The sequence below is a fragment of the Meleagris gallopavo genome, chromosome 2 (genome assembly GCF_905368555.1).
Source record: "Meleagris gallopavo chromosome 2, MGAL_WU_HG_1.1, whole genome shotgun sequence".
Lineage (NCBI taxonomy): Eukaryota > Metazoa > Chordata > Aves > Galliformes > Phasianidae > Meleagris > Meleagris gallopavo.
Window position 1 is genome coordinate 70,820,262 of NC_139405.1, and position 71,813 is coordinate 70,892,074.

A 71,813-nucleotide genomic window follows, 5' to 3' on the forward strand; every position below is an offset into this window, starting at 1 on the left:
GGCTGGCATAGAAAGCAAGGACTTGTTAGCCCTGGTTCATGAAAACATGTACAAACATTTAAATGTGCTGAGTGAAGAGTCCCACTGACTTCACATACTATCTCTTCCATTTCAAAGAATATATGTAATTTCACAAATCAAAAAGCAGGAATGCTAGCCCAAGAGGCAGCGAGTTGTTTCCTGTGGTGGGTTAATATCCTGGGATGTGGAGGAAAACAGAGAGAACAACTCACTCCAATAGCAACAGAGCCCTGTGTACACAGTGCTGCTTTGCAGTTAACACTTGGCTGAGTCTGTTGTATTAAAAATAATCCACTGATTAAAATGATCTCATCATTTTTATAGTTTCACTGAATACTTAAAATACAAAGCTTTGCTAAGGGATAACAATATCCAGTTTCCTACTGGGAGCAGAAACTGATGACTTTTAAAGTCAGGTAGTTTTTCCATGCTTTATTTACGGAACGTTTTCTGAAAATGAACTCAGGTCCCCCTCTTTTTTGGCAAATTTCAGTGAAGTGATACCCTGTTTCAGGAGGAACTTTTTTATGACTCTTTACCCCAAGCTCAGGCAAAGCTTCCTTGCTGAATAAGCAGATTTTTCCTTCTCACTACAAACCCTTTTGTCATATATTTGCAACTCTGCTATCAGGAAAGATTGAGGGAACTGGGATTGTTTAGCTTGGAGAAGGTTCTGGGGAGACCTCATTGCCACCTTCCAGTACTTGAAGGGAGCATATAAACAGGAGGGGGAAGGCTGTTTATGAGGGTGGATTGTGAAAAGACAAGGGGAAATGGTCTTAAACTGTGACAGGGGAGGTTTAGGTTAGATATTAGGAGGAAGTTTCTCACAGAGGGTGATGACACACTGGAACAGGTTGCCCAAGGAGGTTGTGGATGCCCCATCCCTGGAGGCATTCAAGGTCAGGCTGGATGTGGCTCTGGGCAACCTGGTCTTGTGGTTAGTGACCGCACATAGCAGGGGGGTAGGAACTCGATGATCATTGTGGTCCTTTTCAACCCAGGCCATTCTATGATTCTCTGATTCTATGGTATACATTTTCAAAGGTCAGCTTGCATGTTTATAATTGTCTTGAACACGTGGTCAAAGTCAGCACCAGTATTTCCTGTCTTAAGTGCAGTGTACTGGGGCAGTGCATATGCTAACATGATTTATGATATTTGCATCTATTTCAGCTTTGTTTCATTCTATTAATGTGCGTGTATCTTAATGCAGTACTGCTTAAGGATTGGGAATAAGTTAAGAAAAGGTACTCCTTACGTTTTGCAGCTTTCCTTTAGTCACTATTTGGAAAAGATTAAAGAATAGACCTCTTTTGCATTATGCCTCACAATAGACCTCTTTTGTGTTATGCCTCACAACTTATTTCTAGTGCCCGTGCTGCAGATTGCCTCATTAAATTATCATTGTTTTCCACGTGCTCTAATTGCCTGCACATGAAACTGCTGCATGCATACAAAAAAACAGATATCGATGAGCTTGGGTGGTATTTTCCGAAAACGTTAAAGATGATTAGAGATCTCCTACGCTAAAGGCAAATGCCAGGCAGCACAAGGACTGCCCAAGAGATTCCTAGTGGCACAGCACACCATGACCACAGCCTGTCAATGCCTTCTGCAGCCCCATCTCCTGCGCAGCGTTGCTGGGAGGGCTGCATGGCCTGACAGTCATCTCTGTGAGCACCGCAGGACCTGGAAACTGCGCTTCAAAAAGCACGAGTGCTTGGGCATGTGTATCAAATTAAGGAGTACGGAAGCAAAAGATGACACTTATTTTGCAACATGCCAGTTAGGGATCTCAGAGGCGCCGCGATGCGCTGGAGCAAGTACTCATTAGGATCAGCTAAAATCAGGGCTCCCTGATGGCATGCTGCCACCTCACCACGTTAAGAGCCTGGTCAGGCTGGGGCTGGAGTTACAAGCTGCTTTTTCCCAAGTCTTGAGGACTAAGTAACACGGATACAGGCCTGACAAGGGCAGAGGGGTTTCCAGACAGCCGTGACAGCCGGCAAGTATCAGACAAAGGAGAGAAAACAAGAAAGACATAAGCAAGAAAGGACTTAACTCCCTTCCACTGCTCAACCCCCTTCCACAGCTTTGACTGCACGCGGCAATTAAAACCACAGAACGCCAGGCCGGGCACGCCGCCTGGGCTGAAGCCCATCTACCGCCCCTCCCCAGCGCCCCGCCCGCCCCGGCCGTAGCGCCCGCCCCCGCGGCGCCGCGGGCACGCGCAGCCTGCAGCCCCGCCTCGTGCGGCGACGCCCCGCCCTCCCTCGCCGTGCGGGGCTTCCGGCGGCGTTAGGCGCGGCGGCGCGGGGGGCTCCGCCCTGCGGACGGGTACGGCGGCGGCTCAGCGCGGGCCGGCGGAGCGGGGCGGGGCCGGGCGGCCCGTCTGGGCTCCTCCTCTCGGGGCAGAGCGGGGAGGGGGAGGCCGGCGCTAGGCCGGGCGGGCGCAGGTGTGTGTGCGCGCCGGGCCGCGTGGGCGGGTGGCGGCGGGGCGCGGGAGCTCGGCTGCGTGCCGCGCTCCGGTGTGCGGTCCTAGTGCTAGGCCTCGGCCCGGTGCTGGGGAGAGCTCGGCGTTGGGCGGACAGCCGGGGGAGCGCACGTGTCTGGGGAGCTCGAAGGTGTGCGAGGGAAACGGTGCCTGCGGCGTGCGTAGCGGGGCGGCGCCGCTGGCGTTGGAACGCATGGCGTTAATCTGCTCGGAGCAGCAGGCTGTCCGCTGGTACGGGCTGCTGCCCGCGGGGGGCACGTGTGTTGCTATAGCTGGCGGGGCAAAGCAAGGCCAGTGGGGGTACTGCTGAGTGGTGGTGGGTGTCTGCGTTGGGGTGAGCTGTTTGTCATCCGTGAGGTGTGAGGATGGGTACTCACAGTGTGGCCTGACGGCCGCAGGGCGATGACCTGCAGGAAGGAGGCAGTTGGCCGGCAGGTCAGCGGTGTGCAGAGTATGAACGTGTGGGATGGTGTGAACTAACAGTGAGAGAGTGGCCTTGGTCTGCTTACTGGGAGCGGTGCTGAGTGAGGTGGTGCACAGGTTTGGTGTGCTGCTTGTGCATTGCTCATACCTGGGCTTCCTGAAGCTTGGGGCTCCAAGGTGTTGGGCTGTGACAAGAAAGAGCTGGCTGGAGCAATGTGAGCAACATGTAGCTTTCCTTTTTCCTGAAAGCGGGGGTTTCCAATGCAGGTAGTAGGCCAGATGTTCAGAATGGAGTGGTACAATGCTGTTGGCTTTATGCTTTGTTTAGGAGCGATTTTTAAAAAAGCTTACCTGGTGATTTGCACATAGTGGGAAGTAGTTTCTGTGATATCTAGACAAACTCCAGTTTGGAGTGTGGTCACCTTGGCTACGTAACAGATGCTCAAGTAACATTTGTCTCAGCAGTACTTGCACACTACGCCATTCAGTGAGCTCTGGTCCTTGCAGGAAGGAGGAGCAACTAGTGAAATAATTTGAGATGCTCAGATTGTGAATGTTTTGTTGCTCATGACAACAACGCAGTCAAGATTTTAAATGGACAGAATTGTCTTCACATTCTGTTGTTGTTGCAGGCTGTAAGTTTAGAAGTTTCACATATGTAAAATGGCAGTTTTTACTGCCAGAACACATTGCATGAAAAAACAGAAAGTAGGGCCTGAGTATAAACTACAGTGTAAGAGCTTACTAATTTCTAATTAATTTCAGCTCCAAATCTCAATAGTTTGAGTGCAGACACTGATATAATCTTCATAATCAATAGTGACAGATGCTCACCTATGGTAAAAATGGTCTGTTTTAGCCTATAATGTAAGGTTCCAGTATTCCCTCTCTGCACTGATGCGTGAAGAGATTTCTCCCTGACCATCTTTTAGCTGATACACATACACTAAATCACATTAATCTATTGTTTCTATCATTTATGTATTCCTCATAATTTGTCATTGTTGCCATTTCTTTTATATTCAAGTGAAAGGAAACTACAGAGACACCCCAGTTTGAGATTGGCAAAGATTCTGTAAAGAGAAGTTACTGCCTCTCTGTCTTTTAAAAATCAAACTTGGTGTACCTATGGGTTATATATATATATATATATATACATATATATATACACAGCATTTACTTCTCTTGAAACAGGATGAACTCTGCTCTAACACAGTGTATTGCTCAGGGATGAAATATGCCAGCTTCTATTTTTCTAGGTATAATGTAGGCTTTTTAGACATATCCTTTGCTTGAGTACCCTCCATTATTTTTGGTATGTCCCACTTTTTTCTAGCTTTCTGGCTGGTAAATACCTACGTATTGCTCATGTGCCCTGCTTCTGTACTTCTGGGAGAAGATTGAATACTAGCGAGTAGAACTGATATGCCCTGTAAAAGAGGATGAAGTAGCATAGAATCAGCAGGGTTGGAAAAGACCTCCAAGATGATCTAGTCCCACCGTCCACCTACAACCAGTATTTCCCCACTAAATCGTGTCCCTTAGTGCAATATCTAAACGTTTCTTGAACACCTCCAGGGATGGTGGCTCAAGCATCTCCCTGGGCAGTCTGTTCCAGTTGTTGACCGAAAAGTCACCCCAAGAAATCTAGCACTCCTGAATGCTTTTGTTTAGTTAGTGTCTGTTCCAATTAAATATGTGGACAAACAACATTTTTCTTTAGCAAGATGTGTTGAAAGAAGGAAGAGGTGAATTAGTCTCAGAAGGCTTTTCATGTGTATAGTTAATTATATAGAAGAAGGGAATTTCCTCACATAATTGAAACAGTTGTCAATTAAGTAATTAATGTATTTTGAAAGAAAGTAGCATTTCTTTCCAAAGGAAGTTTTACTCTAGATCTAGCTTAATTTGATTCTCTGAGTCCCATCTCTTGTGTAAAATTGAAGGCACCCCTTCCATGGTGCTTTGAGCTTGGTGACTTGGGGGGTGTTGTAGTCTGGCTGCCCCTTTGTGCCAGCACTGATTTCTGTGAGGCAGCCGCATGTTGGTTCAGGAGCTGGCTGAAGTTGGCCCTGGCAGGAGAGAGGCAGAATGGATCTGAGTAGGCCCCAAAACTGAAGCTGCTGCAGGAACAGGACCTGCTCTGTGGCTGTGAAGCAGGAATGTAGATAGGGTGAGGGTGTAGGCAGCTGAGCTGGGGGTGGAGGGGCAGCCCTACCCAAAGCAGGGGGTTGGGGCTGGGTGGACCTTAAGGCCTCTTCCAGCCTGAACTGTTCTGTAATTCTGTGAATTTTCTGTGAATGTACAGCAGGACAGAGGTACTGTCAGAGATTGGAAGATAGAGCTGAATGTGTCCAAGTGGATTTCTTAAAAATTGTCAAGCAGTTTAGGAAGGAAAAAAAAATCTCCACATAAACTCCAGAGATGTTTATCTTGATGCTTTGCTTAGCTCTGGGCCTGCTTTTTTATACTTGCTGGGTTAGATCCCTTTAATCAGAAGTCTAACCAAGTGGTAGTTTCTGAACATCTCTCTACATCACCTGGCCCTGCTGATCTATGTTCAATGTAATTCTTCACTAGCTTATTATCCTTCAACTTTCTCAGCAACTTTTCATTGGTCTTTTAACTCCACATAATTCTTAATGCTTTTAAAATGTCAGAAATAGAAGAGTTTATACTTTTACGGTAGTCCTAGTCCTTATTTATCCTTCTTTTGTGATATTTTTCTCTTTCCTCTAACTTTACGTAAGCAATTATATCCTATATTACTTTTAACTCTTTAATATCCTTTCACTTGCATTGCTCAGACTAGAGTGTTTATATGAAAGCTGTGTTCTGTGCTCTTTTTCTTCATACTTCCCAACTTGAGCCTGTTGGCCCATATCAGCCAAAATAGAAGAAACAGTGTCAATCTCAAGGCTATCAGATTCTTATTAATTTTACGAAAGTCATTAAAGTTGACAGGGGGAATGGCCATCAGCCAGCTGGTTACCCTCCTTGTTGTGAGCTAATAGGAAGTGTGCCTGAGTTTGTGCTACTCATCATGAGCAGGTCGGTAGTGTGCTGGGCTGTGACTGGAGGAACCTTAGAGTTCATACTGCAGATGTGAAGTCACGCAAGGTGCCTGTGTGAGATCAATGATTTGCAACTGCTCTTGACATATCCCAACTGGTTGACTCAGAATTGAGCTCTGTAAAGTCCTAAGTTATGTGGAGCAAGCTTCAAACTGTGCTCGTCAGTGAAAGTTTGTTAGAAGCTCATGTCTGTGCTGATTGACACATGATGCTAGGGCTTGGCACCAGTAAGTTTGTTGACGTTTAATGTCTGTTGGCATAACTGTACAGAGGGGGAAAACTGTGGAAGAGGAATGTATTTTTAAACTTCACTTGTGTCTTATGGCAGCCCCATGCCGAAATTATAATCTTATTATTTTTATTTTAGAAGAGATCAGGAGGGTTAGCACTCTTCATTCCCCACTGTCTTTTCTAAAAGATGGTTCAATGGGATGTTTGGGGAAAATGTGACATTATTTGGCTTTGGCATTCCAGCAGAGCTTAAAGTGGATCCAGAATGCAATCTTATGCATTTCCTTCTGCTCTGAATGTCAGGAGCAATTCATGTTGTTGACAGCTATGTCAACATGTGAAGTTGAATGAAGGACAGGAGCTAAACAACAAGCTAATAATAGAAGAGGCAAAGAAGTGAGAACTGAACACTTCGTTAGTAAACTTTCTCACTGTCATGAGTAAGAGGACCAAACAGTGCAGCCAGCCTTATCCATTCCTGCGTGTGCCTTGTTGACAGTGTTCTAACGGAAGAGAGCTGTTCATATGTGCATTTTGTGAGTATGAGAAGTTACCCAAGTAACATGCACACTGAATTGCATACAAAAGCTACTCTGTTTCCTATCTATTTTGCTTATTCACGTACTGTAGTTTAACCTTCTGCTTTGAAAAGAACTCTCAAGTCTGGCTCCTTATCTATCTGTTCTATGTGGCAAAATATGGCCCCACATGTACCCATTCCAAATGGTAAAAGTGCTTTTTGTCTCCCAGGCAATGAAGAGGCATCATGTTAATTACTGTTTGATACATTTTCTGCAGTTGAAGAGTCATGCTGTTGGTTCAGTGGTTAGGACATACCCTGAGATACACTAACTGGCAACCCCAGCACAGGCTGTTGAAGACATTTATTCTGAGATAGGCTTAGTCATCTCTGTGCCAGCCCCTAGCAGGTTGCGGGCGCTGCTCCTTGTTTTTCCTAGTAAAGCAGACAAATAAGCTAATCTGGAAGCCAGCAGAAAAACAGTCTGCGGTAGTGGAGGGTGTGATTATGCAGTGCTGTGTTACTGCCCTAGAGTGTGGCGTACCACTAGCAGAAATCAGAGAATACAGTCTAAGTTCTGTTGCGTGGGGGTAAATCTAACAGTTTACGTCATGCAGGTATGGAGTGGCTGCTAAATATGGGACAAGCATGTGTAAGAGGATCTTTATTAGTAGGGAGTATGATACAGCCCTTCTGTGTCCTGAAAAAAAAACAACAGCATTCAGCTATGAATATTTCTTCACTGTTGTAAAGCTTTACTACAGAGGCTTATCTTGATTTTGGCTTTTTCTAGTAGTTAAACAAGCTTGTTTGTCTTACTTGTGGCTCAGTTTAGGCTGTGAAAAGCGCACTGCTATCCTCAATTGTGCTGTTTTGTTTTTTTTTTTCAGGATGGCTGTCTATGCAAATATACTGCATCTTGAGTACAGTTGAATTGTTACGTAAATTAAAATATTTCTCTTATCAGAATTGAAATGCTTTCAATGGGAACTTCTGCTGCTGTTACCTTGACTCTTCTGAAGACTTACTTTGTTGCGTGGCTTAAAAGAAGATGATACTGTTAATGAATTGTGAACATCCTTCAGGAGGCTGGCTACCCTTGAGTGGTTGGTTAATGCTGTCATGGACAACTTCAAAGGGTAATGGCAGTATTTTTGTGAAACTGTTCGGTCTCCTTCTCTGATCTGGGAAGGATTGGGTTAAGTTTTTAGTTTAGATTAACTGCCCATAGCAATTTTGTTTTACTCTGAATAAAAATCACAAACTGGAGTAATAGGTTTGCTGCGGTAGCAGTACAACTTCCTGTACGAGCTGTCTTTGAGCAGTGTGTTTATTGTGTTTATTCTCCAGAGTTTATTATAGTCTAGATATATTTGAGCTCTCTTTAAATGAAGTAATCTGGGTCCTGGGAACAGTTTTGCTGGGAATTGCAAGCAGTGAAGTAACTTAGATTTTGTTGTATGTTGCTGCAGCTTGTCTACGTATCCAGCCACTTATTTCAAAAGTTGGTTTTTCTCTAAATTATTTTAAAAGTACACTACAGGTAGTTTTATTTGTAAATTTGGAAACAACGTCTGCAGTTGTTTACTGTAGAAGATTTAATTTTGTACTTGACTTCATGAGTCAGTGAAAGATTTTTTTCTTTTATTATTTTCAAGGATCTCTTGGTAGATCCTTGAAAATAATACTTAATTTCAGTAATAATGTTTTTGTTACTTGAGGGTTAGTTTTGGCTAATGTTTCTTCATAATCTTTTTTAAATGCAATAAGTGGTAAGCCACACTTTGTAACCTGTAAATAAATAACTGTCATAAAATGTGATAGTTTGTTAATGTTTTAATAACAATATGTTGTTTAAGAGGATATTTGAAAGACTAAAGTTTGTTTTCTAGGACGTATTTTATCTGCTCACTGTGTTTCTTCGTTCTGTTTTGTCAGCTCTATTTCAAAACACCACAAGCTGTTATTGCACCTTATAAAGGACTCCTGACCTTTTGCATCTTCGTGAGTCATATCTAGATGCCACCAGTGTTTCCCATGTTAACAGTTCTGAGCATGTTTTACTATATGTGCCTTCGGCGCCGAGCTAGGACAGCTACAAGAGGGGAGATGAACAGCCGGAGGGCTATTGAATCAAACACCCGAGCCTTACCTATCAATGTTGAGATAGTTCAGTATGCCAAAGAAGTGTTGGATTTCAGCTCTCATTATGGTAGTGAAAACAGCATGTCTTATACCATGTGGAATCTGGCAGGTATTCCAAACGTGTACCCTAGCTCTGGTGACTTTACTCAGACTGCCGTGTTTCGAACTTATGGGACCTGGTGGGATCACTGTCCTAGCGCTCGGCTGCCGTTCAAGAGGACTCCAACCACCTTCTGTAGCCAGGACTATGTGGAACTTGCTTTTGAGGAGCCAGTGTATCCCACTGCAGTGCACATTCTGGAAACGTATCATCCTGGAGCTGTAGTTAGGATTTTGGCATGCTCTGCAAATCCTTATTCGCAAAACCCACCAGCTGAAGTAAGGTAATTTTTCTTTTTGTGCTTTAGAACACTCCTTTGTCCTATAAGATGTTAAATATCTGACCCACGTTTTATTTCTGTATGTGTTTAAAGCTATGGTGACCTGTCTTTGTAGTGACTTCAGAGATGTGGGTTTATTTCCTTGTATCAGTAACACAGATCCTAGTATCAGATTTAATTTGTATAAGGACAGCTTGTGTTGGAATTTTCTGAGCAATTATTACTACATATGCTCAAAAGTCCCTTGTGAATTGGCACTTCTCCAATAATAAGGGAAAATTGCCCAAAAGGGACTCGGATTTGTGGCTGCAGTATCACCCTGCTGCAAGTAACTATGAACTCTTCTCTCTGCATGCAATAGGTTGTATATATGGTAGAATCAGGCACTGTAACACATTTCATGTGGAAACGGGGCTAAAACCAGAAGTATGGGATCAGACAGAAGGTGATGTCATCTGTCTGATGTTTATTTTTGATCTGATCAGCAGGTGTGAGTTGCACTTGATTTTAGGTTTGTTTCACAGACCAAAAGCAATCCATTTGTTTTTCCTCATACCTGGAACTTGTGATGAATCATAGAATTACTCAGGTTGGAAAAGAACTTAAAGATCATGAAGTTCTAGTTTGGGAGCTGGGGAGATGGAGCTGGGGAGGAGGAAGAAAGACAGGGGGAATGGTGATTACGATGATAAAGGAAAAGTGCAGTTAACGAGGTGTGAAGCTCATAGTTAGGAGGTCTGGAAATAGAACAAAGAGAGAACATGTTAAAGTACAGTGGAGAAAAGCTGTAGATACATGCAAAGTATTATCAAAAAGGGATGAAATTATACCAGACTTCCAAAGGAAGGGAGAACTGTTGGATGAAAGACTTAAAAAAAAAAACATGTGCTATGGAAAACAGAATAGCAGCAAATGGTATATTCACCTAAAGTGCATAGTTTGGCAGTATAAGCAGTGCTAATGCTTAGGTGTTGGATGTTTTTTCTCTAACCTGCTTTCTAAAGATAAAACTAGAAAGCATACCTTAAGGTTTTAGTATTCCATGCTTCCTAATAGTAGTCTGTCCTAGAAAATAGCTGTCATGTTATGCATTCAGAATTACCAGGTAATCTGTTTTGTGTGGTTCTGTCAATTATTGTTGGTTAGTGAATTATACAGCTCTCTAATGTAATGAGTAGATACTGTGTGGGTCTAAATTAAACTTCTGAATTCAAGGAACAGTGATAGGTCAAACTATTAATGGTAGGTCTAACTTAAGAAGTAGGAGTGTTTGGCACTAATATAGAACTTATTTATAGTACTGTCTGATGTAAACACAGCTTTTCAAATTTAGAACTTAATATGAAATGACTTCTGGCCAATTTTTTGTGAACTTTAATTTTACTTGTTTCTTTAATGATACAGGATAGGTTTTATGTAGAGATTATTTCTGTAACTTGACAATATTGCATTATTAAGATAGGGTGCTTCAGTGCAATGTAAGGATATACTTCTGAGAAATAACTTATGCTGTCTTATAAAAGTCTCTAACTAGTTCTTTCTTCCTAAAATTCATTTTTTTTCAATTTAATGTAAAGATCCAGAAGTGTTCAAGAAATGTTATGAGAACGAACTATTAGTATAGTACACTGAAAAAAAGAAGAAAAAAAAAAAAAGGTGTGGATAGCTAAAAGAAAATATATGAGAAAAATACTCATTAGAAAGCTTTAGGACTTGTTTTGTTTTATAGCTCTTGGGGCGTGATCAGCTCTGAGAGACCAAATTAATTGTGGAATCTAATCTGTTGTAAGAGGGAAAAGGTCTGTTGAGATGTTTAAATATTGTATTTAGTGGCCAGCTGAATAATCTTTTTTTTTCCTCCTTGAACTCAATATTTGAAATGTCGCCACATCCAAGAATTTGCTGTGTGCAAAAGCTTATAAACTGCAAGAGGCTCTGTAAGGACTTGGTGTACCACAGTCCTTGCATGAGAAGATTTCATGTATTTTTGTAGAAAAATATCTGTAGCCCATAGCTGGCCCACAGGTTGCCCTGTTCACTCGATACTTATCTCATGTCAGTGATTCTTATAGGGAAGAGGAGACTGAGGGGAGACCTTACTGCTCTCTTGAAATACCTGATAGGGGATTACAGTGAGAGCGGGGTTGGTCTCTTCTCACTGGTGGCAGGGGACAAGGTGAGGGGAAATGGCCTCAAGTTGCACCAGAGGAGGTTTAGGTTGGATATCAGGAAAAACTTCTTTACAGAAAGGATTGGTAAGCACTGAAATAGGCTCCCTAGGGAGGTGGTTGAGTCACCATTCCTGGATGTGTTTAAAAACCATTTGGATGTGGTGCTCAGAGACTTGATTTAGTGGAGGGTTGTTAGAATTAGGGTAGTATGGTTAGATTGTGGTTGGACTTGATGATCTTTAAGGTCTTTTCCAACCTCAGCAATTCTATGATTCTGTGAATGATGTGTGTGGGTGTTCAGAAAAGGGTTCTCAGTGATGAGCTTCTAGTGGTGGTGAATTGTGTATTTTTGTCAATTACAACTTTGCCCGGCACTGTATCAGATCAGTTTTTTCAGTCTTTTTACAGGTGGGATCAACTCTTCATGTAGTAGAGAAAGCATTAATTTATGTTTCAGATTGGAATGTAATTGTGCCTGACAATTCTAGTGCTTACACACAACAGTTTGATTTTTTTCATTATTCTTTATCCACAACTTTCAGCAATTACAGTACTGTCATCTCATCTTTTTTGTGATGAAGAAATCTCCCCCTGGTTTTGTTATATTATGCTTATTTTGTTATATATGATATATTTGTATCATAATGCACAAAAATGTTTGTTCTGGACTTGCTGGTGGAGATGAGTCCCTCTTCAGCCAGCAGAAGAATCCCAGCTCTATGCAGCAGTAATGGGGCCATTGCAGCTGATGTGGCGTCAGCTGAGCCTAGCCAGGAAAGGGAGACCTTTTGTTTTATTTCTCATACTGTATTTGATGAATAAGATATAGGTAGATTCTGTAATGAGGACAGTGTTCCGTTTTCCTCCTCATCTATCCAGAGTGTTTACTCCTGACAATTCCCTAATGGCTTCTTCGGTATCAATCCTTTTGAAACATTCTGATGCTCCCAGTGCTTTGTTAGTTGCTGTCAGACAGGAAGAGTTTGTGCGTGTTTAAATGGGAGCTTTCAAGTCAGAATTTTTTTTTTTCCTGAAGTTTTCAACTTTTTCCCTTTACAAAAATAACTTTGATTTTAAATTTAGAATATAAAAGAAAAAATGGTCCTTGTTCTTCTTCAATCATTGGTTTTTTTTTAACTTAATTTGACAGTTTCTCTTTTTTTAACTTAATTTGACAGTTTCTCTTATCTTATGTCCCTTATAGTGACACCACATATTCATGTACTTTTATAAAAGCTCTAAAGCAGTTTTCTAACTAGTCTGGGATATGTGGCAGTGCTTGGGGATGTTTCATACTGTATGTCCTCACTGTTATGCAATGATTGCTTCTTTTGTAGATTGGGATGTTTTATGTGTTTGGTTTTTTTGTTTGTTTGCTTTGGTGTCTTTAAAATTTTTACTTCCTCTTCCCCTGGCTTGTTTTCCACAGATGAAGTATAATACTAATAAAGTTGTTTTTCAAAGGTGAGATGCTAAGCATTTTGCTGGCTGGGAGCAGTTCCAGATCTACCAGTGGCAACATTCTGCTTCTTGTGGTCATACCATTTCACAGAATCGTAGGGGTTCAAAGGGGCCTTCAGAGATCAAGCCCAATCCCCCAGCAAGCAGGCCCCCTTACAGCAGGCTGCACAGATACGCATCCAGGAGGGCTTGAATACCTCCAGAGAAGGTGAATTCACAACCTCCCTGGGCAGCCTGTTCCAGTGCTTTGTCACCCTTACCATGAAGAAGTTATTTTGTATACTGGTGTGGTTCCTGTGCTCCATTTTATGGCAATTTCCCCTTGTCCTGTCCCCACAGACTGCTGAAAAGTGGTTGGCCGTGTCTCCTTGACTTCCACACTTAAGATATAAAGATTAATAACTTAATAAACTAGAAAGATAGTGTACTGAATTAAAAATGTCATGGATCTCTTGTTTGAAGACAGTGGCATTCCAATGGTGATTCTACCTTTTATTTCCTGTGAATCTCAGTTGAAGGCACCCCAAACACTGCTGTTACTATCAACGCCATACAACGTGGTAAGGGGTCTTCAGGGCTGCATAATATCTGTCTAGCTAAGTTTTAACCTTTTGCATTCTTACTTCTTGACATCCTCAGGAAAACAAATTTTAATCTTGTCAAGTTGACTGTTGCAGAGGAATGAGTTTTGGGTTTTTGGGACAGTCATTTCTGAGAAACACTCAAAAAGCTCATTTGGAGAAGGCAATTATTTCAAATAACTTTTGTTATTTTATATACCCTCTGAGCATTCTTGTAGTCCTGTTTGCTGTTCCGTCGTCTCTGTTATGTCAGAATTGAAGTAGAAATGAAAATCTACATATTCCTTTATGGTAATTAGACTGCTTAGGTGCTGTGAATTCTGCTTATCACCTTATCACAAACTCCATTAAAGCTGAATGGAAAAACTTCACTGAGGTCCCCATATTGTCTAGTCTCTTAAACACAATACAGATGTGACTGCCTTTATCACTGTAAAGGCTGTGGCTTCCTGGCATATTGCTGGTAGAAGCTTCTTTCTGAAGCAGCATTAGTGCTTTGGAGTATTTTCATAAGCCTTTTCTGTACATCTTCTAGACTTGAGGACAATGTCCTACCTTCAGTCATTTGATTTAACTTGATTTTTGAGAGCTCAGAGAGCCTAGTTAAAGAGAGGGGGAAACAGGAAATTTTCTTTGAATTTTCCAGATATTTGTTCAGAGGCAATTTCTTCTTGGTTTAAATAGATTCTGGAGAATTTTAAGGTTGCCTCTGTTTGTTCCAAACTCTTGAAACTAATTAGGTACCCATCCTCAAGCCAGAACTGACTCAAAACCCTTTAGAAGAGAGGCATTTTAGATAACCGTAATGAAAAATACTCCAGAACATAAAAAAAAATGCAGTTCTTTCTGTGGCTTCTTGGAAACTTAGGCTTCTTTCATCCATTTCCAAGTATACAGTCTTTGTTCCCGTTCAGATTGTAGCACAGTGAGAGTCAAAGCTCTGATCCTTGACGAAGCAACTGCTTCCAATTGCATCAGTGGGTGTATTAAGAGAATGAGTACAGTAGGGAAGAACGTATCTACCAACCCCAGCTCAGAGCAATTACAATGGCCTGGTTTTGTGTGTGGTGTCACCAAGGGAGAGAACAACAACAAATGCAACGTTGTAGACTGGAGGTTTTGTAGTTAAACCAACAGCTAACTCCATTGAAGATGGGTTAGTGAGTGGGCTGTTGATGAAAAAGAGAGAGCAGTATGATGAGGACAGTGGAAAATAGTTACTGATCTTGTTCATCAGCACTTGGTTTGTAATGCGGAGTCTTACAAGATTGTAAAAGTCCTGCTGTGTCTTTGATTTACTGTTCTCTAGTTTATTACAAAGACTGGTAGCTGGAGGCACTGAAGGAGATTCTTGCTTTGCAGTTTGATGAATCTAGACGTTCAGATGCATTTTCTTCTAGAGCTACTGCTAGTTAATCTTCTCTCTAGGGTCTCAAAGGAGAAGTCAGTAACTAAGGCATGCTCTGTTAAAAGCAGATGATACTGTACGTGTTATTTAGTGAGGAAAAAAATAGCCTTGAGTTTCCCTCAGGATAATCTGAGTGGGTATATGAAAGCGTCTAAGCAAAATAGCAAGTGATGATCTGAGTATGTTCAAGAAAGGTTATGTGTGGTGCCAACATTAAGTATTTGCATAGGGAATTGACCTGCGCAAGAAAGTGTGACAGTGAAACTAAATCTATTACTTTTTCTGAGAGTTGAAGTTCCTCTCCTAAATTAATGAAATGTTTTGTAGCTTCCAGTATCTGGGGGGACCTACAGGAAAGCTGGGGGGGGACTTTTTAGAAGGGATGTAAAGACAAGACAATGAGAAATGGTTTTAAACTGGAAGAGGATAGATTTAGCCTAGATATTAAGAAGAAATTCTTTACTGTGAGGGTGGTGAGACACTGGAACAGGTTGCCCAGTGGGGTTGTAGGTTCCCTGTCCCTAGAGGTATTTGAGGCCAGGCTGGATGGGGCTTTGAGCAACCTGGTCTGGAGGGAGGTGTCCCTGCCTGTAGCAGGAGGGCTAGAACTAGATGATCTTAAAGATCCCTTCCAACCTAAAACATTCTACGATTCTCTTAGTAGAAAGTCTCTCCTAAGAATATAAAATACTGAAAAAACAAACCTGTTAATCTTACAACAGAGTGTACACTGTAGTGTGTTTGTACTTGCTGACATGCCATGTGTTCACCAATCCTATATGTTTGGTTTCAGTTCATTGTTTTTTGTTTCCTTTTGACAGAAGATATCTGCAGGCCTCCTATTGTGCTGCAAGCTATTTGTGGTCAGTGGCATGATGCAGGATAGGAAAATGTATCTGTGCTTTCCTAAAAATCTCTGTTGTGAAATGGAAGTTTCAGCCAATATGGATTTTCATATCCTTGAAATAGGAGCAAATATCAAGTTTCTCTGCCTTGTTAATATTATATTATGTTTTAGTGGAAGTCCTTTCATATGTTTTGCTTTCTGTTACAATGGGCAGAGTTTAATCTATTCTGGAAAACAAACTATGTGTAATATTTCTTTGTGCTTTACAGCACCTGTCAGTCCTGAACAATACTTTAAAGCTCACATTAGTGACGTCTGTTATAAGGAGCAGAGGTGCTGAGATAATTCCTAGTACCTAGCTTTCTATCAGGCCCAGCATCTCTGAGGCCTGAGGGGCAAGACAAGCAGGCTGAGAGACATCTTTGGAGCTGGGATTGGGCTGATATGAAAAAGGTGAAGAGATGGGGAAGTGTCTAGATTTTGCACTCAAATAGCTGTAAGCGTAAACCAAAGAATCAAAGGGAGTAGAAGCAGTGACTGCTGGAGGTTTCTTTCTTGACTAGAAGCTAGACTTGAGGATGAGAGAGAGGGGAGGAGAAGGTGGTCGTCTAATGGAAGAGATTTGAAGTTTGTGTGCAAGTACGTATGAAAGCTCTGTCTATCCCTGAGCAACCTTCTGTCACCAAATCAAAGATAAAAATATTTTAGCTTAGCAGTTAGACAATTTTAGGTTTTTTTCAGCAGACCATTTTAAAGAATGATGTGAAGATTATATTTCTCTGGTAATATTTAACCCTTACATTAATAAGATAATTTGGCAAATAAATACTTCTGAAAGCAATATTTTGCTTGCTTTAGATAGGTAAATTAAGTACGTGTGTTTTTTATAAAGGAATTTGTTGATGTTGCAGTTTGAATTACTTGGGTGTGAATGAGTGAGAGCTGTGGGTTTTGTTTTTTTTTCTTCTCTTTGTATATTTTGTGAAAACCTCGTGTGGGAAGTGAAGTCGACTTAGTGTGTATTTGAGTTGCTTGACAAGACTGTTCCCTGCTTATTTGTACTAACAGGCAATTATTGTCAAGACATCTTTTATCAATTGGTTACGATAACCTTACCTGTGAAATGTTGGAACAATTTGTGTGTATATAATGGTAATCTAACACAAGTGCATGACAATGAGTATACAGTTTGCTTTGTTAGCAACTCAGAGAAAATGTGCTGTGATTATAGTGTGCCCTGTTAAATTCATCCTTTGGAAATTTACCAAATCTAGTGACAAACAACTATTTTCATTGGCCTTTCAACCGTTTTTCTCAGTTCCTAAGTAATTCTGGAAAGCACTCTGTCCGTGTTCAGAAATTGGAATTGTAACTTTAATCTTATTCTCTGTATTTGCATGCACTTATTTTTACAGGTGGGAAGTCCTCTGGTCTGAGGCACCTACAAAAGTGAATGGTCCCCAGGCTCGGCAGTTCACGCCTAGTATCAAACAAATCAACTTTCCCACAAATCTAATTCGGCTGGAAGTGAACAGTTCTCTTCTGGACTATTACACTGAATTAGATGCAGTAGTACTACATGGTGTGAAAGAGAGACCTGTGCTCTCACTTAAGGCTTCAATGATTGATATGAATGATATTGATGAATATGAGGATGAAGAGAAGTATGGCTGTGGAATGGACACTCTTAATAAACAGTTCAGCATTGTTGCCCTCAGAGAATGGCCAAGTAATGGATACTTTGATAAGCTGCCTTATGAGGTAAGAAAATCATGTTTACACTTAATACGGTTGTTTTGATAATTGAGTGCAAAGGTGCTGTATGGGGTACTGATCAAGACTGCTGTTTTTCCCAGTTCTTTGCATTTTTTTGCGAGTCTCCTGCAACTGCTGTATAGATATGCTTGAGTTGCAGTAGTCTGTCTGCTTCAGTGGGTAGATAATAACAAGCCAGTTTGCCAGTATATGCGTAGTTATGGCACTTGTATTTCTCAGGAGTCTCTTTGCTCATGCACAGTTTCTTACGCCTGTTATTCTTGCCTTTCATCTCTGGCTTTGTACAACTGGAAGATCCTAAGTTCGTGACACAAGTAGTTTTAGTCCTTGACAGAGAAGACACAAAAGAGAGTAAAAGAATGAATGTGACCTGGAAGTAGGGGTAGTTTGGTTAAAAGTTTCTTTCCCTGATCTCTTTATAGAATGCCCAAAACTGGGTTCTTGCAGCTGCCATAAAATGTTCATATTATTATGAGATGAGGTTCTTCTGTGCAGGTGTTTTGAATCATGATGTAAGTTACAAAAAAAAAAAAAGCTATAGCTGAACTTCTGCACACTCATCTTCTGATGCATTTGCTACTTTTTAGTCTATCATTGGCACAGAAAATAGTTGTAAAGTACTCTTTTCAGATCCCCTACCAGTGGAGCAGTTGCGAGTAGGCTCAGAGTCTGTGCAGGTAAATATCTTCTGTCCTGTAGTTCCTGTAGTCTATAAGGTGGTTTAGTGCTTATGCAGTATGTGGTATTGCTGAATATCGCATGCTGACCTGTAAATTTCTACTGGAGTGTGGATGTTCATGGGAGGCTGATACACCAGTCAGAGTAAAGAAGGAGAGTCCAAGTAATCACCTTTGCCTCTTCTGAAATAAGCTGGATTAGCACGTAGTGGAGAGGAACTTCTACTTGGTGCTCAGAACTCTGGACTTGGCAGTCAGAATTGTTCCAACTGACAGCTCTTGTTTACTGCAGTAATACATCAAATGCTCAGTGTGCTTTTGGCTTGAATCAGGTAGGTTCATTTGTGAAAGCAGAGGAGGATGGTTAGAAATGCTGCCACTGATTGCAGAGCACATTCAGAAATATGTGATTTAATCAAATAGCTTTATGTTTTTTGTCATGTCTTTTTTTTTTTTTTTAAATTTTAATCTGTGGGATTTTCTTCTGTATTGAAGAAAGAGAAAAAGAAAATACATCCACAGGAGAGAGAATCGTTATCTCCTCTTTTAAATGTTTATTTCCATTCATGAGTTGTTGCCAGTGCTGCAACAGAACAATGAATGAGGGTGCTGATTTCATCCTGAGTTAGCAGCAGCACTGTTTCTTTTTAATTCCCTAGGGTCCATATAGTGGTCACTGTATTTCACTGTTGGTTCTTGTGTATCTATAAGGTGGTTTAGTGCTTATGCAGGGGGTGTGGTTGAGTCCAGAACATGTAAATATCTTTTTGTTTTGTTTTAGTCTACAATTAATCATAGAGAAAACGTGATTTAAATCTGGGAAGTCTTGTTTGAAAAGGCTTGATAAGTTGATTTGTAGTATAGTTGCCAATCAGAGAGGCAACTATTAATTTATCTCATTTTTGTTCTGCATAATTATACAAATCATCAAGATTCTAATATGTATAATTATATGTGGTCTTGTTATTCCTATGATCTTCTGTCTCTATGTACCTTATTGTGCTTTTCTGCTTTTTTTTTTTTTACTGGCTTCCTTTTTTATCCATTTTTTAACATGTTTGCTTTCATGAATGCATTTATATGGTCTATCAATACCAAGCACTTTTTTTTTTCCTTCTACTTTGATTTAAAGAACCTGAAAATATAGCTAGAATATTTACCAGAAAACTACAAAAGAGTATTCCTGGACAGGGTTTGTGACAGCAGCAATACCAGTCTCTGCTTTCTCTAATCCAGCTGGAAGGCTTGGTTACAGAAACAACAAAAATGTTGTGCTTTGTAGTATGGCAACGTTTTATCCCATCTGAAATGGGAACAGTATCTACATGCTGTTTTGAGAATGACAAGTGTCAGATTTTTCTGGAAGTGTTCAGAGAAAGTACTGGTGAAGTAAAGGAAGCACCAACTCCTTCCAGTTTTGACTTTGATATGTTACATGAAAAAGATGTATCTTTTTATAGGTTCCTGCAGCACATTATGAATGTGTAGCTGTCCTTAGTCTTCATACTTGCCTGTTTCTTACTTCAGCTGTTTCAGGCTCTTCATACAACCCTACATAATACACAAAATGTTCAGCCTGAATGGTCTTCTATGCTGATCTTAAAATAGACAACAGTTCTTTTGCTTTTCATGTCTTTCTGAAACTTGTGCAGACCGTGCTTTCTTAGATTATGTTGCTTTCAGAATGGCTTACTGAGTGTGAGCTGTAAAAACATTCTTATGGTCTAATTTGCACAAAATAAGAGGATGCTCACATCTTGGGGCAGAGAGGAGTTCCTTGGAAGCAAAGAGCTTGACGAGACAATTTTCCTTCCTTCCTCATGTCCTGCTTAATATCTTTAACATCCTTAATATGTGCAGAGTACTTGTTCTCAAAATTACCTTAACGTTGAGAGAGGATTTTGTAGAAGCATCTTCATGTCCTTGCCTTTCTCATTTGATTAGCTGGTGCTGCTTGTAAAGTGGAAGGAATAAGGCCTTTGTCATATTCAGATTTGCAGAGTGCTTCAGACCTGGAGGCCTGAACAAGTTGAGAGCCTTCATTAAAGGGGAGAAATGCCTGCCATGGTGTGCTGTGTGTGCAGTGTGAGACTCACTGTGGTACACCAGGTCCTGAGAACTTAACTTCTATTCTCTTAGGCAAAGCAGGAGAAATACTGCATGCTGCAGTCCAAAGTATCTTTCTGTTTTGAAAATTTATATAAAAAAATAAAAGAATAGGATCTTTGTCATCCCTTGAAGCTGTTGTTGTAAGCAGCTTCAGAAAAAAAGAATAACACAAGGTTTATGAGCAATTTGTGTCTGTTGGGAAAGTGAGTTTTTCCACTAAGTGTGGATTTGACACCTGCATTCCATGGGAAAAGGGCCTTAAATATAAGAGATGCATTGAACGCAAGCCCTTAAATGTAAGACCTTTAACTGCTGCTTAAAAGAACTGCAATAATAAGCAGGAACATTTCTCAGTCATATGTTTTCCTCTCCCCCCTCTCCCCCACAGTAAACTTCTTGCATCGTTCCAGAACAAATGCTTCAAGAATAAATATTTGCAGGCTTTCAGATAATTGGTAAGATTTTGTGCCTCTCTTTGGATTGAGAATCTCACAAGGGTCTTAAAGGCTGTTTTAAGCTTTTTAATCACCATATGGCACGAGATCCCTTCAGGTAATGGCTAATATACTGCCAGTTGTTCTAGCAGACTAGGCTCTGAGTGATGGCTCATGGAGATCTTTACAGCGTTAGTCTTTCTGAAACCTTGATAATTTGTGCAGTCTATCAGTAAGATGCTTTCTGTTCTTCACATCAAGGTGGGGGGGGTTAAAACCTTCAGCCTTTCATTGCCGAGGGGATCAGTGCTTGTACTCTTGTGTTATAAAATGCTTTGGTGCAGCTGATTTTATATGAGTAGAATAAGGAAAAAGGAGAGATTTAAATGGTAGCGTGCAAGCTGTAGGATCATGGAACAAGGAACTGTGTTTTCTTAAACTATGCTGAGGAATGCCAGTAGTCACAGGATGTCATCATCTGCTTCCTTTCATCCTTCTTTTCCTTTTTGTGCACAGATCCTTTATCTGAGCATTTCTTGATGTCAACTCTAGTTCTTTAGAGTAAGTTGTGGCAGCTCTGGCTGCAGAACAAAAAATTATAAATATTCCTGAATTATAGTTTGCATAGGCCACTGTTTTCATATTGGAAGGGCTCAAATAGAAGAATTGAAGGAGGAAATTCGTAGTGCAGAAATTTTAGGATTGACAAGCATTTGAGCATTGTCTTCTGACCTAATCAATTTTTGCATTATTGTACTGTAGCCAAAGAAATTGTATTATTAGTTATAAATGATTATTTCTTGCTGTGATTCATATTAAAAAAAAAAAAGAAAAAAAAGCTGGAGAAACTTTATTGGTAAGTGCTATTAGAAGCTGTGTACCTGGGGTTTTACCTCTGTATTGAAGTGTGTGATGGAGATCCTGTCTGAGCTTACAAGTAAACTTTGATGCAATGTATGAGATTTCTGTTTTTGGAAGATGTATGTTTTGAATTTATAATTCAAAATGAAGGTAAATGTTTAAGATGCTACAGTCAGGGACTGCAATGATTTAAACAAAAACAGCAGGCAAATCAGATATGACTCAGGATCTTTTTGTTGTGCAGATAGCACAGCGAATTCATATGTTGATGTTTGCTGGGTTGTTGAGAGTAACTATTGGAAACCTCCAATTTTTGATTGTTCTCTCAAGCATTTATTGATCTCATCACATCTCTGAATCTGGACATACACGGTGTATTTTGTCTGGAAATGGGACAGAAAGTACTTCTGTTTTCATTTTTGATCCATCAAAGGCAAGCAGCGTTTGTTTTAGCTATATTTTCTTTTTATTTTTCCAATTATCTTTGTTTTTACTGAATAGCTTATGAGTGTGAAACAATTGTGGTTGTAATAATTTTTCATAAATCCAGAGTTAAAGCTAAAATCAGATTGCAGGAAACAACCTTGTAAATAGATTTTCAAAGATATTCCGTTGTGTGGCATTCATGGAATTACTGTAAGCACAACGTAGCACAATGGGAGCACGTTTTGTCACACACCATGGTATTAAATGGTATTCTGTGCTGGGATATACGTACACAGATAGCGGGTTGCTGACAGATGCCAGCAGTGGTTAATGGGTATTAGCATGTAGATTTGGAACCTGCTATCTTTGTTTAATCAAAAGCAAGACAGAAATTATCACTTCAACAATATAAAGTATTGCATTACATTTTTTTTTCATCCCAGGTATTTCATCTTGGGTGGGGAAGGATTGCAGTATCTCTGTGTTATGAAATACTCTTTAAAGTCATCAGTGAGTGTAAAGTATATTGGTGAGGCATCTGTGGTTTCATTCACCATTACTTTCACTGCTCAGAAATCACAAAGAAATTTTTTTTTCCCAATGAACAGAACTAGTGTTTCTTTGTTTCAGACATCAATTATACCAAATTAATTGTAGGCATAAATTCAGCTAACTGCAGCTATAATGGCTGAGCTCTTTGCTATCGAAAACTTAATAAATAAACATTGGAAAAGTCTGAGGGAGAAGACAAAATAGGTATTTAGTTGGATTACAGAATACAAAGTAGCTGAAAGGTTGCAAGACAGCTTGAAATTGGTTTCAGAAATTGAAAAATTGTTTAAAGTTAATAGATGATCTTTAAAATATGTGTATGTATTTAGATACCTACTGCTAAAAGGACATAACAGCAACTTCTAAGCTTGAACAGTGGGTCTGAACAAAGCAAAATAACCCCCAGATGTTAGCTTGGGCTCACATCTATGTTAGCTCCTAGTCAGCTTGCTGTGTGTTGTATCAAAATGCCAGCAACCGAAGTGTCAGTCTAGGAAGTGACTTTTGTTGAGTGTTGTTCATTAACTGCAATGTGTATGTGCAGTTCTTTGTTGTTATGTTGTAATGTCTGTCCTAATCCTCAGCTTCCAGCTGAGATGAAAAGCCAGAGGTGTTTTGAGGACAGGGAAGAAGGCTTGAAATCAAGGTTTAGAGAAACCTCAGTATATGCAAGCACTTCTCTGGCATTGGTTTTAATGTTAAGTTGCTGAAGAGTTCGTAGATATGTGGAATGTTTGATGTCCAAACAGTAAATCTGGGGCTGAGTCGGAAGTAATAGGGCTTTCTTCAGTTTAAGCTGTTGTTGTTTTAATTTACACTGTCTCTCTGATTCATTGTAGGGAGTTAGTTTTCCTCCTCTGCTTGGAAGCGATTTACTCACTTAATTACATAACCAGAGTGCAGGTGCTGATAGCTGTGAAAGAGCCACAGTAAACTAAATGTAATTTTTAGATAGAATTTTACAAGTGCGCTTTCTCTCAGATTTCTAAGCTAAGGGAGAAATTTTTATTGAAGGTTTGTGTTATTCCCTGAAGTGATTACTTATGTGTATTTCCGTTAATCTTCCTTTGGAAAGAAAACCTGAGCTTGATAGGAGATGAGATATTTCTTCATCTGAGTGTGAAATAAGTCTTTTTAAAAAAGTATATAGTGGTGCTAGTGAGAATGGCTGGCGATTATTCTGAAGCTGAGATTATTCAATTTGATAAAGGTAAACAGGGGTGGTATTTCTCAGTTTTGACTCTAGCATACAACCAGATAAGAGATTACTTCATAAAAGACGAGCTGAATCTATTTGATTTTTTTTATCTTGTTGCGTAGTCCTGCACTGGTGGGAGAGTGGAAAAGGATACCAGGTAGAAGACAAAACACTGATTTATTTATTTATTTTAGGGAAGGGAGCAGAAGAGTAACTCTGAAATCAGTTCAGGTTGTGGGGAAACTAGGGCGTTATATGATTATCATGTTTAATATACCTTCAACTATGCTACCACCTTATGACTAAATCCAGAGAAGAAAGAGGATCCCAGCACAGTGTTATGATCAATGAAAGTACAGACATTGTGAAGGGAAATATGTAAACATAGTGTTTACATATATATTACTGTTTAAATTAGCATAGGTAAAGAAACTTCTGATTTGAAAGCTTCCTGTCACTTTCGCTTGCTGATCTGCTTTTCCCTTTCTTGTTTATTATGTTGTCAAATCGAGAAGGAAGTGCAATCTTACTTAATAGTTAATCAATGTTTTATTTGAGAAGTTACTTTTAAGTAAAAGAACTTTCCTTTCTTTGAAGTTAGAACATATTTTCTTATTCCTTTGCAGGTTTTCCTTAGCATTTTGAGTGTCGTATGACCATCTGTGCCTTTTTTTTCCCCCTGTTTTTAATATAGCTCATCCAGTTGATTTTGAGTCACCTTACAGTACCAGACCTGTGTAGACTAGCACAAACCTGTAAGCTGCTGTATCAACACTGCTGTGATCCTCTGCAGTACATTCATCTCAGTTTACAACCTTATTGGGCAAGAATTAATGACACATCTCTGGAGCACCTACAGTCTCGCTGCACTCTCATCCAGTGGCTGAATTTATCTTGGACTGGAAACAGGGGAGCCATCTCTGTTTCTGGATTTAGCAGGTCAGTGCTAAATGTTTAGCAGTATTTTGACAATCTCTGTTTGCAGAGCTGCTGCACAGTACTTTGTCACTGAGTAACTGAAACCTTGCTAAAAGACAGGAAATGTCTTTGATTTAGCAAGAAGAGTGTGATTGTTAGGATGTGGGAAAGGACGTTAAAACAGTAAGAGGTGCTAAATAGGGAAGTAGGAGTCTTTTCAATCTGTAGTCTGCAAGGTCCAAACTGCCTGTGATTCAGTGGTGTCTTCCAGTGGGAGCAGTGTTTTGCTTTCTTCTGGGATTCTGAAAGACTCCATGAGAACTAAGCAATAGAAATTCATCCTATGAGGAAAGCATTTGCAGTTGTTCTGTGTACAAAGGAGTCATCAGTAGGACTGTGTTAGAATGGCTGCAGCAGTAAACTGATTACAGTGTGTGGTTACAAGGTATGGGCCCTAAGTAATCACTGGAGTGCAATGTAAATGCAAATATTTTCATAAAAATGATTTAAAACATTAGTTCTTTTGGAAAGCAGGGGGTTTGCATGTGCATCTTCACACTGAGTTGAAAATATGTCTGTGCTATAGGTTATTAAAGCAGCAAATATGCAGGGATTCTTCTCTGTATAACATCAGTGTTCTCTGCTTCCTTAATATATATATTTTTTTGCTTCTTCACTCATTTGCATTAGTTAAACAGCATTTATCAACACATTTTATTTAAAAATTGCTGCTTCAACTAAGAGATAATCAGCAATGGGGGGTGAACTTGACTGATAAGAAACAGAAATGTTTAATACACTTAAAAATGTCTTGGCTTTCATTTGTTTTCTGAATTAAAAGGTTAAAAGGTATTGGAACATTTTCTTTCCTTTGGTGTCTGAGTGCCTTCCTTGTGGCACTAGAGTACAATCATTTGAAGAAATACTTAATCAAGATGAGAATGTCACTTCCTTTTTAGTGACCTTAAGGTATAATCCAAGAGCCCTATGCTATGCTCTTTTGTTCTTGTTGGGAGAAAAAGGAGATGGGCATCACCTAGTTGAATTGGATACAAGATATCTCCTAAATTTGGATTTCACGTTAGATAGATTATGCTGAATATAAATGTATAAGCTTTAATTCAACTCTGAAATAGTGAAGTGTTTGCTTTCTGATGGTTAGCTTATTAAGTCGGTCTTTATGAAAACTTAAAGATGTGTGTCTTCATGTGACTTTTTTCATTTTTGTGTTGCTTTTAAATATGCAGTGCTGTTAAAAATTTTGTGTAGCATTGAAAGAAATGAATGTCTAAGCTCAGCGAATTGTGAACTTGCAATCCTGTCATATTTGGCTTCCAGTTAGTTGAAAACATCTTTTAACTAATTACTGTTTTTACTTTCTTTTTTTTCTTTTTTTTTTTTTACTACTAAAATAATAGCATTTACTTTTAGTCAGCATTTCTAAAATTATTGTATCACTGTTATGTGTTAATTGCATGATCCAGTACATGCTAGTCATGAACTCCCAGCTTTTCCTTTTGGATCTCTAGACATTTCTCACCTGGCCTGACTTTCAGGATTTGTTAGCCAAACCAGAATTTCCAAAGAATGGAAGTACTTTGGCTTTTTTAGGAATTCTATTTCTTTTTAGTTTACTCTTCAGTTTACCTTCAATAGAGGAGGTTTGACAATCATCCAGGGAGGATGCATTGCTTGTTTTCTCAGATACCAGGTGATACCTTCCTATAAACTTACTCATGCTTTCGATTTACAGTTGTCCATTGCAAGAATGAAACACTTATGACTCTAGGACATTACCACTATATTATTAATGTAAAGTCTTTATTAATGTAAAATCTTATCTTGCTGCTCACTGCATGAGTGTTTCTGAAAACAACTGCTGGCTTCTCTTCATGCTTCTCTGACTTTTTCCTGTTCTCGATATTCTTTCTTTCTGCAAATAAAATTTTAGGTAAGGCTGTGAGGTGTCCTGTAGAATAATGAGCTGTGTTTTGTTTGTTTTTAATTTTGGATTTACTTGGTTTAAAAAAAAAAAAAAAGTCTTCCTGCAACTCGAGGCTCAAACTAACCTAAATTGCTTGTTCCAGTACTTCAGATTAGATGCCCCATCCCTGGAGGCATTCAAGACCAGGCTCGATGTGGCTCCTGCAAGCCTGGTCTAATGGTTGATGACTCTGCACATAGCAGGGGGGTTGAAACTGGATGATCATTGTCCTCTGCAACCCGTGCCATTTTATGTTTCTGTGATCCATTTTATGGTAAGCTGCTGTATAAGCAACCATGAACAGCTGTCAAGCCACTGCAATGGAAATGCAGAGAATTCTGCCTGGAAGCTGTAACAGTCTGAAGGGCACCATTACCTTACTTATAAAGGCCAAGTTATATTTGTCCATTTAAGGAGAGGAAAAGTTATTTTCTAAATGAAATTCCTAAGTAACCTCACAAACACAACAAATTGCTGCAGTATAAAGTCAACAAAATGCTAAAACCAAATTACCTTATCCTCAGTAGATAACAGATGTTTAACTTTTGCAGAGCCTCCTTTTATTTTTATTTTTTGCATTTTTCTCAGTACTTGGTGTTAAAATTTGCACTGTTGAGTTGAAAACCACTAGAATTAGTTTGATTCTTCTGGCTGTCCTGTTTAGATTCTGACTTCTGCAAGTAGATGCCTATTGATGTGGTACTCTTGCTTGAGTTTTATTTTGGAAAATATCTTTAAAATGTTTTTATCCATATTTTCTTACGAATCTTAGAAGAGGTAAATTGTATAAATTTGTGTGCTGCATTAAAAAAAAAAACAAAAACAAATATATTTTCCTGCAAAAGTGTATTGAAGTAGAAACTTTTTTTAAAGAATAGTTTAAGAAATGACTGAAGCAAATTTTGTGTTGTTATGAGCAGATAGAATGCTTCAGGCATATGAACATCCTGAGGCAAAGCTGAAGGTATTTTAACTTATTGATAGCATCTACTCCTTAGGGCTAAAAATGACTATCATAAAATTTTCATTTCAGCATATAATATAAATTAACTGAACTTTGTCTTTTAGATTGCACTAAAAGTATACAGAAAAGTGAAAGACATGACTGTTTGAGCAATCTCAAGTGCCTGGAATGTAAAATGACAGGGAGCAAACAAAGATTTCACAGAAAACTTCACATAATCAATGCATTCTCTTGGCATTAGAGGTGTGCAGTGAATTTGTTCATGCAGTGGGAATGTCAGCATGGGAGAATAAGACCTGTATAGGAAAAGTGAAGCAGGTTGCTTGGAGATATAGTAAACACCAAGATGTTGAATAATTGCTCTGAGTTTTTAACAGGTGAATGATGATGACAGCTTAGAAACAGACTTCTGTATGCAGATTTCTGTGTATCACTGGTAGTACAAATTGTATGATTCTGTAAAATAACCACTATAGCAAATGTGATGTGTTCAAAACCCTCTTTAGTACATGTCAAAAAGTGTTTGTGGGATTTTATTTGGGAGGTCTTAGGCAGTCAACTCTGGCATGAACAGTGCTTGTCTCTTGTACCTTGGTATTTTAATTTTGGATCATAGGAAATATTAGATACAGACTTTGATTTCAGTAGGACTAACTCACTCTCCAAGTCTGAGGTGGAATAGAGTTGGGGGAGAAATGAACATCAAAGCAGTGCTGGAAAGTGAGAAGGGTGGCAGGGGGGTTGCAACTAGATAATTTTTAAGGTCCCTCCCAACTTATAAGCCATTCTATAACAATAAACAAAAAGGCTGAAATACTGTAGTTTAGAATAAAAATGAATTTAAAACTCTGTTCTAGTGCCTAGCAAACTAACTGTACACATTTAGATTCTTCTAGGTTGTTTGACTGATCCTATTTCATAACAGATAAGAAAGGAAATCACTTCAGAAATTGTCTGAAGCACTGGTAATAGAGAAAAAAGACTACTAAGATGAGTGACTGTGCAGAAAGGAAGAGATCCTATAAGTGGGATGCAGTCAGTCTTCAGTGAGTAAAGGAGAGGTGTGTGAGGAAGCGTTCCTTTGGATAGCAAGTGCTTTTGTTGGAGATGCTGTTTTGAAGTAAGTCATTGCCAGGCAGCCTTCCAGTATTTGCTGACTCTCAGGAATGTGAAGGAAATGCCACTTCTGTTTTGAAAGCCTGAGAACCCATGTTCTACCTTGCTATAAGCCTTTGGAGATCTGCATGGAAAGAAGTTAGAAAAACCTTCTGCCCGAGCAGTCTGTGCAGTGTAAGCAGAGGATGGGGAGAACTCAGCAGCACTGACTAATGTATTCTGCAATGTTTTATTTGCTGACTCCCTCAAATTTCCCTTTCTGTTTCTGTTCACTGCTTCACTTCCTGCCTGTCAGTTTGTTCTTATACCCTGCTGTGTCTCCCTTACTGCCCTCAACTTACTTTCTTCTTAATGTCTCCTAAATAACTTAATCTAAAAAGGAAGTCACAAATAAGTGCAGTGCTCATTGCTGTTTTTGCTCAGTCCTTGTATTCTAAGTATAATGAAGTTAAAATGTTATCAGGATAACTCTTTAAGCTGGTGTGCTTGTTCTTATCCAAGTCTAAGGGATTAAATGAGTGCTTCTCTGACCTAGTAATGTTAACTTCTAATACTGACAGGAGAAGAAAAGTGTTGATCTGTAGCAATATTTATAATGGCCGAACCCTGTTAAATTATATGGCAGTTAACCTAACATCCATTATTGTAATGGAATAGTTAATAAAATATTTATCCATTAGCAAATTGGAAGCTAGAGGCATAATAAATGGCAATTGACAGGGTTTTACGGAAACTATCACCACTGAAACAAACCCAGTGATTTGTTGATGAAAGAAGCCATGCGAGTGTGTTGTTAAAGCACTCATTGAAGAGAGGAATTGGCTCATTGGCAATCAGCAGTGAGTCAGTAAGTCTCTACTCAAAGTTCCAAGGGATTTACTTCCTGTTTCTCCATGACAGTGTTGAACTCTGCTGCTGGTCTGAAATAGCGGTCTAATGTTTAGATATCTGGTATTAATTTTGCTGAACTGTCAAGTCATTTTGCTTCTGACACTCCTCTGTAAGAAAGCTCACAGGTCTAGCTTACAGGTGAATTCGCGGTATCTGGTATGAAAACAACAAATAGGTGCTTGATGTTTGATTACTTTTTACAAGCTAAAATGGATTCTGAAGAGAGACTGTGGAGTCGCACAAAAATAATGGAAGAGATTTGAATGCCACTTAAGAGCATACTTAGCAAAACCCCCCAAGTGCTCTGTCTCTCTTCCTCAGAGCCTCTCTTTGTTGCTTTCCGTAAACTCGTGAGCATTAGGGACCTCTGAAGGTCACCTACTCCAAGCTCCCACTTGAGGTGCTGCTGACCCCAGCTCTAGATCAGGTTAATTGAAGTTTCAGATGACTCTTGGAAACTTCCTGGAGTGAAGGTTGCACTCTGCAATCTCTTTTTCTCTCCCTGTTGTATAGGATCTGTATAATGAAAGTAAGGCAAAGGGAGCTGGGTAGCATGCAATATGAATCAGGAAAGTTGATGATCATGAATAACAGATAGACTTAAGTGTATAATGAAAAATAAGGAATGGAGATTTAATAACGTGCATCTTGAAAGAGGGACATCAAATCCTCCATTATTCCTTAGTGTGATTTTGTAATGCCTTCATTGACTTGGAGCAAATTGCAAGAAGGAAGCATCTTCTGACTTTCTAAACTGAATGTTCAAGGCTAGCAAAACCTTTGTTTTTCTTTATCCCTTGCAGTGATGCTTTTGCAATTTGCTTTCAAGGTAGAATTGTTTTTTACAGCTGCTTTAATGACATCAGTGTCCTTATATCATGTATAGCATAATATAGTCTTTTGTGTTTCTTAAAATGTATGTGTCAAATACTGTTTTGTACAAAAAGTATATCTAGGTTACATATGGTATCTAATGCTGATGAAACAGCCTTAACTGTCAGACCACCTTCAGTTTTTGAATATTGATATCTAACTCAGCAACTCATTAGTTTGCTCTTCAGAATCTGTACAGATTTGGTTCACAAGTAATTTCTTCAGAGTGGTCATGATTAATTTACTTTAACCTAATCATATTTTCCATTAATTAATTCAGTTGACATAAGTGCTGTGGTCTGTAGGATTTTCACCGCTGGAAGAAAGTATTTCCTGTTTTACATGCTTACGGTTTTAACATCATTCAAAGATTTATTTTTCACCAGAAATGTGAATTTTTTGCAGGTTCTTGAAAGTTTGTGGCTCTGAACTTGTACGTCTTGAGTTGTCTTGTGGCCATTTCCTCAATGAAACATGTTTGGAGGTCATTACTGAAATGTGTCCTAATCTTCAGGAATTAAATCTCTCATCGTGTGATAAGATACCACCTCAAGCTTTCAACCACATAGCCAAAGTGGGCAGCCTAAAGCGTCTCGTTCTTTACCGAACAAAAGTGGAGGTAGGAACAAGTGTTTTTTTTTACTTTTTTCATTTATAAGCAGTTAATAGGGAGCTGTTGGAGAGCGTCCAGAGGAGGGCCACAAAGATGATCAGGGGACTGGAGCACTTCCCCTACGAAGACAGGCTGAGGGAGCTGGGCTTCTTCAGCCTGGAGAAAAGAAGGCTGCGGGGTGACCTCACTGCAGCCTTTCAATACCTAAGTGGAGCCTACAAACAGGAGGGGAATCAACTCTTTGAAAGGGTAGATAACAGCAGGACAAGGAGAAATGTTTTTAAGTTGAGGGAGGGAAGATTTAGATTGGAGAGAGTGGTGAGGTATTGGAACAGGCTGCCCAGAGAGGTTGTGGATGCCCCGTCCCTAGAGGTGTTCAAGGCCAGATTGGATGCAGCCCTGGGCAGCCTGGTCTAGTATTAAATGTGGAGGTTGATGGCCCTGTCTGTGGCAGGGGGGTTGGAGATTCATGATCCATGAGGTCCCTTCCAACCCTGGCCGTTCTATGATTCTGTGCCCAGCACCAGCTTCAAGGTTAGTTGTGTTTTTTTTTTTTTGTTTGTTTGTTTTTTTTTTTTTGGTACACTATGTGTGCTTCTGCATCTAAGGTTTAGCTAGTGTCTGTAATGATGATAGAGTTAGTGCGAGGTAGTTAGAAGGTTAACCATCTTGAATTGTAGCCATTTGCCATAGGTTTTGTGGGCAATTACAGCAAAAACAGTGTCCCTTAATAACTTATTATTTGCGGTATTTCGTCTGTCTTGAAATCTTACATACTTAACAATTACTTTTTTTTTTTTTTTTTTTCAAACTAAAGAATTGGTCAGCCCTGCTTTGAAGTGCTTTTGGATAGACTTCTGATTAACTCTACCTTGGGTGTATCTGTTGTGTTTCTAGCTCTATAGTTTTTCTGTAAATTTCGGGTGAATCTCCTTACCTCATTTTGTTTGGCTTTGTAGTAGACATAATTCGTGCAGGCTTTTCAGATCTGAGGAGGAAGTCTGAAAAGTACTGGTCATCTCTGTGCTCTGGAAGAAATCATCTTCAAGGATCTGAAATTATTGTATCAGATGATCATTGTGGTCCTTTTCAACCCAGGCCATTCTATGATTCTATAATTTTATTTCTACTGATGATTGTACAGCCTTCTTGATTTTAGTCAAGTAACTTAGTTTGAGATTTGTAATAGAGCAGCAGCTAAAGTACCTTCTGAACATGACTGGTGACTGTCACTTCTCAGCTGTCATTTTGCTGAGCAGAACTTGAAATTGGATTGGCTGTAGATAGTAAAGATTCCCTGATTATTTTTTTTTTTAAAGTTTTAAATTCACTGTTATTTGAATGGGCAAGTGCCCGCTTGTAGCTGACAAGAAAACTTGTTCACAATCAAACTTGGGGATTTGCTTAATTTTTTTTTTTAAATAAGTTTAAACAAAAAGTACTGCTCCTTACAAAACATATAAGAGAAATTTTTAGAGACATAAGTAGGCAAGTTGGACAGAATGCTTTATGTTGCTTGTTATTATGAAGCCTTTTACCAACATACATTGTGCATCACAGGTGGAAAAGTGAAGGAAGGAAAATGTAACATAGTATTTGAATCAGAGGATTAGAGTTACAGAAGTGACAGTTTAATAAAAATAACTTTATTTTTCTCCCCATTACTTTCTTTTCATACAAACGTTTGTTTTTCTGTACAAGTTAGGCTGCTTTTCCTTCTGTGCTCTTCATCTGATACTAGGATGTTAGGTAGTAACTACATGCAAACAAGACTAGATAGATAGTTTGATCCAGTATGCTCTGGAGCAACTTAGGCTTCTCTAAAACACATCAGAGAACTGTAACTCAGCATTCTTAATTTTTTTTTTTTAAATATCTGCTGCTGCTTCCTTGTTGGAGCTTCAAACAGTGGAGCAATTCTAATGTTTAGTCAGTAACTTGGCATTATATTCTTATTGGCTGGAGCTGCTCAGAGAGAAGAATCTGAGGCTCTGAATCAACTACAGAAAACTGCTAACAAGTATGTGTTTGTTAAGAGAAAGTAAGAAGGTGAGATGAGCTAAGCTAAGTGTGCTATGGTTCTGTGCAGAAATTCTTTCTCAGAATCCAAAAGAAAAAGGCAAATAAAAAGTCCTTCCATTCTATTTGGTATGCCATTTCCTTAAATAAATCAGTACCTTGCTTTTTTTTTCTGAAGAGCAAACCAAGTTTTTTTTTATCTTAATTTTCTTCTCTCATCATGTTCTAGAATGGCAAAGGTTCAGGTCCAATCATAAATATTAACATGTAATTTTTTTTTTTTGTGATGCAGAGATGGCATCCCTGTTTATTAATCTCCTTGATGTAGGATTGAGACAATATGCTTCTGGAGAAATTGAAGCAGTTGTGAAAATGTGAAGAGAGAATGAATATGGAGAGAAACAAGTAAAAGGTTGACTTGAAATGGGATGTCCTGTGGGTATCACAATTTTCTTTTTGTGCATCTTGCTGCACAATTAGACACAGTCACTGAAATTGAAATGTAGTGAAACTAGATCAAATAGGGAAGGAGGTACCTTTTATGCTTGTAAACAGTCAGACGAATTTATTGTCACAGCTGATCAAAGTAAATGCAAGTTGAATTATTTAATGGAAGTGATCATATTTCTGTGTGCCCCAAATGGCAACACTAAAGAGAAAAATAAAAGAAAAAAAAAATAAGAATTAAAGCTTTCACTGACATTTGAAGAAGTACTCCTCTCTGTTATTTGTGATGCCTGTGCAAAAGGGGTTATATTCTTTCTCTGCAAGTATCAGTCCCTGTTGAAAATGCAGTACTGTGCTAGAGCACATCTACATAAACAGTACAGCTTGTTCTTCTAGTTGTTAATTTAGGTGTGTCATTAAATAACATAGATTATGGAATTAACCTTCTCAGTCCGTCTTGTCTGTATGATCATAAAGCTGTTTGTGTTCCGGCATGATGCTTTATAAGGGACGGCATTAACATTGAAGAAGCGTTCAAATAAAAACAAATTACCATGTATCTGTCTTATTACTCAGATTAGATCTTGCTTTCTCTTTCCTTTTTTAATGGAAAAAAGGGACAAATTGACATTTAAATTACTCATACTTTTCTGCTTATGTGATTATGATGCTAAAAGATAAGTTCTGGGAAAGTACTCTGCAGAAAACTAATTTTTGTATATGAGACATAAGAAAACAAAATTTGCAACGTATTATGTAATCACCTGAGCAGTCCTTTTGGCAGTTTCTTCTTGTTTTAGCTGTTACCTTTGAACAGACTTTTCTTTAAAAAGCATACTGTCTCTGTAAGCAAAGCTCCAAATTTTAAGTGCATGCTTCAAGTGAAATGCGCAATTCTGATGTTCTTTTACTTACTGTCTTTCAGCATGATAAACACCTCATTTGTATTTTGAAAGAATTTATGATCTTTGGTCCTAATCCTGCTGAATCTTAAGGCAATACCTAGTGTTATTTCCTAGGTGGAAGTTTCTGTTTATGGAGTTGGTTTCCAGCTTCTAAAGTGAAACTCCCAGCACCATTGAAGCATTCCACACTGTTTTTCAAGGAGTGCCCAGTGACTTCTGCTAACTTGTTTGAAGCCAAACAACAGCAAAACAAAAATTCTTAGATCACTACGATCCCCTGCACTGAATGCAGCTGTTTTCCGAGCTTTAAATTCATTAATAAAGGTTTTCATTCTACATCTGCTTGAAATAATTTGTAACATGCTTTGAGAAACAAATCCCAATTTTTTGTAAATGTTAAGTTCTGCCAGCTCAAGTCCCCTATTATATTTGTGAGTTTTTGTGCTGGAAGTTCTGGTATTTGCTGATACACGACTCCTTAGCTTTTATTCATTGAGACCGTGTTCACAGCATAATTTAAGCACTTGTTGGCATTGATGTATTTAAAAACCACAATGAACAAAGACGGCATTATTGTGTACAGTAATGGGCAGTGCGTGTCTTTATGGCTTGAGTACGTTATCTTGATTTAATGCTTGTTATGAAGTATTTCACCCATATGTACAGCACTGTCAAAATTCTATTTTAAAGAAACCAAAGCCACAATTACAGTAGAAAAACTTCAGTCTCATTATTGCTGGCTATAATTTTTAATGTATGATTGTATATCTCATGTCGCGTGGTATGATGGATTCTTTATAACGCGTGAAGAAAAAATTTAAAGCTTGCATTACAGATACAAATTGAAATACAAAATGAACTGAATTAAAATCAAGTTGTACTGGACAAATGACTTTGCACATATTTTAAAATATTGTTTTTACAAATTATAACAAGATATCTCGGAACAAGAGCAAATTTGGAACTTGGGCCACTGTTAGAAAAGATATTGGAGGATTTTAGATACCTGGAAGACACATAGGAATCTTAGTGGTAAATGTAATAGTTCTTACTTTTTTTTTTTTATGTCATGAGCAATGAAAAAGTTAATGTTGATATAAAATCTGACTTCTTACAAGTAACCTCTTATGGGTGATGCTGTATTTCTGAGAACTATTGTCTGAGACTTTCCAGCCTGGATAAAATTTCATTGGCTTGGGCACAAATCCTTAGGATTAAGAGTTGCTAAAACTGAAAAACAGTGAAAGCCTCTAGCTAGAAGGTATGTTCCTAGAAGAGAATTGAGCCAGTGACAAATAGGCAATACAAGGCTTTAATGATGTCTGCTGATCAGGGAGTTATCTTATTTGTGTGCTTTTTTAACACAGGAAGTTCTAGTATGATAAAGCATTCTTTGTTGTAACTATGAAATAGAACTTCATTGATGAAAGATTAGGACTGTGATAAGTAAGAAATTGGTTACAATATATTGTTTTTTAAAGGATTGATGGAAAATACTCATGCCAATTTTTCTGTATTTTTACTTATGTAAGCCAAAATTGGATCGAATTTTCTCCATTGCTGACAATGGGTTCAAATTATGAGGTTTTCTTTTTTTTCTTGCAAGGAGTTGTATTAGAACCCCCTTTCATCTGGTTTTACATACAGAAATAAGTTGCTATTCCAAAGGTACTGTAGTCACATATAATAAATAATAGCTGTAGTTCAAAAGAGGAATCCGGTGATGTGCTGCCATTGAGATTATTTGTCTCCACATTACGCAGGAGTACACAGTGGTTCCTATTTGCTAAAAAACTTCCAGAAGCCCCAAAGCTGAATTCGCATCTAGTTAAGTGTTTTGATTAGTTTTTACTGTAGTTAGAAGTAATTATCTTCACTTCCTGAAATACATAGCTCTTGCCAAAATATGGCAGAGTTTATAGTAGTGAGAGGGGAAACTACAGTGCAAAGGATGACAATCCAGGATGTTTCTTTTAGGGGAAGAGTTATCAGTCCTTTCAGAAAGGTCATTATCCCAGTGGCAGGAGTTTCTTGTATCCCTGGAAGTGGGATGCAGGAGATGTATGCTGCCAGCGTGGCCTTTGGGCAGCCCCAGGTAGCACGCTCTCCTTCTCTTCCTTCGGGCTGTGCAGAGGGTGCTCTACAGGACTCCCTTACTAGCAGAGCATACAAAAAATTTTCTTTGTTTCCTTAGCTACTTTGAGGTTTCTACACTCAAACTTTGGAATTTTAAAACATCACAAACCAAAACCTGAAATGGTTGGCTTTCTGAGAGCAGTGCAGGTAAGCTTCAACTGCCTGTTGAGTGGAGAGTGCCTAGTCCGCAGGACTAGAGTAGCAAGCAGGCCATGCCTACAGCCATGCCACAGTGCCCATTGCATCTCTCACTGTGACTTGAATTCTGCTGCCAGCCGTCATCATCATTCTGTTTTTCTATTCTTCACCTTTGAACAGTTTATTTGACTTTGAGTGCATCTAATGATAATGACAACGTTGGTACTGTAGCTGTCCAGAATGATGCAGCGAGAGTGTTTGCATTAAAAGATACGTCAGGTATTTGTTCTGGTAGATGAGGCGGCTGAAATTGGTTGATAATAAAACAGTATTTCTTACAGGAGTTTGAGGTAGGGCATGTATGGTATGTTCATTTGCTACTTTCTTTATCATCTCTACTTTTTGACTGCATGACAGTAATTGTGCCGTATTACTTCTGTGCAGAACAAGGCAGTTGTCTGTAAAGCAGTTTTGTATGTGCAGCGATAGAGGCAACACTTACTATGTGTATGCTCAAGTCTGAGTTGTTTGATCAAATCTGTTCCCATAATTCTAAGTTTGGCGGCCTGAACCAGCTGGTTCTGGTCTCCTTTGTTGTAAATTTAAACCTTTAGAGGACAAAAGGAAAGCCTCTGTCCAGGTCATGAGTAGAGAGAGGTTTTTATGAATGAATTTTTGAGAATATTTTGAAGGCTCAACTTAGGACAGTATGGGTTCAGTTGAAGGGTTGAGAGATATGGTACATTTCATTGGCCACACCTTAGTCTGTAGATCTCCAGTTCTTCTTTCCGTCTGTTTCTTGTTGCAAAATTTTAAGGGACAGGACACTGACTGTGACTTCTATTAGGAAGATAGAGTACTTAAGAGTACTCTGTAGTTACCTCCTGCTTGCCCAATTAATACAATGGCGTTTTGGGTTTTCACTCAGGTTATTAGTTCTTACTGAAAGGAATACTGTTGTCAGGTGTTCTGTCAGATTAATAGCATCCCAAAATATAACTGTGTTGCATCACATGTGTACTGCTTTTTGATGTTCTATAGTAAATGCCTGATTGCTATATCAACTTCTTTAGCTGAGTGCATTGAGAAATGTGAATTTGACTTCTACACAAACAGTATGTGACAGCTCTTGCTTGACTACTGAGTATTTGGGGTTCTGTACTGTTTGCCTGATCAAATCTTTTGATGATTTTCTTTTTGCTTTATGAAAAGGTGATTGCTTGTGGAATCAAGTTGTATAAATGTTAGCTGGTACAACTGGTTAATATAGTTTTAGAGAGCCTGATTCTAACCTGAAAGCAAATGTTTTAAACAATATTTTAACATAGATCGGTAAAATAAGATGAAAATGATGCCTAGAAACATCAGTAAATACTGTGATAGCACCTGTTATTAAATATAACAACTGCATAAATTCATATGCAAGAGCAACTCGCTGCAAGGGCTCTCTTCAAGATGTGTTTTTAAAGGAGAGATAAGTAACTGAAATATGAGAAAAGAAATTATGGTCTTTAGGAACTCTCTTAAATTAATTCCTTAATATTATGGAAAAATGCAATATTCTCATTGTGGTAAGCCTGCAAATATAGGCATGTTATCTGATATTTGCCTGAGACTAATGTTATATAACTATTTGAACGTAAGCGGAAACAACAGGGTTGGGGGCATGGGGCAGGGAACATTGGAGAAGAGGTTGTCATTTGGAACTGATAAGAAAAAATAATAACAACTTTGTCCTTTCATATAAGGCAATTATGGAGGGAAGAAATTTAAGCTTTTTTTTCTACTAACTTGAAATTTTAATGTTGAAATATGTATTCATGCAAAACTCAGAATTTTTCATGTGTGGTTGCCAGAGATTTAGTAATTCAGTGATTAAAAAAATATAGGTAGCAAGGGAAGTCTAGTTTAAAGGAGAAAGCAGTCTTTATCAGAGTTTGAGATTTTGTCAGCATTCACTTCACTAAAAAAAAAAAAAATACAGGAGAACAGAGTCATGTAAAGAATTTAGGCTGTCTTGTTTCATTGAGGGAGCTGCAAGAATTTCCAGTCTATGTCACGCTTCTTCTGATTTCACTGTAGGGGAAAAAAAGCAGTCTTTTTTTGTTCCCAGCATTAAAAGTAGAAGTTGTTTAAGATCTTTCTAGAAAGAGTTTATAAAAACGTGTAGACCTATCCCAACCTTAGAAGTAAAAGTACATTATTTTTTCTGTAGTTCTTCCATTAGCATTCCATAGGCAGAATGCACTGCAGTTGTTTTCTTATTACAATAGAGCCAGTATATCATAACCATCTTCTGTATTTGTAAAAAGCTTAAGCATTTCTTTTATATTCTGGACTATTTGGTGGTGAAACTGCAGTGAGTAGATGGTCCAAGACTGAAAGTGCATCTTTCATGAGTGAGCCAAGTGTACTATAGACAGAAGGGGCTTTTCTGTTTGAAAGGATATTAATCTCAGGATATCTCTTGGATGCTTTCCTTATCATACCAACATCAGAAATAACTTGCACTTCTGGTTGGATCATGAATGCAAAAAGTCCTGAAAAAATTGCAGCGGGATTGAGCCTTACCAGGTGTTTGACTCTGTCACCAGTATTCGATTTCTCCACTGTTCATTCAAGCCAGGTGCACTCTTGCAACTTGCGAGTCAGAATGTACATGTGATGTTTAAGGTCTTTACAAAGGCAGGTAGGATGGAAGTTAGTCCAGTATCAGCTATTTAATTGTGGTATCCACAGCACAGAAATGTGTTCCAGGCCAGCTGTGCTACCAAATGAAAGACTTATTCGTGTTTGGGCAGAACTCTCTTGTCTCCTGTGGAATGAGTTAGGATTTCAAAAGATAATCTCTCTCTTCTCGTCCAAGACAGGATCAACTCTGTTGATGTCATTTCTGACGTGTTAGCCTAGCCTGTTCTTAAAGACTTCAGAGACTCTTCAGGGTGTCTCCTTTCCATTTCTGAGGTTTGGGACTAACTGTTGTGCCCTAAAATATTTCTATAGTCTGTTCTATAAGGCTGTGTTTAACAGCAGTACCGTGTCATCCTTCTGTGCAGCTTGATGCCAGTCTTGTCTCTTCAAGCAATTTGTGCATGGCTTCAGCTGTATACATTTTCATCATCTGAAAACCATTCCTGGAATTGGATCTTATTTGGCTGCTTAGAACTCCTCTTCCTGCTGTTTGTGCTGTCTTATAAAAATTGACTGTTCACCAGTTACTGCTTTGATTGGATGGCAGAAGAAATTTGGACCACTGAGGTGTCTACTGTGTTCCTTCTGCAGTTTGAGCATGCATGAAGGGGAGCCGGTACAAAACCAGCCCTTACTTTTCCTACAGAGCAACCTTAGAAAGTCTCCAAACTATGCGTATCTTGGCTACTAAGCTCACAAATGAAGTGTTATGTGGGGAGTCTTTGATTTGACAGCCTCTGCTTGGCTGAGAAAGTGCAATTGGATTCTCTCCAGTTGAAGCTTGCTGGTCCAGAATTTAGGTGGCCTGTGTTCCTCTTATAATGAGCTCTGACATCTGAGGTTTGGCCTGCCTTACAGCTTCAAGGTCAGGTGATTGCCTCACTCTTCTCTGCTTACATAGGAATGTTTATCACTCATCTTGTGTTCAAGACAAGTCAGAGAGATGAATTGTACAGACAGATGGCTTGAAACAGAGTCAGGTTATTACAGTGATAGTTCTTTATGTGCAGTGCATATGGATTCTGTGAGCTGCCATTCTTTTCTGCTATTTTGATGTCCTCTACCACCTGTATTTGCAATTGACTGAGGCTCAACTAGGCATATTCAAAGAAAGGTGGTTGTTTTTTTTTTTTTCTTTCTTTTTTTTTCCTTTTGACATATGCAGAAACAGCCTCCAGTTATGGAAGAACAGGCACAGCTTCTGAAGAAAGTCTGCTTTCTTGTGTTGAGGCATGTGTGCCCTCCAGAAGAGGAATTAACCTATGCTGAGTATAGCTACTGTTGAGTAACTTATTGTGTACTCTTGGGCTAGATTTGGCAGGCTGTATGATGGTATGCTGTGGTGTTCTACCATGATTTTTTATTACTCATGTTTCTGGTGCTTATCTTCTTCCTGTTTTTTTTTTCTCTCTTTTTGTTTGTTTGTTTTGCTTTAAACTGTTGTTTAAAGTAATACTTTAGCTATTACAAGCTGTGAAAAGACCTCTGAAAATGTGGACTCAGTGCATATAGTACAGGAAGGACTCCCTTGGACTAAAATATTCTGAGAGAGTCACCAAATTCCTGCTCACATTAGCTTGCTTTTGTAATCAAGACCACTGTGAATATTGATCTCCTTACCTATTTCACGCTTCCCTGATGGAGTGTCATTATGGAATAGATCTTACATCCTACAGGTCTGCTCAGAGTATCTATACGCTTCTGAATTATGTCAATTAAGGAATTGCTGCTTTCTGTCCTTTCAGGCCACTGTTTAAATTTCACTTTAGAAACTATTCCGGAAAAAAACGTGGTCAGATACATTGAGTTATTCAGTTTTATTGTAGAGTCACCTGGGGGAAACCTGCTTAGCGTTGGATGTTAAGAGACTGATGCATTTAGCTCTGATATTTAAGATTTATAGAGAGATGTGAGGATTTATTTATTTATTTTGGACGTCTGAGTAGGTTCGAAAGCGCAGAGCTTTCAGGGAGGTAAAGGATAAAGGATGTCTCACTCTATTAGAGTTGCTCGTTTATTCAGTTTTAATGCTCCAAATAAAGCGCTTACTTAATAAGTACTTTAGTTTAAACAGATTGGATATTTACACATTTACTAGCTTTAAAGTGCTCCTAAGTGTTACCTCTTCTATAATGACTTTTTAATGCTTTTATGTTTAATTCCCTAGTTTACCCTTCTCTTTAAAAACATAAATGAAAGTCAGTTGAGCAAGCAGACAGTGGCTTTGTAAGACCTCTGCAAAGATGTTTATGAGGAAGGCTTGTTTCTATCCTCAACCTTCAGGCTGCTTTTGGGAAATCAAATCTCAGAAGGCCAAGCTGGCAGCTGAAGTTCTATCCGTGTTAAGTGTTGGGTGTTACTAATTGCTCCCTTGAGATGCCTAAATTAGATGTCTGGAATGGTCTCCATGAATACTCTGCCCACTGTCTCTGTTCTGCAACTGCCAGTGTTTCAGTGCAAGGGATCACGTAGTTCTTCATGGTGCCATGAAAAAAGATAATATTCCTACTGAGTTTCATGGAATATAATGACTAAAAAAACTCAGTAAAGCATTTTACCATGAAGTTTGTGAAAACAAGCAACTTTATATTAGCAATATAGATAGATATCTTCTATAGTTCACATGTTTATACATTGTTTACTGGTATTCCTGTAGGGATTGTACATGTTAGCAGTTGATTTTGTCCTTTGTATACTGCTGCTTTTGTGTGTGTGTGTGTGTGTGTGTGTGTGTGTGTGTGTGGGAGACACTGTTGTGTATCCTATGTACTTAGACTTTAGTTATCTTACGGAACTTACTGTAGTTTTCAAGCTTACAAAAAACTAATTAAGTGGTAAATGCTTCAAGTATGGTGCACAGATATTTCTGTTTTGAATCTCAGGCTGTGTCCTTCTCTGCACTGGTGTATATTTCAAACCACAAAACGGAATATGGCTACAAACAATGCAGAGTCTTTTCTCTGTTTTAGAAATGCAAATAAAAAACCGTGAAGTTTCGCTTGTCGTAGAACAGAATAGCCATGTACTTAGCATTTTGTAAGATACATCTGCGTTCCAGTATAATTTCAGGCTGAGCAATGTGCAATACTTTCAAAAGAATGGTTGTGATAAATGGCAGAAACATGACTGTAAAGTACACATTATATCTGTTTCAGCCCGCATGCTGGTAGTGACAGGTGCTCAATGGTTGTCAGCATCCCTGTCAGCACGGAGACTCCTTTGACATTAAAGTCACCAGCTCGGTCCCAATGCTGCGCTGCTCTATTGGCAGTTCCATCAGGCTGTGGCCGATGAGAGAATGTCAGTGCTCTGCTGTTTTGCTGGTGTGTCACCAGCCCTCTGTGATTTTGGTCTGGCCTTGCTGGTTGTTTGAACTTGCCACACTTATTCTTCAGCAGCTTTCCTGGGGGAAATGAGCTGATAGATCATGAGTGGAGAGGTATCTTCAGGGCAATTCAAAACCACATCCGAAGTGACTTGTGTAAAGGTTTGTAATGATTACTGTTACTTTAAGCCAATCAATGGGCAGATTACCTGGGGACTCATTAAGTGGCATTTGTTGTGTCTGTAACAGAGTTTTGAGCTGTGTTTCAGGAAATGCAGTGACAGCCTTTAATGCTTAATTGACCTCTTCTCTTTGTTTCACGTTCCATATTTCCTTCTGATGCATTCCCTGGTGGCAGCAAACAGCCCTGCTCAGTATCCTGAACTTCTGCTCAGAGCTTCAACACCTCAGCCTGGGCAGCTGCGTCATGGTGAGTAGCTGGAGTGCTGTGTGGGTGTGCACACCTGTACTTCTAAACTTGACCTGGATCTGTGTTTCACAAAGGTGTGTTAAATGCTGGGTTGATGTTAGATGAGATATCAAACTTACAAAAGATTCGAGCTGGATATAACTTAGTCATCTTTTTAAAGACTGTATGCCAGTTTCATAGGCTTAAAATCTAGCTTGCGGTTTTTTTTCCATTTCATCCTCTTCCTAAATTTTGGGACATATCTTATGTGCGTAGTCATCAAAACAAATAATTAAGACTTTTTTTTTTTTTTGGAAATCCAGACCAAGTCATAATTCATAGCAAGCCAACACTTGTGTGACACTACAGTCATAAACACGAGAATGTTTTCAACAGAAGCTATTTGAGTCATGTAGACTTCCTGGGCACACATTGAATTAAAGAAAGAAAATACGGGGCTTGGAATCCCTGCACAGAGCTCATCTAAACTTTATTGAATATGCATATCAGGGTTGTATGCACTGGGAATTAACTTGCTGTCTCTGGTGATAAACGCATCTGATAGCGCATCAGGTAAACTTCCTTGCAGTTTCAGAAGCAAGTGACAAAGCAGAATTGACTCAGCCTTCCCCACTTTGACTCATGGACAGAGGAGGAAGGCAGTGTGTTGTTTTTCCAACAACTCTAGTCTTCCTATGATTTTTGATAGTGGATTTCATTCCTTCAACCTGTGGAGTTGGGGTACTTTGAGCCCCTTTGGCTTGTCTGAGGTAAATAGTAATGCTCCCATAAGGAAGTGTAGCAGATGATCAACCTAGAATGGAAATAGGTGCCCTCTTTAATGCACGTACACTTTATAGTTGCTGTTTCTATTGTCATAAATACAATTTTAATAATCTCTTGAAGAAAAGGAGGGAGTTCTCAAAGAAAATGAAGTTCTAACTGCATTTTCACTGATCCTTAGTGTCAAGTGAATATAAAAGCACGTATGTCTGGAAGTAAATAGGAACTTTATTTTTGTCTCATGTAGGAGTAGACCTCAGTGTACGGTGAGTAATTTTCAGAGCTCTTTAGAAGTGACAGATGCTTAGGATGGATCTGTGGATGTGTTAGCAAATAAATCTTGAAACACCTATGTGTGTCTAGAAGGGTGGTATACATGACAAAGTGTCTATTTTCCTTGCAGATTGAAGACTATGATCTTATAGCAAGCATGATGGGAGCAAAATGCAAAAAGCTTCGCAGTCTGGATCTTTGGAGATGTAAAAACATAACTGAAAATGGAATAGCAGAGTTGGCTTCAGGCTGTCAGCTTTTGGAAGAACTTGATCTTGGCTGGTGCCCCACATTACAGAGCAGTACGGGTTGTTTCACAAACCTTGCACGTAAACTCCCAAACTTGCAAAAGCTCTTTCTTACGGCCAACAGGTCTGTGTGTGACACAGATATTGAAGAGCTTGCAGCTAACTGTACTCACTTACGGCAGCTAGATATATTGGGTAAGAAAATGTAGGAATATTGGTATATGTTTTACCGTTCTCAGAAGCCTACGAGTTATAAAAGGAATTCATGTGGTCAAACTGCTGCCCAGATGTATTTATATATATTTATATATTTATATAAAAAATATGGCTTAGCTTGTGGAAAAAATGAGAGATAAGTAGTAACTGCAGTGGTTTTCTGACACCTAAATCCTTTGGATTCTACTAATTGTGTAATTTGATTGTTTACTTACATATGTTACTTAAGCTAAGAATTGTGTGGATTTGTTCCAGTAATTTTTAGTTTCATGATAATCAGTATATTTAATGGACATCTTTTGATTTTGCTCTCAGAAGGTCCAGTCTCTTCTTCTTGTTTCTGCTTTTGTTTTTTAATTTCTATGAAGTGTAACAAAGTATATTGATAGTGGGAATTTCTGATTAATAAATGGGTTTCTGCTTTTGCACAGTATAGGTACACCAAGCAATATTAACAATCTTTGTCACTTTTAACAGGAATTGAATTTGTCTCTTTAAAGAGAAAAATGTTATTAATAACAAAACTTTAAATGGAATTACCACAGAAGTGGGAAAGAAGTGATGAGGTGCAAAGAATGCATCAAATCTTAGATTTCTAATAATCTGCGGTGTCTATAGCTAAAAACAGTTTGGGAAATCCGAACTAAATATGTGTTGGATCTTGAGTAAGGACTTTAGGAATTGTAGTTTTACTCTTTCTTTGGCAGAATGTGGGATTATCTTTAAAAGGAACAGTCTGTGACAATGATGGTAGTCTTGACATTGATGTAGGGAAAATTTCTTCATCTTCCTCTTAACTTATTTTCACAGGGTTGGTTGAAAAATGAAGATTTAAATTATTAAAGAGAAGAACATAGCTGCACTGCTTATTTTCAGTATTTAATAATTTTTTGAGAAAGTAATACATTCAGGTTGGGAGTGGTACTCCAGAGAAACAGTGCCTTTTACTCAAAGAATGTTACAAGCAAGCTTAAGGCTTACCAGTGTTTCTCATTACAAAAATTTACCACATGGCTGCAAGTTGTCACCACAATATAGATAGTAAATGTTTTTACTGTGAAATAGTTTTACTTATCTATAAATGAGAAAGCTACCTTCTCTCCAACGTGGAAGGAGAATGAACAGATGAAAACTTAAGTCCACTTAGTACGTATTATTCTGGATTAATGCGTAAGTTTTCGGGTGGTAATATATGCTTTTGCCTGTGGTTAAGGGAATATGTTTTGTAGCTAGACTAGCAGGGATATACATTTCACTGTTCAGACATGAAAAGTTTCCAAAAGGCTTAGTGAATACAGTCTTTCATAAACATGTATGTTCTCCTGACCACCCACATACATGCTATTACAATGGCATTGTGTCTGCCCACAAATTGGTCTGACCTTTTCACTGTACCAGAGGCTGCAGAATGAATAGTTCGGTTGTGTTAAGCCTGCAGATAAGTCTGCTAGTTCTGCTGCCTCTCTGCCAGCACTGAAGGGTTTTTGCCACACTTCTCCTTTAACAATTGAATTCGCATTTGAATTCAGTTTAACATCTCATTGATGTTTTTGTTGAAAAATGTGTGAACGTGGAGAGGAATTCTGTTCCATTCCCTAGGTGCCTGCAGTGTTACTGAGTCAAGTGGGTTTATCAGGTAAGGATCAACCTTACCTGATAAAACTGCAAATTGTGTTCAGCAAGGTGCTCTCTAGAGGATATCCAGTTGAATTATCCACAAGTTGTTACCAAAAATCTCGGTGTCTACTCCCATAATTTGCTTTCTTTCTTCAGAGGAATACTTAGCAGAATGCAACCTTTTTTTTTTTCTCTTCTATAAACAATCAATACATTCTTCACAATGTATGTGAAGAAGTGACCCAGCTATTGTGGTACTAGTAAGAAAACTCTTCATGTCTTCTTTTGAATATGGGAGCTGTTATATTACAGTCTGTGGTTCAGAGAAGGAGTTGTCAAGCAGAATCACAACCTTGCTGAGGTCATCTGGAGGTAGAATTGCCAGATGTTCAAATATAAATTCATAAATCTCTTTTATGAACCCAAGACCTGGTCTCTTACATCACAAGAACGCTGAGAAAATTATAAATCTCATTACATGCTCCGACTTCTGGCTGCCGATGTAGGACCATCCTATCTCTATAAACTGTGTAAATTCTTAATATGATTTTTTCCTATTAAAGAAGAATGACAACAGGTCTGAAGCTATTAGAGGCTCGAGGTCAGTTCTCGGCTTTGCAAGATTAACCTTGAACATTGGGTCTCCTCTATGATGTGAATGAAAGGGAGATTCTCTTACTGCATCCTTTGTCATTTCCCAAGTAAAGAAATGGCTGGCTTATACATGCATATGTTAAGGGCATACAAGTATTACTGCTGGGTTAGCAGTGCGTGCAGCAAGGGAACTTACTTTGTCTCAATTACACTGCATAAAAGCTTGATTTTGCTGTATAAAGGAGCTCACCTAAGTAGAGATCAAAATGTCTTGCCTTGCAGCATAATCACCAGTGTGGACAATACTTTGCTTGTTTCTCTGTTCAACTGGTAGAACATACAAACGTGGCAGGGAAAAATTCTTGGTTCAGTTACAGAATATTTATACTCCCACTGTTTTCAGAAGGAAATCTAAGGCTCTGAAAGAAAGCTTGTTGAACTGTTCTTCATTTAAGTATGAAAAAAAAAAAAAAGTTATATGTACCTTGGATGCCAAGGTGGCTCTGCGGCTTGCTGCTCATCTGTCCTTTTCTTGGTGTGTCTGTTATTCTTTGGTAATACCCTTCTTCTTGATTTAATACAATGAAAGAAGATGAAAATTGCCGGTTTCCAAGTGCTGCGTAAAATTATTGGCCCACATAAAGCATTGTTTGATGGGTAGCTTTGTTTAAATTGTGTTTAAAGCATACTTGAGAGAGTAAAGTTCTGTTAAAATCATGGTTTGGTTTCATATCTGCTGTATTTATAATACAGTTTGGAAAAATTATGATGTAAGTGTGTCACTAAGTACATGAGTATGTTTCTTGGGTTTTTTAGTTCTGATATTTCTTTTACCCATTACATACTGAGCTGCCTATTTACAAGTATCTTCTACTTCTCTGCCTGCATCTTTTCCACTAATGGACTATACAAGAATTATTTCCCCTACTTTTTGCTCACCTGAGGAATGTAGAGTGATCCAGCTATGATTATCTGACATTTTTATAGTGTTGCAGTACAATGTCCAGTGTTACAAAACTTGAAACAGAAACCTCATGTCAAGACAGGTGACCACATGAATTGGCAGAGCAAATAGGTTTAAATGTATGCCATATCAGCTGTTTAGTTGTGTTACTGTGAATACTAGTTGCTATCAATGATGAACAATAAGTCATATTAACCTCATTTCCCAAAAGTCTTAACTTTCTCTACCTTGCACAAAGAGTAATAAAAAGTAGGCACCCTCGTTACTGCAGAATTTGTATACTGCTAACTGCATACCAGCATGTCCTACACATTTCTGAGCAACAGCAAAACTAACAGCCCCCTTGCCAGCTGTCAAAATCCTCAGCTTTCTCTTAGGGCATCAACACATAGCTAGTCAATTCAAACATATGAATGTGCACCACATTTAAACTTACAATTAGAGTGCTGTAAATCGAGTAAAATGTAAAGAATAAAAGGCTAATCTGGTTGGATAGGGAAGAAAAGGAGAAGAGAGAGTGATTGGGAGAATAGTGCTATTTGTTTCTGGGTATCTCTTTTTTTTATTATTTTTTATTTTTTTTTTTAGCACAGCAACATCTATGTGTTATTTTTGAGTAAAAGTTGAAAGCTGTTTTTTCATGTGCAGCCTTTTGAAAGTTTCGTATTAGTGTATTTTTAAATGAAATTACTGGAGGCCCATTTAAAAAAAAAAAAAAACTTTAATCTTAATTATCATTTGTGTATCAGTACCTTTTGCCCCAGAAATTGTGACTCTGGCAATTTTCCAGATGTGGTACTTCTGTAGTCATCATACACTCAACTGCTCAAGAATTTGAGGATTTGGATGTATTACGTATATAAGTGTAATCATTTTCAGCTAATAAGCATATCTGTTCTTGCATATGAACCATTACTCAAAGTACCCTTTATGAAAGGTTTTTTTTTCAGGACTATAAGCTGAGCAACAGAAAAAAAGGCAGATGTTATGAATTTCTCAAAGAAATGGGCAACGTAGGAAAAATTGTAATAAAATAGCAAAGGTTCAGAAGCCTCCAAACTGTAGGAAAATGTGCAATGTAGCTAACTAGCATATTTTGTCAGTTTTTGAAAGGCAAGGAAAAATATGCTATATTATACTTCTGAAATGCTTTTGAATGTACTTTTGAGAAATGTCTCATTAATTCGGCCTTGTGTAACATAGAGCAAGTCTGTGGATGTTTGCTTATTCCCTGGTGTGAATGACCAAATACTGCAAACACTGACTAGCCTTTTTAGCTTTGGAGAAGGTTTTTCCTAATGTAAAATTTTAAGTCTGGGGATGAAGAAAGTAAGAGGTGCAATAAAGCTCGCACTTGGATGACCTATTTGGTTCTAAATCTATTAAAAGTCTTAGATTAAGCCATAGGTCAACTGTCAAAGTTCAGATAGGAAGGAATGAAGAGGACCCTCCTACACACAAAATGGCTAGGCATCTGTATATAGCATTTTGTAAAAAGGTTTGGATTTTTATCTTAAAAGCTGAGATGGTCAAATAAAACTAGTTTTAAATGAAGATGCTAATGCAGTAGCAATTTTAAATGAAGATGCTAATGCAGTAGCAATTTTAGGCTTGGTAGAAGGATGATAGTGTAATTTTTTCCTGGAGTTTCAGCTGAAACATTAGAGCAGATCCTTCTGATAGTATTGTACTCTGGTACAGTTATGATTAAGGGAAGTAAATAACTAAAGAATATCACAAAATTCATGTGTGTGCCAAGGGGACTGGTGCCAGATCAACCACCTGACCATTGTGGTGACAGTGATTATATGATGGTAAGAGAGTTGAAAGTCACAATAATGGTGCACCTTAATTACCTCCCAGTAGATGAGGTAAAATTTGATGACATGATAACAGAGACAGAGTAATGTTCCTAAATAACCAATTCAAGATTCTACCGCAGAATAGGTGAAAACCACATTTAGAGACCCCCATGCTTACACAGAGAACTACAGGAGACTACTAGAAACAGTCATCTTTCTGGAAATGAGTCATGTTCAAAGGAGGAAAATAAAAGGTGAAACAGCATCACAGTAAGGCAGAAATGGACCATTAATGAGCTATTGGCTAAACGTAGTGCTAAAATGGTAATTCAGATATGTTGGAAGAAGTTTACAGGAGAATTACTGAGACTGGTAGATTAACAGTGTGTCTGGCCACTCAGATATGAGAAGGCTCTTGCAGGAAAACATCTTATTAAAACATCAGCCTTCAAGTAGGCTGCAACTTTAGACCCATTCTCTCCAGAATGTCCTGGAAAGCTGTCTTAAACTGGAATGCTGATACAGGAAGCTTTTGAACAAGTTAATATGTTGAGCAGTAATAAATTGTTAGCACTAATATTTATGCAGCGGTTCTAAATGAGCTCACACGCAAAGCTGTTGGTATGATTTGTTGCTTAAATTGGCCTCAGCGCTAGAGAAATGAAGGGCTGAAACGTGCAACTGGACATGAAGAGAGTTAAGATACTGTGAAGGAGAGCTCCGTCCCTGTGAGATCTTTCACCTGCTAGGTCTTTCAAACCTAGAACTTCTTGGAGTTTGTGGTGAAGATAAACACTGATACGATCTGGGTAGCATTGGATTTTCAGAAGTTTTTACCAAGGCTGTTCTGTTTTTGTAACAAGATGTTTTCTGTCTTAGAGAAGGGGTTTAAGTGAGAGAAAGCAGAGGATAAGAATGCATTGTTCCTTTGCACAATGAAATTAAGTCACTGCTGTGGTCACCAAGGACCATAATGTGATAGATGCTGTCTCAGTAATACAGACAAAGGGGTGAATAATGCCATACCAGAACTTGCTGATAATGCACAAGCAGTTAAGAAAGAAAAATCTAAAGCTGAAGAACTTAAAGCTGAAGATTTGCGAAATGATCCTGTGATACTTAGTAACCAGATGATAAAACAAGAGGAAGAAAGAGTTCCATCAAGCTTATGAATGATTTAGAAAAAGTGGAATGTCAATGCTTTACCAATAGATATCTGCCAATAGATATTCACAGGCCTGCTGGATGCATAAGCTTTTTATAGTCGGTAGAAATTGAGCAGTGTGTCACACTGTAGACATCCATGCTTGGTTTACTTTCTGGAATAACTTGCCTGGCTACCAGCTGCTCCAGTAAGGTGTGTGTGTCCAACCTTTAGGTTTGCCTGAGCTGCATTAAGCGAAGAGGAATTGTTCTTGGACTGCATGTCATACAATAATAGAATGGCTTAGGTTGGAAGGGACATTAAAGATCATCTAGTCCCAGCCTCCAGCCATGGGCAGGGTTGTCAATCTCTAGATGAAACTGCCTGGAGTTGCATTCAGCCTGACCTTGAACGATTCTTTCAGGGGTGGGGCATCCACAACTCTTTGAAACCTGTTCCATCGCCTCACCATCCTCTGAGTAAAGAATTACTTCCAGCATCAAACCTAAATTTCCCCTCTTTTAGTTTAGATCCCCTTTGTCCTATCACTGTTAGTTTTAAAAGTCCTGTTTATAACCTCCCCTTAAGTACTGGAAGGCTATTATTAAGTCTCTCCAGAGCCTTCTCCTTTCTGAGCTAAACAAGCCCAACTCCCTCTTCATAAGAGAGATGCTCCAGCCTTCTGATCATCTTCTTAGCCTGCTCCAACAGCTCTGCATCCTTCTTGTGCTGGGGAAAATTGAACAAACTAGGCAGGAGTTGAACCTACAGTCTTGTTATCCATAGCCAGATGTGTTATCCATTGCACCACTGGCTCCAGTAAAATGCATAACATAGTTAATGTGATAGGCAACAAAGCTTCTTTTATTTTTAATATATGTTATTAAAATGTAAAAAAAGTAACAAGGACATAAAACTAGTGGGTTATTTGAGTTTGTGAAGTTAATGCATCATTCTGCTTTGATGAGGTGCTGCAATCCCCAGTGAGTTCTCAAGATGTTCATCAGAGATTTTTGATGAAATTTTACACTTTTCGTGCTTTATCCTTGTCAGCAATTGTTCACAAATACGTGTACTGCCAAAAAGTGATGATGTGAATAAGATGTGATTGTGAAGCAAGGGGTATCTTTCTCAGATGAGATAGGTCTTATAAAAGTCTAGTAGAGACATGATCAATTTTCCTTTGAGTCAAATATCTGATTGCATCTCTGTGCATTCCAATTTGAAATTCTCGGGTACTATATTTATGTGGACTGAAGATGGAGTTGCAAATATACCAAAAAATTGTTGTGTTTTTTTTTTCAATCTTGAAACTTGTCAAATTCCTTTATCGATACAGAAAGTACTGCTGCCTGTTTCTGCTGGTTGCAGGACTGTGTATAGCCAATGTGTCAAAATGCATAAAATTATTTGCCATAATTTGAGCCAGCACTGTATACTGTGCCCTTCCTGTGCCCCAGATAATGTTGGTCAAACAGCAGTGTTTGGTTGTTGCTGAACAATCTGGGTGTGCATTTGGAGCCAGGCTGAGTCACTCGGTGTGGAAGAACCACTAGCACAGTGGTGTGACAGCTGTGGGATGGGCTGCAGTATGAGCTGTGCCAGGCAACATAGCCTACAGGCCTTGGGTCGGACATGCCTGCAGTAAGGTTTGGGTCTCCTGTCAGTCCTGTCTGCCAGGTCAGTAGTAGTCTTTTGAGAACTGTTCCCGCGTGATATGAGTTTGTACCTATAGCCACTCTAGAGTCCTAGAAGCCTTGCTGATGTATTTGGAAGTGGAAGAGCTGTAGCAGTGTGTGTTGTGCCAGGCATTGCAGCCAGCAGAAAAGCCACAAGAACGTGAATGTAGCATAGTATTTTCCGTGTAGCCAAAGCCCAGGATCTAGTCACTGGGTCTTGTGGCTTTGGATACTTTGGTCAGCTTCTGTATTTAGAAATTTCTCTTGAAGTTGTAAAGTTTCTTCTAAGAAGCAAACGATCTAAATGAATGGCTGAGTTGGGAAAATGCAACAGGCTTCTTAAAGGCAAAAATTATGCAAAGACTGCCACTGAGAAGTTTTTCATTTGAAATCTAATTGAAATAATGTAAATAAACATTGCATTACTAGCATTCTTTTCATGCAATATTAGCAGCTTTAAAACAAACAACTATTCTTTTTAACTTTGCGTTTTTTCTTTCTTTTTTGTTTCAAACAGGGACGAGGATGGTAACCCCAGCATCTTTAAGAAAACTGCTGGAGTCTTGTAAAGATCTTTCTTTACTCGATGTGTCCTTCTGTTCACAGATTGATAACAGAGTTGTCCTAGAACTGAATGCCAACTTTCCTAATGTGTTCATAAAGAAGAGTTTCACCCAGTGACTCACTACATATGCTGCTATGGAATCCCTTTGACAGTTATTTCCTGTGAATTTGTGCTGATTTTTTTATGAAGAGTTATGAAATAGTGGATTGCATTAATTTTTTGCACAAATGGGTAAAATACATTTTAAATTTAAATGTATTATGCATTTCCTAGAGCTGATATTGTACCTAATAATTGTTTTACTCTGTTAATCAGTGGCACTGCATGTTTTTAAATACTAGCCATATTTATGGCTTTAATGGCAAGAAAATGAAAAACATCATACGTGTCCCTTTATAGGGTGTTATACCCAGCAAACATGTTAATATCTAGATAAATGAAAATGTTGAATATTTACCAGTAAGAAAAAAAAAAAAGGTGCTTCATTTTTTATTTATGTGTATATGTGTGTATGTGTATATAAATGTGTACAGATCTACATGCACACATGGTAGCATTTTAATTTGGTCTGCAGCATAACATCGTATGATCAGGCCTACAATTAGTTGTTTTAAAAACTGTTTGAGCTTAATTAAGAATGGATTGGAAAGACAGGTTTTCTTTTTTTTTTTTTTTGTGGCAATGAACTGCATTTGATTTTCATCCCTTCCTCCATCTGAAACAGATGTAGTGATGTTTTACAGTCCAGCCTAAGTGACACAACAGATAAATTCAAGAACCTTCCACCTGAACTTGTAGCAGAAATGAAAGAGAAAATTGCCAGCTGCTTCTTGGTGTTGGATATAAAGTTTGAGCTGTACACAGTGTCATAACTGATGTGTAGAAAACTCCAGACCAATTTTCTTTACACAGGCAAGACGGTTGGTTTGTATACATCTAATTACCCTGCACAGCATGTAAAATATAGTACTTAAGTTAATGCATTAGCACATGTCCCTTGCACAGGAATAAAATCTGTCAAGTTGTAAGAACAAGCATGTTTGTTCAGTAAAACAGCAATGAAAGTAGTTTTGGAAGGAGAGCAATGCGTTTTGGTGATTTAGTTTTATAAGGTATTGGATTTGGGTTTTTTTTGGTGTGTTTCCTTCTTTCCCCAGAAGTGAGAGCTCTAAGTACTGTTGTACTCTCTCTCTTCAGCACTATTGAAATGTTGAAGAAGGAAAACTGTTGATGAACTATTTACAGGGTTTCTTCCTTTTGCACTTCCTTGGATGAAGCTTTTCTCTTTTTTTCTTTAATACCACTGCTAGAATATGTTGCTGTGTACATCAAGAGTTGAGGGTTGTTTTTTTTTTTACCTATTTAGCTATTACTGATGAATATGGACCATGAAATACAGCTTGTCGTTTGATATTGGCTCCACTGTTACTGTCGCGATGGCACTTACTACCTACTGGAAGAAGAGGGAAAATATTCATCTGGCAGAAATACATTATTGCACTGAGGACCACTGGCAAAGAATACTTCATTTCATGCAGTAAATAACCATCCAGTGGTAGAGGACTTCTACAAATTGTTAAAGATTTGACAATCTCTGCAACTCCTGAATGAACACTCTGAACTCTTGTGCAGGTGCCAATACTTTTCAAACTGTGTCACAAAACAACTAGAAACCCGTATCTGATTTTTATAAAAAGACCTCATTCTTTTGATTTTTTTTTTTTTTTTTTAGTGTTACAGAATCTTTTGGGAATTCCAGATCCAAAGAAGGGCAATGCACAGTTGGCTTCTTGTTTTATTTTTTTCCTCTGCACAGATGGCACTATGGGATTTCCAGCCATATCCATTCCACTTTTTTTTTTGGTTGTTTGTTTCTAGTAACCTGGACAATGTCAGAGAACTTTAAATTCAGATTTTGTTTTCCCCACTGACAGATGTCAACTTTGGCATGGTTCTGTGTGAAACCTCATTTCTTTCAATCAGATTTAGGTTGATTTACTTTTCTGGGAACTTTTAATATATATATATATTTTTTATCAATAAGTAATATTTTTCATTGTAATTTAATGTTGAAGGCTGTTGTCAATATTGTTAATATTGAATTGTTATTGTCTACAGGTATTATCTACCTGTAGAAGAATACAGGCTTGGATAATGGGACTTTAGAAAGAATAGTATTTTTTAAAAAAATGTTTTTGTTGAAAAATTTCACTTCTCAGGGTGCATCTGTGTTTATCTTTTTTGTTTTTTTTTCTTAAGAGATCTTGTTTTCCACTGTAAATAGGATGGGATACGGATGAAGTGATATCCATTGTGCCTTTAAACTGGTAAACTAAATAGTACAGAGTCATTGCTGTAGCATCAGTGAATCAAATAAGTGTTTTTGTAATCATGTATGTGTGAAGGATTTCATTCTCTATTGCTTTTTAGGTGGTATAAAGGAGGTTTAAATTGACATTTAGTTGTTCATACTGAGGGATTTTTTCTTTCTTTTGTGCCTTCTGTTTAAAGCTGGTTTTATCAGAAGTTCTCTACTGTAACTTGAAAGATAAATTGAAATCTACTCTTTATTTGGGCTATTTAAAACTTGGCTGTTGCTAATGTAATTAATTCAAATAGCTGAGAAATAATTGGGAAAGACTTTCATCTATAATTGTACACTTTAACCTTCAATCAGTGGGTAAAAATCTTTTAGCTATGGCTTTATACCTCCAAAATGTCTTCCAGCAAAGCGAGGAAAGACTGGACTTCATATTACTGATATTTCCAAGATAAGAAAATGAGATACTTTTATACCTTCCTTATGTTACAATGAAGTAAACGTAAGTTGCTGTATTTTGTGGTTGTTTTATTTTATATTTAGGTGTGTATATATGTACACACGTATGTACATTTATATATACACTTATGTATAAATCTCAACATTTTTCATGTAAGAATTACTTGAGTGAAGTACACATAACAGCAGGAGGTGTTTTCTAGCAGCTGTGTTTTAAAATGTTGTTCTACAGCTGATGGAGAGGACTGCGTTTCTCTCCATCTGTGCAGCAGGAAAAACCTGGGGCCTGGGCAGTACAGGTGTGCTGGATTTCCTGTGTTGCTTTGCCAAAGTGCCTTTTGTTTGTCTAGAGGTGAGAGATATTACAAGGTATGGTAGAGTGTGAATGCAAAGTCCGATAACTACTGTGGTCTCTCTCCATGTGAAGTGGTCATATAGAGGGAAATTTGTTTTAGTTTCATTTAATCCAAAGTGAATGATGCCAATTGTTCTGGAACTGAGTGGTCTTTTCCAATGGTCAGCCATCCCTTGGTCACGTTATCTAAATTCTGCTTTTAAGGATACTCCACTTTTTTTTTATCTTGTCTTTTGATGTTGTCTATCTTTCCTAATCATTGTAAAAGATGTGTTTCAGCAATGAATGTTAAAAAATGCATTGCTAAAATGCCTTTAAAAAAAAAAAAAGTGACATGCTGTGAAGTTCTCCTGTTCTTAAACTAAAGGGGGATTTGCTGTAGTGTATGGATGAAGTTGGCATGAGCTGTCATATAGGGAGATAAGTCATTCATTCTGGTCATGTTTAATGTCAATGGGAATTTTACCATTTAAAACATCTTCCCAAATTTTGATGTTTCTAATTCAGTGTTGTACTTTCACCGTATTCATAATCATGAATTGTTTTGGTTGACAAAATAGCTTTCTGGACACGGATGAAGCTGCTTATGTTTAAATTATGCACTTGATTAAGTACATTGCTGTGCAGGACTTGTGTAAAAGAACAACTTTTCACAGCAGTTTGAAACTTTTAATCCCTATGTACTTAGAGATCCAAATTTGAGACAAAAAAAAAAAAAAAAAAAAGCCCCAACAAAATAGGGGAAGCTCATTGTATTTCTTGCCCAATTGTTAGGGCTCTCATGTCATCTTTTCCAGATATAAGCTGTCCAGTAATCGTGGTACATAGTGAGTGGAACTCAGTAAGTGCTTTTTCTCTGAAAGTTAGACATCTGGTTTAAGTGAGGAATCTGGGCACCTCTAGAGAGCTATTAATCTCCTCCTTAGATGTTTGAGAAAAGTCATATGAATTGTTTCCTCGGGCCTCCCTGAGGAGGCTCTGGAAGCTGTGATTTAGTTCAGGTTAGATACTTTGATTTAGAATACTAACCTGAGGTTAATTCCACCCAGCATTGTACTATCAGCCTTGGAATAGCAAAAGAAGTTAGAACAACATCCATCCCCAAACATCAAAACTTTCAAAAATCTATCCAGAAGGAAGCAAATTAAGGAGAAGCTGGCTTGAAAAGTCTGTCTTTATAAAGCCAGGAACTGCTTCTACTCTGGAATCCCTTGCCAATGTCCAGGGTGTCTTTTTCTTAAATTGAAATGCATCCCCTTTCTCTATTTTAAAACATCATCTACCTGTCTATCTGGCTATATGTATAGTTCTGTAAATGCATGAGATTAACTGGAAAACATAATTAATATATTGCAGTTATTTTTATAATCTTTCATATTGCTGTAATTAAGACTATGACTACTTTAAGTGCTCTCCTGTCATCAGAAATGTTACCCACTGTGCACTTGCAAAATTGTGTGTTTAGTCCTAATTTATACTGTGTGTACTTACTGCATCTTATGGGATATGTTTCACAGGTGAAATCTGCAGGACTGCTAAATTTACAAAAACTAGATAAAATGTAGCATTTTCTTATATGGAGCTTGGGAGTGGCTTTATGTACTGATTTACATGTTCATTATTACTCTTTTGCAATGATTCTATATGTTGTAGCTTTTGATATTGCTAGGCTAAAGATTCCTGGTTCAATGCATCTGTACATGCTGTGTTAGACATGGACAACTTTTTTCCAAAATAAAAGTGTTTGTCTTTCACTGAGATGGTAATTTCTGTGACTCCAGGTTTCTGATTAAAGGATTCTTTAATTAAATCTTACCATGTGTAGGACAAGGTCAATCCTACACATCCTTCTTTTCAGTCTGGAGAAGAGGAGGCTCAGAGGAGACCTTGTTTCTCTCTATAACTACCTGAAGGGAGGTTGTAGTGAGCTGGGGGTTGGCCTCTTCTCTCGTGTAACCGGTGATAGAACTACAGCGAATGGCTTCAAGCCAGGGGAGAATTAGGCTGGATGTTAGGAAATACTACTTTTCTGAAGGAGTGGTCAGGTACTGGAATGGGCTGTCCAGGGAGGTGGTGGAGTAACCGAGGTGTTAAAGGAATGGTTGGATTTTGTGTTGAGGGACATGGTTTATTGAGTACTATTGATGATAGGTGGATGGTTGGACTGGATGATCTTGAAGGTCTTTTCCAACCTTGGTGATTCTGTGCGATTTTATGATATGATTGTTGACATCAGGAAGCATCAAGGCATGAGTCTTGTTTGTTAAGGGCCTCATAATCTTCAAAGAAGGACTTTGGCAAAAGGTAGCTCTTGTTAGGAAGATTCAGTAATAGCAGACAATAGTGGCATTTGTCTGTTTAGTTGATGGATAAAGTACTGTTATTTTAGTTTGAACTGTGGAGCTCTAGGTTGTTTTGATTTAAGAATATCTGTTATGACAGACACCCCAAGTTGTAGAGGATCCTTTGTGAGGAATGAAGTTTTTCTCTTCTGTGTTTTGTTCCTCTTCTCTAGAAACGAATGTATCTATTAAACCAGCAAACCCAACAAACACCAAAACACAACTGTTTGAAGTCACAAAAGCAAGTGTAGAGTATTACACTTAGGGAGAAATAATTGCATGCACCAATACAGGCTGGGGGATGAGCTGCTGGAGAGGAGCTCTGCAGAGAGGGACCTGGGCGTCCTGGTGGACGACAGGTTGGCCATGAGCCAGCAGTGTGCCCTCGTGGCCAAAAGGCCAATGGCATTCTGGGGTGCATTAAAAAGAGCGTGGCCAGCAGGTTGAGGGAGGTGATCCTCCCCCTCTACTCTGCCCTGGTAAGGCCTCATCTGGAGTACTGTGTCCAGTTCTGGGCTCCCCAGTACAAAAAAGACAGGGATCTCTTGGAAAGAGTCCAGCGGAGGGCCACAAAGATGGTGAAGGGCCTGGAGCATCTCCCCTATGAAGAAAGGCTGAGTGAACTGGGTCTGTTTAGCCTTGAGAAAAGACAACTGAGAGGGGACCTGATCCAGGTTTATAAATACCTGAGGTGTGGCGGCCATAGCGGTGAGGCCAGTCTCTTTTCAGTGGTACGTGGAGACAGGACGAGGGGAAACGGACATAAGCTGCAGCATAGGAAGTTTTGCACGAATGTGCGTAAGAACTTCTTCACGGTGAGGGTGACGGAGCACTGGAACAGGCTGCCCAGGGAGGTTGTGGAGTCTCCTTCTCTGGAGATATTCAAGTCTCGCCTGGATGCCTACCTGTGCGACCTGGTGTAGGGAACCTGCTTTGGCAGGGGGGTTGGTCTCGATGATCTCTAGAGGTCCCTTCCAACCCCTACAATTCTGTGATTCTGTGAAGTCTCTTTTCTTGGATACTGAAGAAATACCAAATCATAGAATGGTTTGGGTTGGAAGGGACCTTTAAGATCATGTTGTTCCAACCCCTTGCTAAGGCAGGGACACCTCCCTCTAGACCAGGTTGCTCAAAGCCCCATCCAGCCTGGCCTTGAACACCTCCAGGGAGGGGGTATCCACAACCTTTCTGGGCAATGTGTTCCAGTCTCTCGTCACCCTCATAGTGAAGAACTTCTTCCTAATATCTAGTCTAAATCTACCCTCTTTCAGTTAAAAGCCATTTCTCCTTCCCTGTCACTACACGCTTGTGTGAAAAGTCCCTCCCCAGCTTTCCTGTAGGCTCCCTTCAGGTACTGGAAGGCTGTTATAAGGCCCCCTGGGGCCTTCTCCAGGCTGAAGAACCCCAGCTCTCTCAGCCTGTCCCCTCAGAGGAAGTGCTCCAGTCCTCTGATCATTTTCATGGCCCTCCTCTGGATCTACTCCAACAGCTCAATGTCCTTCTTCTGGCAGCCCCAGAACTGGACACCATATTCCAGGTGGAGCCTCGTAAGAGCAGAGTAGAGGGGCAGAATCACCTCCCTCCACCAGCTGGTTACAGTTCTTTTGATGCAACCCAGGATACAGTTGGACTTCTGAACTGCAAGAGTGCATTGCTGGCTCATCTTTCATCTTTCGTCAGTTGACACTCCCAAATCCTTCTCTTCAGGGCTGCTCTCAAGCCATTCTCTGCCCAGCCTTTATCTATGCTTGGGACTGCCCTGACCCGCGTGTAGGACCTTACGCTTGGCCTTGTTGAATTTCCTGAGTTTGGCATGGGTCCACCTCTCAAGCCTGTCCAGGTCCCTCTGGAGACAGCATCCCCTCCCTCTAGCGTGTCAACTGCACCACTCGGCTTGATGTTGTCTACAAACTTACTGAGGGTGCAGTTGATCCCATTGTCGTCCACATTGCCTACAAAGGCAGTGTAATAACACCGGTCCTAGCACTGATTCCCGAGGAACACCACTTGTCACCGGTCTCCACTTGGACGCTGAGCCACTGACCACAACTCTCTGAGTGCAACCATCCAGCCAATTCCTTATCCAGCAAGCAATCCATCCCTCAAATCTATTTTTCTCCAATTTGGCAACCAGGATGTTGTGCGGAACAGTGTCGTATCAAGTAAGTTGAGAAAATAAGCAAATGGGAGGGAGGAAATTCTAGGGAGATAATGAGTCTAATGTGGCAAACTCACCATCTTTTGTGTGTTCATTTACCATTATACTATTGTGAACAGCTCTCGGCTAGTGACAGTTTTACTGTCAGTATGTTCTTCTGCTTACTGTTGAGAGATGGGTTCTTGACTGAACGTTGCTCTGTTTAGATTTACTTTGCTCATGGTGATGCCACAGACTTATGCACTATATACAGCACTCTGCAAGTAGAGGCTATTTGTGATTTGGAAGCCAATGGCTGGGCCACGCTTGCAGCTATTTTGGAATAGCTACCAAAAATGACATAAAATCATCAGAAGTTAGTGTGTTCACAAGGGAACACACTTGCACTTTCTGATTTAACTTTCACTTACAGACAAGTCCTAATTACCAGCTGTCCCTTGAGCCATCTTAATAGAATTGATTTGATAATTTCATTCTATTTCTTCCTAGTGAGCATAAAACCATTACAGCTCTTCAGCATGTCGTGGCTTTTGGCATTCATCTTCTCAACGGGCTTGTGAAGGATGAAGGGTGTGTTAAAGCTGACCAGATCTCCACAAATGAGGTGCATCAATAGCCTGGGATATTTTTCTGTTCACACTGTATATATATATATATATATATTGTATGTGTGTGTGAGTGTGCACTGTCTAAAGGAGAGACATTTTCAGATCTGCAAACAAAGTCTGAATTCATTTTAAAAGGATTTCTCTCTCTCCTGCCTTGTCACAACCAGTGATCTGCTCATGAAGAAGCGAAATTGCTTCTGACACATTCTTGGTGATACCAGGCAAAGTATTCAGAGGCAGGCCAATAGTCATACGCAGAAAGAAGAGTTAAACTCACCCAACAAGTGAGGGGGCTCTCTGGCTGCACAGCTCTCCTTTGCAGGAAGCAGTCTACATCCATGAGATGCTCTTCCTTCAGCAGCTGGCCCTTTTATGAGCCCAGAGTGGCTCCACTCTGGGTCCACCCCTTCTGGTCATTGGAGAGCACAGGTGCAAAACAGTATTTTTCTTAATTTTCTGCTGTAACAATGAGTTTAACAACAAGCTGCTACTGTGTTACATTTTAAAGGGACTAATTTATATAGAAGACCTGCAACCCAGGGAACAGTTCTGGACAGTAACTGTAAATGATTTTGATCTGCATGTAGCACCACAAGCAAGTTATGCCCTATTTTTTAATAACAAATCAAGAAGGAGAAAAAGGGTAATGATCTCTGAGCATGTTTTCTGTAGCTGGGGGATGTTTGTGTCATCTAGTTTTAAATGTCTAGAACAGGGGCTGAAGTTAAGAGATTGGTATCGTAGGATCTCTTTGCTCTTTATGGCTATGTCTGTGCACAGGGCATCTCAAATCAGGAGATCAGTCTTGAAATGGCATCTGGAGAAGCTGAAGTCTGTAAGCCACATGCGACTTCTGTTGGAAACTAGATTCCTGAACTGCACAGCCTTGCTGCTATGGGTGGACAGGTGGACTTGGAGGAAGAGGCTGTTTATCCTGTGATGTTCCCTATCATCCCCTAGCTTCTCTTGCTTCCACCACCAAAATACATAGCTTTCTGTGCTCTGTTGGTTTAATTGCAGCTGATGGCTTCCTACAAAACATCTTGGCTAAAACAGGAAAGCCTTTTATTTTCTGCTATTTGAATGTTTAAATTGAGTGCTAAAACCAGAAGGAAGCAGGCAATAAACCACAGTGAGAAAATAAACAAGAAGCAGGCGGGAGCGTGTTGGTTGGGCAAATGTCTTGATTTGAATTAGCATACATGAGGACAGCTGCTTCTGATTTTGTTTTAGGACTCTGTAACTTTTAAATACATCCTCTCGCTAATTTGTCCAAAAGATATCCAAACCAAGGCTGTTTATTTTCACCTCATAGCGGTGGTTCAAGCCCTCATACTGCTGTGAACATACGAGGACATAGATGAGTCCTACTTGGCTTCAATAACTTTCCTACTTAAGGTCTGTTGAGAAGCAGACACTGGGAAGTTCAGTTTAGAAAAGCTGGCAAGTATATATTTAGGGCATGTTGTAGACTGTTCAGCAAAACCAGAAGCAGAAAATGGTGGTAGCAGTTCATGGATGTGCTTTTTATGGCTATTTCCTGATGTTGAGCTGCATGGGCCCACAAAAGTAACATCCATGTGTTTTGCAGTTGCTGTCCTAGAATATTCTGAAAGCAGTGTCCGTATGTGCAATCTTAGATATCACATTTACTCTCTGGTCTGTCATTTCATAAGTCATATGCATTCAGCACTCACCCATCTTTCGCTTTGAGCTCCTCTTAGTACTCTAGCAGTTTTTACCTCAGTGTTCTGTATATTTGTATTGAATATTTCCCTCTGAGGTTTTTTTTTTTTTTCACTTGACTACATTGACTACATTTCAAAATGATCTTTTTTCCCCCTGAGTATTCTGCTTGACCAGTACTAAACTGAAGGTATGTTACCAGTGTATTGCTCAGATTTGACTGCTGCATCTTCTCCACATAAACCCAGAGATCTCTGTGCAAGTGTAGGCACAGCTCAGGTCCAGACTGCCTCCTCCTTGGTTGGATACCTGTGGCAGATACCACTTAGCATTTGTTTGTGGTGTGAAGTATCGCATGACAAAAGGGTTTTACATGTGTGCGCACAGTACCAGGAAGTTAGACCTCTACTCTGCCCTCGTGAGGCCTCATCTAGAGTGCTGCATCCAGGCCCAGGACCCCCAGCACAAGAAAAATGTGGAGCTGTTGGAGTGGGTCCACAGAAGGGCACGAGGATGATCAGAGGGCTGGAGCACCTTTCGTATGAAGAAAGGCCAAGGGAGCTGGGCTTTTTAGCTTGGAAAGGGAAGGCTCCAGGGAGAGCTCACTGCATCCTTCCAGTAGTTGAAGTGAGCTTATAAGCAGGAGGCGGCTGACTTTTTACACAGGCAGACAGTGATAGGACAAGGGGGAATGATTTTAAACTAAAAGGAGAGAGAATTAGGTTAAACATTAGGAAGAAATTCTTTACTAACATGGCAGTGAGGTACTGGCACAGGCTGCCCAGACAAGCTGTGGATGCCCCAGAGCTTATTATCAACACTATTAAGAATGTTGTAGTTTTCTTCTGTTACTGCCAGTATAAAGAAGTTGGAATTAATGTCCTTACCGAGTTGTCAGTGTCTGCTAATTCGGAGATGACAACCATGTTAAAATATATTCAGTGTACAATGTTTATCTTGCTCTGAAAACTTAATTTGTATCCCTTTGACTGTGTTGTGGAATACCAAGTATACGTAAAAAAAATAAATAAATAAAACAGAAAACTATATATATTTATCTATACTCATTGGTCTTTTGTGTACTCATTTAAAAAAAAGAGAACTGAAATAAATCATAAGATATAAGAACAGTTTGAGCATATTTTTCACTGTTCATTTTGAAATGTTAATCCTGAATGTTTTAAGAGACAAATCTGTGAGTTTTTCTTTCTAAAGTGTATTACTGCTTAATATTTAGATTACTGTGGCTCTATTAAAGCGTATAGGACTTGGCGCACTGCACAAAGTTAATGTTTCACTGCCTGAGGCAGTTTGTGATCTAGGTACAGAGCGAGAGACAGCAGATGGATCTGGGCAGACGGGATGTAAAACAGAACATGGAGATGACAATGTACTGAGAGAGGCCTCCTAGAGAGTAATTGCTGAATTTCTTTCCAGAATGATTTCCTACTTGAACACAAATGATGTGACCACAAAGTATTTCAAACCCTGTTAGTGGTAGGGGTAGTGATGTATTTGTATTTAGGTGCTGCAGATCTTATATAACAGGGTGGCTTAGCAAAGATTTTACAGAGTTCTGCGCCTTTGAAAGTAGGAAATAGAAAGTGATGGATTATTGGCTGGACTCCATTTGTCCAGAACCCCCCGGAAGGAGCTGCTTGGGTAGACTTTGTCCTCCCGCTTCATCACTGGTCTAGAAAATTTGTTTTCTGATTCAGAACTGTTTCCAAAGTGGATGTAGGTGCAATCAGTGATCATTTGCTTTTAGGTTCACTAAGAGCGTTCCTTGGATTTGCCTGCTGTACTGTTAATTGTTCGAGGCAATGCTCCTGTAAAAGCTGCTAAAATGAATACTTTGTGTATTTCTTGTGTCTCTAAGGAACCCATCCTTAAGACTTCTTTTAATCTCCAGCACCTGCAGCCTCAGTTTTTGCTTTTGTCTCACAGCTTTGCCTCAGGCCAGCATCACTTCACACATGTTGCGACCATCTTCTAGCAGCATCGTACAGCTGCCGGAGCTTCTGGGTGTTGAGAACTGTTAAGTATGAGCCTGGACCCTTGTTCTGTGCATCCTGACAAAGTGCAACTGGCTTTTGGTACATGCAGAGTGCAGTTTCGGGCTTCATGTCTGTCTGTCCTGTGTTTGACAGATTTCTCAGCGCTCCTTCTGCAGTTCTGAAAGTTCACATGTCTGAGTGGAGTGGAGTGGAGATTGTCAGGTGACTTTATTTCTATGTGTAAGGCAAACTGTTAGGAAAAGAAAAGAAAAAAAATGACACAGAACCAACACAGACAAACCCAGATTTTAAAATATTTCAGGATTTCCAGATTTTAATGCTTGGGAGGTTGCAATGCACTTTATCACTTCATTGTCTGGCAGGAGTGCTTTATTATTTGAGGAAGCGAAAGCAATTACGTGATCTCCATACTTATATAGATTTACATGTTATCAGTCCAGAGGGACTGAGGTACATTTAATGTTCTGTGAAAATGTTCAAAAAATGTCAATGTGGCTCTGCTGCTTTAAGATGCAATTGGCAACCTTAATTGAATGTAAGCAAAACAGTGTAGATCTGATACCATGCATGCTGCAAATGCTTATCCACTGGTAATATCAAATGTTGTCATATACAATGCAGATGTTTATTGTTTTTATGTAACACTTCCTATTGAAGTATTGGAGAGCCTGAAATAGAAATACTCTGATGTGATGACCATGCAGTTCTGAACTGTCAGACTTCTAACTCCTAAAGAAGTGCAACAGCATTTTTGTGACAAGGTCATATCCTTTTCTCTCATGCACATGGTTTAAGTTTTATTAGGGCTCTTATTTTTCTTTTAAAAAGTGCTCAAAAGCAGCTCAGTGCTAATGAAAACTGGAATAGAGATAAAGTTGTGTTTACATCTAGGAACATGATTGTTTTAAGCAGTTCTCATTCTTGCAGCAAGATGCTGCTGGAAATAGTTTGGTCTGATGTCTGCTATCACTTTTTAACACCTGTTTGCAGGACCCTGTGCTGGCAGCAGCAGTTGCTGGGCAGTGACTGCAGTAAAGTGCCAGTGCTGAACTGCTGAGATGGGCCTTTCGGAAATACCTGGAATCAGTGTTTGGGGATGAACTTGCTGTACAGTATCTGCTTAGACATTTTAGAAATAAGGAGACAGTCTTTAGCAGCTTTTGTTGTGATAAGACGGGGAAAATGGTTTCAAACTAAAAGAGGTGAAATTCAGACTGGAGATAAGGGAATTGTTTTTTACAATAAGCATGGTGCGGCACTGGAACAGGCTGCCCAGAGAGGTGGTAGAAGCCCCGTCCTTGGAAACACTCAAGGTCAGGATGGACAGGGCTCTGAGCACCCTCATCTAGCTGCAGGTGCCCCTGTTCATTACAGGAGAGTTGGACTAGATGACCTGTAAAGATCCCTTCCAATTCAAACCATTCTATGATTGTATTTTTATTGCATTTCAGCAGTGACTTTAGTTCAGTCATTGTGGGGTGTTTGTGCATGCAATGATCTGACCCATGCAGAGGGTTTGTTTCGCTGGAGGTGGTGAAAGACTGCTTCCAGTGTTCGCATTTTTCCCCATACACGGCACTAAAGGATAGGGTGACTCAGAGTAACTTCTTTCCTGCAGAACTCCTTTCTGAGGACTGTGGCTTCAGCCCAGGGCTCAGTATGAGGTCAGCAGGGCCTGGGCAGTGGCAGGACAGGAGCCCCTGGGCTCGCAGTGGTTGCACTCACTGCCAAGGCTGGGGTTCATCGCCAAGCTCCCCACCCACTCTGCACGTGGCTGTGATCAGAAAACATTCACTGCACCGCGTGCTGATCGATCCGTGAGAGCTCAAACGGGATGCGAGACTGAACCTTTGAATTAACTAAAAGAAGGGATTTGAAAGAGCAAAATATAGCGAGTGCTGATCCAACCTAGAGATCTACAGTGCAGCTTTGATTTTTATTTTTATTTTTTTAATACTTTTAAATAATTCAGTCTCTTCTGAGCATGACGGTAGCTTTCAAGTGAAGGCATTGATCCATCGGCGCTCCGAGAAGCATGGAGGCCCAAGATGGCGGCGCTGCAGGAAGGAGGCAGGAGGGAAGGGAGCAAGCTGGGTGCCGCCTGTCACCTGCTGACAGGAAGCGGGCAGCTCACAGCTCACCTCACTGCAGATTGTCACATGTGGTCCTGGAGCACTTTTTGTGTCTTCCAGTGGGCGGGAGCTGAACCTGAAGTGCTCCCCAGAAGTCTCTTGCAGATGACCTCCGTGAGAGAATATGTTGTGTTTTCAGGCACCCATTGTTTTGCCTTGGGCTGCCTAAGAGCCACTGTCCTCTGAGCAGGCCCAGGGGCTGGGTGGGAGCTGAGGGGCACGGGGCAGGAGGGGTCGGACGGGACCTCACCCGAGGAGCTGAGCAGTGTGTTTTTATGGCGGTCTGCTTGAGGGAGGCACCTGTGTTCTATAATGGAACTACTTGGTTCGATGTGCGGTTTACACACTGAGGGTGTTCGGCAACACCAGTGTGTGAGACAGGTCAGTGTTCTCCAACTCCCTGTGGCCACTGTACAGAGTCCCCGCAGCAAAGCGAGCTCTGCCCTTTCGGACCTGGGCCTCCCTCGTGGCTCCCTGCCCGCTCTGGGAGAGCCCCGTGCCTCAGCTGACACGGGGCTGACAGGGCCTCGAGCCGCCTTGGGAGGTGCCGCTACCGCCGATCTCGCTGCAGAAGCCGGGGCACGGCGCTTGTCAGTCCCGCTATGGAGCACGTCCCTAAGCCGGAGCCCAGCCACGCAGCGGGGCGTTCCTTCCCGACGAGGGTCGAGCTGGGGCGTTCCGTGCCGCCGGGGTGCCGGCGGGCCTCGGTGCGGGCGTTTGTTGAGGAAAAGGACCGGGGCAGCCCGCGCACCCCCGTCGTCTCCCGATCCAGAGACCTCGTCCCTCGGGTGCCCGGCGCCGGCCCCGCACGGGCGGTGGCGGCCGCTGGGGGGAGCCCGCGCTCCACGCGCGGCCCCGGGCGCTCCCCTGCGGGGGCCGGGACCGGGGGCGGCCCGGGAGCGGGGCAGCGCCCGCGGCGCGGCCCTGAAGAAGAGGAACGGGGAGCCCCCGCCGGGACCCCGCCCCGGGTAGGGTGGGCCCGAGGGAACGGACAGAGGCCGAAGGAGGCGGCCGCGGGGCCGCGCGGCCCGGAGCGGCTCCTTTGCCCGGTGGCGGAGTCGGCGCTCGCCGGCGGCCGTGGGAAGGTCGAGCCGCCGGTGCGTTTGTGCGCCCCGCGGGGTTTGTGCCGCACGGCAATTGGCAAAGGTTAGCAGCGCGTCCGCAGATCCTGCGTAATCCCAGCTTAAATATTAAAAGTCTGAGCAGCCCGGGCCGAGTATTTACCGATGTAACTCCATAGATTTCCCTCCAGAGCCCCACTTCTAAGAATGCACGGGACTTTTTTTAAATTATTATTTCTTTTTTTTTTCTTTCTTTTTTTTTCTTTTTTTTTTTTTTTTCCCCCGTGCATCTTTTCCCACTCCTTCGTTATGCATTTACGAAACTTGCGGGGAGGAGGGTGGGAGAGGGACAACAATACTCGGGGAGCGGTCTGTAACGTGAGAGGAAGGCGAGATTCGGCCCCAGAGCCGCTCCAGGGGCTCCGCAGCCACGGGCGGACCGAATCGCGCAGCCGAAGCCCTGCAGAGGCGGGGAGTGCGACGGGATCGGGGCTCCGCTCCCAGCGCTGCAGGGGAGCCGCAGCCCCGGACAGCTGTGCGGGGAGAGGGGCTCAGGCGGGAGCACGGCTGTAATTACAATTCCCCATCGGAGGAGCGTGGCTGAGGGAGAGATCTTATCAATTAATGGTAACGTTAATTTGAATCTCGTGGAATAGGTTGGCTGAAAATACACCTCTTTCTAAATATCCTCGTTTCCAACGAGAGAAAAAAAAAAAAAAAAAAAAAAAAAGAAAGAAAGAAAAGAAAGAAAGAAAGAAAAAAGAGGGGGTGGAATGGGGTGGGGAAAGGAATGCTTCAACCAAAGCTCAAGTAGGGGAAATTGGGGGAAAGAAACGCGCCGCTTTGGATAGAAATAATTATTTCGGGGGGGGGGAGGGGGGAGGAAATAAAAATAAGAATATAAGAAATACGTGTATATCTGCAAAAGACGGCAGCTTTTACATGGGGAAAATCGAGGAGCGCTCCCGCCCGCCGACGCGGTGATTTCATCATGCTCTCGGCCCGCGAGCTGTTAAGGAGAAAAATAAAGGGATGGGAACGTGCGCCAACAGTTTGCCGTGAAATAAGAGTTAAAAGAAGTAATAGAACTAATCACTGTCTCCTCAAATCAAGTAGAAAACATTTCAATGCACTAATTAGAGTAATTAGAATAATAAGACTGCCTATATGTGGTAAGACAATGTGTACAAACAACTTTATTTAATGTATACTGGTAATCAGCGGTGCGTGCGTGCCTGAATGCTCAGTGCAATAAAATTCACCCCCGTCCGCCCAAACAATCAAATACAAATTAGTTTAATGATTGTGCCTGCTCGGATGTCTTAGAAATCCGCAGGCGGAGGGAAATAAATAGCCCCATCCTCGTGCGCGCCTCTCCCCTACTGACCGAGGGGCCGATGGCTCCGCGCACTTGGCAATGAATGACTGCAGACATGAATGAATCGGGGAGGGAAGGGGAATTAATGAATGAGTCGGGCCGAAAGCGGCCCCCGACTTTCGGAGGGAGCCTCTCTCCGCGTCCCGCCGGGGCTGCTCCGGTAGGGCGCGGGGCCGCGGGGCTGCGGGGCTGCGGGGCTGCGGGACGGGGCAGAGCAGCTCGGACAGAGCCGGCTCCTTCCTGGCGTCTCGCGTTTGGGAAGTTCTTTTGTTGATTTTACTGTTTCTGCTGAACCGCGCTTTGCCTTTTTGCTTCAGCTCGTTCTCCCCGGAACGGCACCCGCCCCTCAAAGTGCGGCCAAGCGCAAAGCTGCCCGGCCGAGAGCGACTTAACGCCGCGCTGCTCGGAGCATCTCCCAGCCCCGACGGCAGCCGCACAGCACCGAGCCCGCACCTCCGAACGACTTTTCTTTTCCCTTTCTCATCGGGCCCGGAGCGGCAGCAGAGCCCCTCATAGTCCATTTCCCAAATACACCAGAAACGAATCACTCTCAGACAGAGGGGCGGCGGAAGGCCGCGTTCTCCAGGCCCCATCCCGGAGTCCGAGTGGCCGCCATCGCGCCCCGCTGCTACCCGCGGCTCTTTCCCACGCGTGGGCCGGGCCGGGGGCAGCAGCTCCGGGTCACAGCTCCGTGCCCGAGGGTGGCCGGGCGCTGCCCTCCCGCAGCACGCAGCCCCGCACAAACCCAGCCATAACAAAGAGCCATAAACCCCCACCCCCAGAGTGGCTTGGGCCAACTTCTAGGGCTGGAGGAGGGTAGGATGGCCACAGACTGAGGCTGCCTCAGCGGAGCGGTGGGAGGGCTCGGCCTCAGCATCCGTCAGCAGAAACCGAGAGCGAGGAGAAGGGGCAGCCCGGCAGCGGCCTCTCTCCCCGTCGGGGCTCTGCGGAGCCGCCGAGGGCAGCTCAGAGCAGCGCCTGTCCGGGGGAGCTACCGGCCGGGCCTTGCCCTCCTTCGCGGGCTTCGGGACACCGGTTCAGCCTCTACTCGAGCGAGCGAAGCGAGGAGCCAGTGCTTTTCTTGCCGACATCTAACAGAACGGCTTTGGCCGAGCCCAGCTCCCTGCGCGCACCTTGACATCCACCTGCAGACAGCGCACTCTACCACCACCGCTCCGTGGGTTTTTCCCTCTTCTCTTTCCCTCAGAACAAATAGAGGGAAGCAACCACACGGACCGGCCTCCCTTTGGCAGCAGACGCCGAGCTGGGCACGGAGCAGCCCGGCGGGCACCAAAGCGACCACCCCGCGTCCATCCCCGCGGCTTCGGGCCTGCCCCGCGCCCAGGGCTGACCGAGCCCCTGCCCGCCCCACACGTGAACGGTGGGAAAGACGCACGGCTCCCTCCGAGCCCCCCGAAGCGTCCTGCAGAGGGCAGAGGCTGCCCGCGTTCCGCAGCCGACCCGGCGGGATATTGACCAAGGACTTTAAATCCATACCCGGCTTAAACATTTTACCCGTCAGCACGTCTGCGGTCACAAAACACTTCTTCTTTCTGTCACTTCGCTTCGAAACTATTGATAAGATCATTTAGCTGAATCTGTTCGGGATGAGTGTAATATTGACTAGGAGTTAGAAAAGATGATTAAATCTAATAAGCCGAGAAACTCTCGGGGAGGGGGAGAGAGAGCAGGACGTTTGCCCCTACGAAGCCGAGCAGAGCCCCGAAGGTCGTAGCACTTCCTCCACACGCTGCCGCTGCCGCCGGCACCCACCGGCACGGCCCCGATACACGGCACCCGGTCCCGGTACTCGGTACCCGGCCCCGGATCACGCAGCCGCCCCGCTCCGGCCCCGCGGCCCGGCCTTAGCGCGGCGCTCCCCACGGAGAAGCTCCGCCTTTTCCTTCTTTTCCCCTTTTCTTTCTCTTTTCTCCCTTTCTTTCCTTTTCTCTTTTTTTTTTTTTTTTTTTTTTTTTTTTTTTTTTTTTTTTGGCACCGGGGAGGAGAGTCGGGTGTTGCGTTCTGCCAAGGCCACGCAGAGCGGAGCCCTCTCGCCTCGGCCCGGCCCTCTTCCAGCACCGCAGCGCGACTGAGCGGGGTGTCAGCGCCGGGGAGGGACGGCACCGTTCCGCACAGCATCACCGCTCTGCCCGCACCGTTGCGGGGCTCTGCGGGGAACGCAACCCCCGT

At 40.6% G+C, this 71,813-nt stretch overlaps 1 protein-coding gene across 8 annotated transcripts; it reads left to right on the top strand.

The window, feature by feature from the left end:
* Positions 1–2,250: 2,250 nt before the first annotated feature.
* FBXL4 (F-box and leucine rich repeat protein 4) lies at positions 2,251–57,994 on the top strand. Of its 8 annotated transcripts, none has more exons than XR_014881464.1 (10): positions 2,251–2,361; positions 7,657–7,905; positions 8,705–9,294; positions 17,175–17,520; positions 24,487–24,731; positions 30,944–31,157; positions 43,171–43,242; positions 44,408–44,720; positions 53,059–54,026; positions 54,473–57,994. XR_014881464.1 is itself a non-coding variant. In XM_085217601.1 (9 exons), the coding sequence occupies exons 3-9, from the start codon at positions 8,786–8,788 to the stop codon at positions 53,220–53,222; spliced, it is 1,863 nt and encodes a 620-aa protein (XP_085073727.1). In that variant the 5' UTR covers positions 2,251–2,361; positions 7,657–7,905; positions 8,705–8,785; the 3' UTR covers positions 53,223–57,994. The 8 variants fall into 8 exon arrangements, 4 of the variants coding, with proteins under 4 accessions (XP_085073727.1, XP_085073729.1, XP_085073730.1 ...); XR_014881465.1 differs by having other exon boundaries at positions 53,059–54,018; XR_014881463.1 differs by having other exon boundaries at positions 53,059–53,337; positions 53,831–57,994.
* Positions 57,995–71,813: the final 13,819 nt, after the last annotated feature.

Coding starts and splice junctions, on each gene's coding strand:
- FBXL4 (XM_085217601.1), top strand. CDS start 8,786: ATGCCACCAGTGTTTCCCATGTTAACAGTTCTGAGCATGTTTTACTAT. Junction 43,243..44,407: donor GCCTGGGCAGCTGCGTCATG/GTGAGTAGCTGG, acceptor TTTTCCTTGCAG/ATTGAAGACTATGATCTTAT. Junction 44,721..53,058: donor ACGGCAGCTAGATATATTGG/GTAAGAAAATGT, acceptor TGTTTCAAACAG/GGACGAGGATGGTAACCCCA.